Source organism: Megalobrama amblycephala, linkage group LG10, assembly GCF_018812025.1.
Source record: "Megalobrama amblycephala isolate DHTTF-2021 linkage group LG10, ASM1881202v1, whole genome shotgun sequence".
Classification (NCBI taxonomy): Eukaryota; Metazoa; Chordata; class Actinopteri; order Cypriniformes; family Xenocyprididae; genus Megalobrama; species Megalobrama amblycephala.
The window spans coordinates 25,208,878-25,280,966 of record NC_063053.1 but is presented as its reverse complement, the minus strand read 5'-3'; positions in this window follow the sequence as shown (position 1 = coordinate 25,280,966).

Sequence of the window (72,089 nt, the reverse complement as noted above, 5' to 3'; positions counted from 1 at the left end):
GGAAAAACTAACCCCCCCACTTTTGTCAAAAGGTGGCGCTACTGAGCCCCTCCACCACGCCCATTTCTATGGCTTTGTCCATGTCTACTGGTTGACAATATTGATGTGTGTGTCGAGTTTCATGCAATTTGAAGCATGTTAAGAGCCTCAAAACACTCAAGAATATTATTACAGTTTGACCTGTTGCCATGGCAACAATATTTCAAATATCAAAAATCCTGTCATAGGTCTACATCTGCTGTGTATTGACATTACACTGATGAAGTTTGAAGCAAATCAGGTAAAAATAAGAGGGTGATCTCAAAACATTTCAAAAAGTGATACACTTCCTGCTGCCAGTTGGTGGCGCTATAACTTTGACTCACAATAGTCACATCCATGTGATCAGCCTTGTACAACGAAGACTAAGCTGAAGTTTCATCAAAATCAATTAATGTATGCAGGAGTTATAACACTTTGTTTCCCTTTTCTTGCCATAAATTCGTTGCCTCGCCACGGCCAAACCATTTGAGATATCCAAAATCTGTTTGCAATTAAACAACTTCAATGTGTTAGCAACAAGTTAAAAAAAGCTTGGTGTAAATTGGATAAACCCTGTAGGAGTAGTAGTATAAAATTCATAGCCTGTTTTTTCAAAAAATTAACATTCAAACCAAAATAGTTGACTTCCTGTTGGTCGGAGCTAATGAATGTAAATTAGAAAATTGTCCGGCTTGATGAGAACAATATGTGTACCGAGTTTGGTGACTGTAGGAAAAACTAACCCCCCCACTTTTGTCAAAAGGTGGCGCTACTGAGCCCCTCCACCACGCCCATTTCTATGGCTTTGTCCATGTCTACTGGTTGACAATATTGATGTGTGTGTCGAGTTTCATGCAATTTGAAGCATGTTAAGAGCCTCAAAAACACTCAAGAATATTATTACAGTTTGACCTGTTGCCATGGCAACAATATTTCAAATATCAAAAATCCTGTCATAGGTCTACATCTGCTGTGTATTGACATTACACTGATGAAGTTTGAAGCAAATCAGGTAAAAATAAGAGGGTGATCTCAAAACATTTCAAAAAGTGATACACTTCCTGCTGCCAGTTGGTGGCGCTATAACTTTGACTCACAATAGTCACATCCATGTGATCAGACTCCTATAACGCTTAATTCGCTTGGGCCCTAATAATCCTTAGAAGAACAAGAGGGCCCTGCGCGAATTTTCGCTTGGGCCCTAATAATCCTTAGAAGAACAAGAGGGCCCTGCGCGCTAATTCGCTTGGGCCCTAATTACATAACAATCCTTTCCTCCATTGCATAATTCCACCTAGCTGCAATAATACTATCATCTCTCTTTTGTTTCAACATGTTTGAAAGCTGTGTACGAAAGAGCTTCTGTACCCCTATAGACTTTATTCAGAACAGCACCTTGACAGGTATGAAAATGAGGCTGTGAGGGATAGACTTACTGTGTTTTCAATGGCACACGCTGTAAAAAGCTGTATAAAGCTCCTGGATCACTTATAGTTTTCCACAGCTCATGTTGTCTGGAGTTTTTTGTAATGTTTTATCAGCAGAACGATCCAAAAACACATGAAATAACAGTACAACCCACTGAAGAGAGCTTTCATTCCCATTAAAAATCAAAGATGGCATTGCTGTGAATGAGGTCTATTGGTCAACGTCACAGGACAGAAATTGTCATGAAGCATCACAGACACAGACATCCACTATGACACACTATGACATCTCGACGCTCATTGTCGTTTATGAATCACCACGACACCCTACGTCAAACAGATCGTGCCAAAATCGGGCTGATACCGTGTAGTCTGAATCTGCAATAATGTGATGTAACAGATCACTGTAGCAAATTCAAGTTCAAACGAAGCGGCAGCACAGCGCACGTGAACAACACATCTCTTCCACTTTCCACTACTAGTTATAGCACAAATTAAACATGAATGAACATCAGATGGTATGTTGGAAAATACAGTACACAACTTACCAAAATCTGTATCTGTCTCATGTAATCGCTCAATCAATCAGTGTTTCAACTGCGGAAATACGTCAAACAGCTTGTGCCACGTAATGACACAATGTCATTTACCTTAGGAAAGCCATTCAATGACCATAACTTGTCAGTCAGCTAGAAAAATTAACACTAGAGAGTAGCATTTTGCTAAATATATGCACACTATTACATATACTATATTATTACATAACCTGTGATTCAATATGTAATGCATGTTTGAATAAATCTGTCATGAAAACAGTTATATTTAAAAAAGCAACAACAAATTGGAGTGAAAACATCATAATGTCATTAAAAAGTTATTATAATAATTATAAAAACTTAAATTATTATAAAAACTGCCTTTTGTGCAATTTAAATGTTTATATACAAATTGGTTAATTTTAACTGGTAATATTATAGTAGGCCAAATGGGGTCCATGTATAGTTTACATCATTAGTTTAGAGACATTGACGTGTGTGTATGTGTGTGTGTGTGTGTGTGTGTGTGTGTGTGTGTGTGTGCGTGTGCGTGTGTTGTCTGCACATCTATAGATGTCTTTCACCATCACTTAGATCAACATAACACCAGAGAACAACAGTAGAGAAGTGCAATGCCTTTACAGACACAATATGTAAGATTTTTTGGATAAAATATCCAAAAACCACTAGAACAGTGTTTAATATTTTGTTGACTTGTGTACTTACATTATCCCAAAAGTTTCCAAGAATTTTTAAATCCAGAGAAATCAGCACTTTTAACCAGTATAACGGCACGTGTCTTTGCACCATCTGTCAATTACATCATACCCTCCATTTCCAGTTTTATTTATGTAGAAACCATGGAAACACCAAAGACGTTTTAATATATTATGTTTTATTAGACAGGTCAGCAACTGTTTGGATACCTTTATCGGGTTAGCGTTATTGTTTGAATCGCTTGTTTTCTTGATTTACCGCGAGTAACATGTTTGTACCATGCCTCAGAGACAACACTATTTTGTCAAGTGGCTAACATAGCATAATCAGAAAGAGCTTTATTTGTAGTAACAGTAATACAGCAATTTCTCCAACATACAATATATTTTAAAATTAACTGCATGCCATTTAGCAACACAAGTCATCCATCTTTTATTAATACTATATTTTAATATCAATCTAGCTTACTGAAATGCAACAAGTGTCTCATATCAGCCACCGAGCGAAAGCAAAGAGTAACGTTAGAACTTTCAACACACTCAAATGTATTTTTATTATGATTATTTTGACCAAAGCAGAGCTGCATTACCCCACAAATTTGATTTGTCAAATAAAGTGACCTGAATGAGTAGTAATTCAGCACTGGTGGCTATTTCATTAGGATGAAGTAAAATAATGTGAATTTAAGTGATCAAACAACTTAAATTGTAAAATAAACAAACACAACAAAATGAAAGGAGCGACAGTGGCCATCTGCGGCATATAAGCATTATAAAAACAGCGATGTAAAACGTCCCAGGCTTTCGGCCCACCCTGCTTCATACCACAGTAACGTTAATACAACTTTAATACATTAGCTCATCCATGACCATGATTACTGTCCCTTTGGACTGACAATTCCCATGATTCCAAGCTCCTTCAAGCTACGCCTCTGTTACTGTTTTTAATAGCGACCTCTAGTGGCAAAACTTACATAATGTGCCTTTAAACGGATAATATTTACGAGATGAGTGTCATAAACGGCACAATCCATGGCGAAATTACCATTGATAAATTTTCATTTTGAGCGCAAACTTAGCAAATTGGTATTGACCATGATAAAATTTTCTTTGTGAATGCTGACCTTACAGTTACAGTAGTTTGCACACATTTTGTTTACTGTCAGTTTATGAGGCAGCAGGCTATATTCCCCAGCGTACTTTTTACAAAACTACCTTTCCCATCATTCTCTGTGACAGCAGAAGAATAATAAACAGATAAAGCATCGACTTCACACTTCTGAGGAATAATAAATAGATTGTGCTTGTCAGGAAGAGAAAGAGGGAGAAAGAAATATGAAATTGTCCAACATGTCTAATTTATTTGAAATCACACCATATTGCATTGTAATTAGACTTCAGAACTCATACTGTAAGTAGTAGCTTTGTGGCAATGACATGAAGGCAGCATAACATCTCTAGAGACAACCACTGTTCTAAATGTCAGTTTTATCAATCACAAGCTTAAGTAAAGACTGGAAAATGACAGAAAAATGAAAAAAATCAAATTTTGCACAATTCATGTCCCTCCACTGCTTTATGAGCACTAGCGTGACTGAAAGATTACCTAAAGTTAGAGCTGTGACCGTGGCAGTTTTTTACCACTGCGGTGGTACTGGACCAACATTAATATGCCTACATTAAATACATTCTGAAATACATACACACAAGAGGCTTCAACGCTCTTTTCTTAACAAACGTGCATGTTTTTTTAATGCTTCCGTCAGTGAAACAACAAAGCCTGTAAAACAATGAAAAGGAAATTAAATAATAAAGTTAAATATAAAAAAAAATTAAAAAAATGTTGCAGTAACAACTTCAGTCACATGCTGGAAAAACATTGTGTACCAAAGGGCTGTTCACACAGAACACATTTTTCTATTCCACTGCGCTACTTTTCCATGTTTTTTTCTATGGAAACTAGGGGTGTGACGAGACAGGTATCTCACGAGATGAGACGAGACAAGATTTTTACACACTATTTTTAAGAAATACTCAATGGTGAAATACATGACTAGAAAAAATATTCTGCAGGTGTATTTGAAATGTTTTAACTAATCATCTTGTAATGAATGTCATTTCAGTTCTACTTTCTGAGTATGAATTATCATATGCAGTAAAAGACAACAATACTCAAGTACTGTAAAAGGTTTTGCCACAAACTCAACTGACTGACTTCTCTTCTGTATGATTTCAGTCTCTTCAGACATTACTGTACATGATTTATGAGCTTCTACAACTTTAGACCTCCTAACTGAACTCCTTTCCACAAACTGATCATAGAAATAAAGACAGTATAAATAAAAATGTTAACACTTTACAATAAGGTCTCATTTATTAACATTAATGTATTAACCAACATCAACTAACAATGAGCAGTGTATTTGCTACAGTATTTATTCATCTTTGTTTATATTATTTATTAAAAATAGTCATTCATTGTTAGTTCATAGTTCACAGTGCATTAACTAATGTTAACAAATGAAACCTTGTTGTTTGTGCTTAATAAGATTAAGAGAAACTGTTATTCATTTTTATGGTAACACTTTACAATAAGTGCAACCATAATCGCACTCTCTCAATATTCAAAGTGCAAATAAGACCAAATTTTTCTTTGATACAGAGCTAAGAGATGGTTACAACTACACTGCCCAGCCTAAAATAGCTTTCATATTGAGAGATATCTGCATTCATCAGGGAGCCGCTTTCAAAATGCGGGGTATTGAAATCACGTTTGAATGCGTGCTCGCGTTTACTTTCACTTTCAGCGATCGCGCGTAACTCTGTAAATATGGAGCGGCGGTGACCGTTATCCAACTGAATTAAATGTTTTTTATTTAAATACAAAGCAAAACGACAGTGGAGGCGTAATGTAAACGTAGCGGTGGCATATTCTTTCCTAATCATCCTAACACTCTGTCATGGCAACATCACGAGACTACTTTTCGCCTCGACGAGAAATCTCGTCACATTTTAGTCTCGCAAGATCTTGTGACACGAGATCTTGTCACACCCCTAATGGAAACACATGCTAGACGGATGTGTTTGACTGTTGTGCTCGCATCAAGTCTTGCAGCGCATGACATGGATTTCTAAAACACGGTGCTCAAGTTAAAATCAGCTCAATGCATCTTACACACACACACACACACACACACATTGAGTTTTTTCTGGAGTTTTGGTGTTGGAATTTGGTCCCATTCTTGCCTGATACAGGTTTCCAGCTGCTGAAATGTTCGTGGTTGTCTTTGGCGTATTTTTCATTTAACGTTGCTCCAAAAGATTTATATACCTTTCAGCATTCATAGTGCCTTCCAAAACATGCAAGTTGCTGATACCGTATGCACTTATGCACCCCCATACCATCAGAGATGCTGGCTTTTTAACTGAATGCTGATGACATGCTGGAAGGTCTCCCTCCTCTTTAGCCCGAAGGACACAGCGTCCATAATTTCCAACAAGAATGTCAAATTTGGACTCTTCTGACCACAGAACACTTTTCCACTTTAAACAGTCCATTTTAAATGAGGCTTGGCCCACAGGACAGGACGGTGCTTCTGGACCATGTTCACATATGGCTTCCTTTTTGCATGATAGAGCTTTAGTTGGCATCTGCAGATGGCACAGCGGATTGTTTTTACCGACAGTGGTTTCTGGAAGTATTCCTGGGCCCGTTTAGTAATGTCAGTGACACAATCATGTCGGTGAGTGATGCAGTGTCGTCTGAGGGCCCTAAGACCACGGGCATCAAATAAAGGTCTTCGGCCTTGTCCCTTAAGCACAGAGATTTCTCCAGTTTCTCTGAATCTTTTGATGATGTTATACACTGTAGATGATGAGATTTGCAAAACCTTTGTAATTTGACGTTGAGGAACATTGTTTTTAAAGTATTCCACAATCTTTTTGCGCACTCTTTCACAGCTGTGCCCATCTTTACTTTTGAGAGACTCTGCCTCTCTAAGACATCCCTTTTATAGCTAATCATGTTACAGACCTGATATCAGTTAACTTAATTAGTTGCTAGATGTTCTACCAGCTGAGCCTTTTCAAAATTTCTTGCTTTTTAAGCCATTTGTTGCCCCTGTGCCAACTTTATTGAGACCTGTAGCAGGCATCAGATTTGAAATGTGCTCATTTTTTTTTTGCATAAAATTGTAAAATTTCTCAGTTTAAACATTTGTTATGTTATATATGTTCTATTGTGAATAAAATACTGGCTCATGTGATTTGAAAGTCTTTTTAGTTTACATTTTATTTAAATTAAAAAAACTTCAATATATACAGTATATATATATACATATAAACCTTTTTTGTTAGAAAGCAAAGAGGTACAATGGATACATTTTTGCCCATCTCTAACTGGAATTGACAATGGAAACACACTCCCGTAATTCTTTCATCTCACTTTTGGGCGTGAACGTAGTCTGCAGGCACCTGCTCTTCAACTTCCAATCTTTATTTATGAAATGCATGGACAGACTCATAAATGAAGCCATGTTAATGCTGGACCACATATCAGTATTGGCGGAAAAGAAATCACTTTCTTGCAGTTCAGCAATGATGATCTACTTGATTTTCTTGAATAACTGGGGAATGACACTGAAATTTTTTTTGCTTGGCAACTCATATTGTTTATCGAATGACTGGAGTATTTCTCTGAAGGCAGGTTTCTCCACAGTGCGGAGCGGCGCATTCTCGACCACCAAATACTTTGCCAAATTTCTCATTAACATCTTCCATCTATCGCTGTCTCGTTTGTATTTGACCAGTTTTAAGAAGGCCTCTTCGATACCAACCTGACCAGCAGGGCTTTTGCATTCACAGGAACTTGAAGACATCACTTGAACAAACGTGGATGGGTGACAGGACTGGAGATGGCTCTTGAGATTTAAAGTGTTCACCCTCATCTCACTTTCGGGCGTGAACGTAGTCTGCAGGTACCTGCTCTTCAACTTCCATTCTTTATTTATGAAATGCACAGACAGACTGTCAATTACATCATACCCTCAGACAGACAGACATAAATGAAGTCATCCAAATTTATTTGTTCACCTCTCTCGTTTTGGCATGAATCCAAAATGTTCCCAGATCAGCAATGTAGTATTTGGTTTCCCAACAAGGTCCATTGCCGAACACAAAGTGAATCTGCTGAATGCAGAATAATCTGGATTTTGCTGTGCTCAAACCCGCCAATCTAAAGGAAATGCCAAGGTGTCTGAGGTAATGCTTATTAACCTAAAATGTTATAGCCTAAATAAAACAATCTAAAGCTAAATGGTAGTCTAAAAATGTCAATAGCTGCCACAACTGTTACTATTATTACACTCGTATACAAAACTTGTATTTTATACCTGTCATAGTGTGTGACATCAAGTGCACACTACCACCGGTGGCACAAATGATGAGCAGATGATTTTCAGTTGAGTTATGAGGTGGGACGCTGAGCTTCACACAGCATCTGCTACAGCTCTTACACACAGCAGGAGTTTCATCAGTGAAAATGAGGTATCGTGAATCACCCGAATGTACTGTGCCACGTTTGAGCTTTAGGGGCAAAAACTAGACAAACTTTTTCTTTGACACATACACAGACAAGCTCAAAAACGAACGGCAGAAATCTGCTTCCATTTTTACCACAGAGAGATTCAAACTGTAAATATTTCCTTGCCGTGTGTGTGTTGTCTGTACATCTATAGGTGAATGTTTTTCACCATTGTTTTGACCCATAAAAGCAGAGAACAACAGGAGAGGTACAGGAGAGGTGTAGGGCAATAAATGGTAAAACAAAGTTACTTTTTTAAAAATATTAACAGATATTATGTTGTAAATTTAAAAGTAATGTTACTTTACTAGTTACTAGTTTTCTGTTTACGTAACTCACATTACTTGTAATGCATTAAGCCCCAAACTGCACGACATTCACAGCTCAGGAGACCACTCAAAAAAATCACAAGCAAGATGGCAGATTTCAAATTGTGTACTTCCAGGGGTCCTGTGTCAGCCAAGCAACTGCCATTGAGATGTATGGTAAAGCAACAGATTGCTTTCTCCGGGTATTGATCTCTTTAGCATGAGTGTGTGTGGACAACGAAAAGTGCCTCTGAATGCTTCAGTATGTGTGTGTCTGGTTTAATGCATAATTAAGAAGGTCAGGATTAATGAAGCACTGCAAACTAAAGTTCAGGAGATACTTTGGCTCTGTTTACACTGACAGAGACTTCCTCATTCACAATACTTGGAAAGAACGAGCAAGAGAGAGATAGAGAGAGAGCATGAGAAATAGAGGAAATTGATAAATGAAAAGTTTTGTAATAACAAGTTGTCTTCTCGGTCTAATACGGGGTTTGACCCACACACTTTACAAGATGTTCTTTTACAAAGAGCAACCTAATTATCCAAACACAAATGCACAAAGAGAGTGAGAAAGATAAAGTAAAAAGTAGGTATTTTACACCTATTTTAATGTGCTGACTAACATATTAAAGCACATGTAAAGTACAGTACTTGATTATAATTTAACTGTAAAGGGTTATTTAATGTTACATTTAAAGTTGATATATTTTAAATGTAATAAAATGCAACTTCATCATTACAACACAAGTAATTATAAAATTACCAAAATAAACTTAAGTGGGTCAAAAAAAGCTAAAGTTTAGCTAAATGCATTTAATATACTATTATATCTTTTCATTTAATTGCAACTAACGTTCAATAAAGTGTGGGAAAAACATTACATTAATTTCACGCTTAATTCTATTTAGAAAACACATTTTTTCTATAATAAGTACCCTTTTTAAAAGTATAAGCATACTTCTTTTTCACAATGGAAGGGTGGGGGGTTACCTGAAGTGTGGATTCATTGCAGAGCTCGCGTCCAGCAAAGATGACCCGCAGTTGATCAGGCTGTACGCCCTGCAAACGCCCCACCGTCTCCTTCAGCTCAGCTACACTCGCACCCTTTTCCAATTCCACTGGGAACCCATGGCTGGAATTAAACCGCACATACACTAAGAGAACAGGAGACAATGAGAGAAATTTTGTCAAAGACTGTCATGGGGTTTATCCTTTGATAGCCTGTGATATACCACAGAAAAAGGGACATATAAGGATAATAATGGTGTATACTTGGATGGAATGGGTGGAACAAAGAATAGGCTACATAAAGTCAAAAGCAGGTCACTATTAAAGCAGCCTTAATGTCAAATAGATTAATATCTTTCCTTTGATATCAGCTGCCTCGGCTTATGCCACTCTTTTTTGAATGTGGATTAAAATGATGGTGCATACACTCAGATGCAAGGAGTCCTTATCAGTACTCCCACACCAGAGCACAGCTTGACTTCTCAAAATAATACGGCCTATGCACTAGAGCCTTAGAAGAACAAAGCTGTATGAAGCTTGTAAATAAATCAGAAATTAGAAACAAAAAATAAGGATTTTTTTTTTTTTTTTTTGATATTTTCGTGCCATGTACTACTTGGAGACATTCTGTGTACCACTGATAGTACATGTAACGTACCACAGTTTGAGAACCACTGGGGTAAAGAATAGGGTATAGGTTACAGGTTATAGAAAAGTGTAACAGGTATAGGGTATACAAAAGGGTACAGGGTATTTCAATAGGATACAGGGTACAGAAAAGGCAATAGAGTAATAAAAAATTGATAAATGGTACAGAACAGGCAACAAACAATACATAACCAGGACATAGTATGGGTGTAACTATACACATACAGTATATTCATACTGAAAATGAATATTTGACGCATATGTGTACTGAATGATACTACTATGTGCACAGAAACTGTGTCTGGAAACTAACGGGGGACACAGAGTGAGCTGCTGCGGGAAAGGTGCATGATCCAAGTTGTCCTAAAAGTGAGACGTACTTTATATCAAGTGTTTTAAACTAACTCATAAGCATACAGTTTAAAGCGGCTTGTCCTAATGACAGATGTGTATTGTTTAATGTAATTGAGAATTTGAGACCTGCCTTTTACATCTTACAGTTATATCCTTATCTGTAAATGTAAACAAAAAAAAAAAAAATTTAATTTTGCATAAAATCATCCTGACAGCAAGCACGTCTCCGTTATAGTATATATCTGTATAGACTTACCGAATCGTAACTTATATATATTGGGACACACCTCTTAATTCTTGAATTCAGGTGTTTCAATCAGACCCATTGCCACAGGTGTAGAAAATCAAGCATCTAGCCATGCAGCCTACATCTACAAATAGTGAAAAAAAAATGGGTCGTTCTGAAGAGCTCAGTGAATTCAAGAATGGTACTGTGATAGGATGCCACCTTTGCAATAGAGGGTATGCATCGACGTCACTTTCCCGCCTGAACGCGCTCCCTCAGCTGGACTGAGTGGCAAAAGAACCTGCTGCATGATTGGATTTAACAGAGGAAACTGTGAAAATGCGAGTAAAACAAACGAATTACACTAAAGGTTGGACTCGAAAGTGTTTCTTACAACTTGTCAAATAAACCTAATCCATGGATATTGACATGTAGCCGGGAGTCGTGTTTCCTGACATTTTTATGTGCCTGATTTGATGCCGTGGAAATACACAAAGCAAATCTGCCTGTGAATATTTTACATAACTACAATATAGGTAGGTTTAAATCCGGGAAATCACTTATATCAAAGTTATATATATCGTCATATTGTCCAGCCCTAAAACATATAGAGTTTTATAATATAGTTTTTGTCAGTGTTTATTTTAAAACACACAATTATGCAGAATATAAGATGGAAAATATTTAATTGATGAGTTGTCAACACAATATATAACAAAACAATATATACGGTATGATTTTACCTCAAAATCCAACAATTTTACACAAAATGATAACTGCAAATCCATGTTTCTCTGCTGGAGTCCAGTTGTTTCTGTGAATTGCAGTGATCTATTTGCTTCTTTTTTTCTGTAGCTTTCGGCAGTCTGTAAATATATACCTCAGGTTTTGTGTCAAAGCTATTTGTACAGTCAATCACAAAGCTCTTTCCCGTTTTGGATGTGTTTTTTGTGTTTTTCGCGGCATTCACGCTGAAAACAATGATGCCGCTCAGTCTTTTGCCACTTAACGGGCGTGACCGCAGTCCTAACGGTCAACGGGGATGTCACATGCATACCCTCTATAAGTCAATTCATGAAATTTCATCCCTGCTAGATATTCCACAGTCAACTGTAAGTGAAATTATTGGAAAGTGGACCTCTATTTTTGAAAGTAAATTGGTATTAGAGACAAGACAACAACAGAAACATACAGCAGGCAGCATAAAAACAATCCGTGAAAGTACCGGACACACAGAAGAGACTAAAGACAGGAGGGATAATGGTATGTTTTTTCAGATGTTGGGTTTGGCCTCTTACTTCCAGTGAAGGTAAATCTTAATGTTTCAGCATACCAAGACATTTTGGACAATGCTATGTTTCCAACTTTGTGGGAAGAGTCTGGGGAAGGCCCTTTTTCTATTCTACCATGACTGCCCTAGAGAACAAAGCAAAGCCCATGGATGAGTTTGGTGTGGAAGAACTTGACTGGCCCGCACAGAGCCCTGACCTCAACCCCATCCAACACCTTTGGGATGAACTGGAAAGGAGATTGCGAGCCAGGCCTTCAACAGTGCCTGACCTCACAAATGCTCTACTGGATGGGCAATAATTCCCACAGAAACACTTCGAAATGTTGTGGAAAGCCTGCCCAAAGAAGTGGAAGCTGTTATAGCTGCAAAGGGGGACCAACTCCATATTAATGTCTATGTATTTAGAATGTATGTCAATACAGTTCCTCTTGGTGTAATGCAGTGGTTCCTAAACTTTTCAGAGTGGCGTACCCCCTGAGGAATTTAACATCCTTCTGCGTACCCCTTCTCTTCCACTTAGACTGCTGTCTATTATTAATATTTACCCCCTTAAATTGATTTTCAGGTGCATTTTTTACCTTTATAAAGGCAACGTTTTTTTTTTGTTTTTTAAAAATCCATTAATTTAATTATTAATATAATACATAAAGCAATAAATTAAACTAAATAAATAATTTCAATCAAATTAAATTAATATCAACAAAAGCCATTTTTGCACTGCAGTGGTAGAAGCTGCATCTAGATGTATTTACATTTTATTTATGTCATTGTAATTGCATTCAAGCTACCTCTGAGCAGCATATGTTCTTCATGCTAGTAAGTGCTAAACCCCCACTTTTACAAAGGTGCATATTCGAGAACATCAGTAATGTAGTGTGATTTGCTAAGGCAGCATACTCTTCATGCAACCTATCATATGCACGCTGCTTGTGAGGTATTCATGTATTTGACCTTTTACGGCACAACCATTTTCTTGTTATTACACTAGAGGCGGCATTTTTCCTGATAGCAATACATGCGTGGTTTAATGCTATTTTAAAGGTGCTCTAAGTGATCCTGGGTGGAGTAACTTCCTGTTGACGTTCGAAGTGTTGTCAAACAAAACAGAGGCTAGCTAGACCCTCCCTCCTCCTCCTCCTCCCCCTCCCATCCGTGCGTCCTGAAACAGTCATGAACGCGCATTTAAAATCATTCTTGTCGTTATTGGCTGGAGCATGTTTATTATGATTCGTGGTCCAGGCTGCACCAGTTTGTTTTTGTTGCCATTTTTGGAGCTTGTGGCGACTACAGAGACCGCGTTTTTTTACAGTGTGTTCAGGGGACAGGCAGCTAGCGGATAGTGAGGAGATGTTTGCTGTATGTGACAAAACTGCAGACACAGAACAGCTCAAAGGACACAGAAACTCAACCTGCCAAAGTAAAAGTCTGGTTTAACTTGAAGATATTATGAAAGAAATATATTACTATTGCACAGTAGAATGAAATTCTTAAAGTAATAATGATAATTTAAATTTTAATTTGATTACATTTTAAAGGGTAAACTAAATTGTTAGTAATAATTGAAAGTAAACTGATATAAGAGAAAAGACAGTTAAACAACACAAAAACACACACTAGGCAGCATAAAAGCAATCCGTGAAAGTACCGGACACACAAAGGAGACTAAAGACAGGAGTCGAAGATAGCAGCAGTCAGCGACGAGGACAAAACAGGCCTGACAGAGACACAAAAAAACCCATGTTAACATTCAGACTGTGCCGTCCCTCCTCTAAAAAACACAACCCCTTCATTAAGATGACGGCGATTTGGTGCAGAAGGACTTTTTCCTGTTATCATGTGTGCTTATTATTTTAATTGAAATGAGTCAACCTTTTCAAAGCCCCCAGAGGCATAGAGATAAACTTAAAATGGAAAAATGATTGATATTAAAGAAAAAAAAATACACTAAAATTCCACATTACGGAAAAAAAAAAACGAAAGGGTGAGAGGAAGGGAATGAAGGTGTTTGTTCTCCACACTCAATGCAATTAGCTCTGATTAACCATACAGCATCATCACAAAGCTGAAATTAAAAATTAATTATAAAACTGGTTATAGATGGTTACAGGATTCAGTTGTCACTCTAGTTTATAACTGAACTGTGTGTGAACAAAATCATATTTAGCTTTAAAACAGGCTTGACAACCATATTATGCTTCTGTATAAACATAGCCATTTTATCCTTCTTAGTCTTTTCCAGAAACACACAAACATACTCAAAAATGAAAGGGAGTGAGAGAGAGAGAGATTTGGTCATGTAGACTCAATATCACTCAGCCATAACTCTTCCAGGAAATTGCATCGGGTGATATTGTTGACTTAAGCACAGAGGTTGCAACGCTTGCACTGATTGCTACTAAACGACAAAAGCTGAGAGTCTTGCAGCGCTGTTTAAGAGGGGTTTGAGTGATTGCTTGTTGTTAAAGCGTGACATTCTCTAATAAAGGCATTCTGTCAACCATATTTGGAGACAAATGACACTTGAGCCAACAGCAGGCCAAAAATACAACAAATCATATCGGAAAGAGCGGACAAGAACATAGGAATGAACCTGCACTTGGATGGTTTGGAAGAGCAAATACAAGCAAGTTTTGGTATGACTAAAAGGATAGTTCACATAAAGGATTAGTCCACTTTCAAATCAAATTTTCCTGATAATTTACTCACCCCCATGTCATCCAAGATGTTCATGTCTTTCTTTCTTCAGTTGAAAATAAATTAAAGGTGCCCTAGAACTTTTTTTTAAAAGATGTAATATAAGTCTAAGGTGTCCCCTGAATGTGTCTGTGAAGTTTCAGCTCAAAATACCCAATAGATTTTTTTTATTCATTTTTTTAACTGCCTATTTTGGGGCATCATTATAAATGAGCCGATTCAGGGCTACTGGCCCTTTAATTCTCGTGCTCCACGCCCACGGAGCTCGCGCTTGCCTTGAACAGTGCATAAACAAAGTTTACACAACTAATATAACCATCAAATGGATCTTTACAAAGTGTCCGTCATGCATGCGGCATGCATGCGTCGGATTATGTGAGTTTTGTATACTGTTATATTGTTTACATTTGATTCTGAATGAATTTGAGGCTACGCTCCGTGGCTAATGGCTAATGCTACACTGTTGGAGAGATTTATAAAGAAAGAAGTTTATGAATTATACAGACTGCAAGTGTTTAAAAATGAAAATAGCGATGGCTCTTGTCTCTGTGAATACAGTAAGAAACGATGGTAACTTTAACCACATTTAACAGTACATTAGCAACATGCTAACGAAACATTTAGAAAGACAGTTTACAAATATCACAAAAAATATCATGTTATCATGGATCATGTCAGTTATTATCGCTCCATCTGCCATTTTTCGCTATTGTTCTTGCTTGCTTACCTAGTCTGTTGATTCACCTGTGCAGATCCAGACGTTACTGGCTGCCCTTGTCTAATGCCTTTCATAATGTTGGGAACATGGGCTGGCATATGCAAATATTGGGGGCGTACATATTATTGATCACAACTGTTACGTAACAGTCGGTGTTATGTTGAGATTCACCTGTTCTTCAGAGGTCTTTTAAACAAATGAGATTTATATAAGAAGGAGGAAACAATGGAGTTTGAGACTCACTGTATGTCTTTTCCATGTACTGAACTCTTGTTATTTGACTATGCCAAGATAAATTCAATTTTAAGGTTTTTGATGAAAACATTCCAGGATTATTCTCCTTATAGTGGACTTCAATGGCCTCCAGATGGTTGAAGGTCAAAATGACAGTTTCAGTGCAGCTTCAAAGGGTTTTAAATGATACCAGACGAGGAATCAGGGTCTTATCTAGCGAAACAATCGGTCATTTCCGAAAAAATACAACCGTATATGCTTTATAAACACAAATTATCGCCTTGCACCTGCTTCCGGATTCCGTATTCTTCAAAAAGCTTACGCTGTATGTCCTACGCCTTCCCTATTCAACTTACGGAATGAACACGGCACCAGTTTCGTTTTTTTCCGTAAGTAGAATCACAATTATGATGTCAATTACTCACCCTCATGTCATCCCAACTCCCAAACCTGATATGCATTTCCCATACAAAGCTGTAAATCGCTGTTTAACTACTATAGTATGATGCATCATTGAAGAGACTAACTAGCTAGTCTGTTTCCTGAAACCTTAGTAACTTTGTTATACATCTGAGGTTCGAACCACGTTGGTTCAACAATACAGAAACATTATCTGGGTTTCCATCCAAACGTGAAGCGAATCTTCGCAAAAAAAGAAAAAAAAAGGGGGAAAAAATGCCAATTAGGTGTGTTTCAATCAAGTTGTTTGAGCTGATGATGGTGGTATGGTAACCTAGTAACCAACAGTAAATAAAACACCATCAGCGGAAAACATGGGCGTGGCGAGCAGGGCGAGCAAGAGCCGTGAGGGAATGGCGCGAGGCCGGTGGCTAGTTAATGAGCTTCACCTGGGAGGCGCACCGGCCTTGAGTCTCTCATGGAGGAGCTCCGGGAGCATAAAAGGAGGAGCGACGACAGTGAAGGACGAGAGAGGACCAGGCCTGGACTTTATTATATGTTTTATTATGTTTGTGTGGCCAGCAGATGTCCGCGAGGGTCTGCCGGCATTACTTTCATTTTGTATTTGTTTATTTTGTTATTAAAACTTTGTTTGAACGTTCGCCGGTTCCCGCCTCCTTCTTCCCGTATTTACGAACTACGTTACAATGGGTTTAATGTTCGCTACGTCAGAATTTATTCAGCAAATGCATTTCCACCTCCCATTATTCACATTAACTCTTTTTCGCACAAGTCAAAAACCACCTCAAGTGAGCGTAAAAACTTCTTTGCGAATTAAGGGATTTTTTTCCCTGATGTTTCCTGATGCGATATTTCAAAATTTGCACAAAAACAGGGTGATGGAAAAATAGCTAGTGTTAATGATGTCACGAAGGTCATGGAGTAATAACTTCTGCTAATAAATTGATTTGAGATTGACTTAATGTAAGATTATTGTTGAAAAATAATGAACATGGCATCTGAGGACTACTTTTTTGCTATTTTTTGTTCTCCATTATTTTGCTTTATTTACATGTTTAATTCAAATGCACATTCCCTCTTCCGTTATACTCCGTGGTGCTCCTACATTTATGGACGCTTTTCAAAATCGGCACTTTCATTCTCTTGACAAACTAAACATTTAATGAAATTTGTATATTTGGAACGAAAGATTCTATGCTCTAGATTCTACGGACACAAGTCAAATGCTGATCCAACCACACTTTTGCGATGTTGTTTGTGAATGTTTGTTGAAACTATGGTTTCAGGAAATACCGAATTGTGAACTATGACGGAACTTGCTACCAACTGTTTGACTTTCTTCTGTGCAACACAAATAATATTTTGAAAATTGTTTGCGCAATGAAACTCAGTCGAATCCAATGTTATTTGTGAAACCATTATCTTATTATATTTTCTAAAGAAGAAATAAAGTCATACAGGCTTGGAACAACATGAAGGTGAGAAAATTATGACAGAATTTACATTTTTGGGTGAACTATCCTTTTAATATCACAAAGTATTTAATTGCCTTCAAAAAATATACCTCTTCCTTCTTTAATGCACACATCACTGCTATATTTCTTTATGCTGTAACACCGAGCAGGCTTTAATGTCGGGGCAACTGGTCTATTTCCATTCAGACTATTTCTACTGATTACGCTAAGAATAGCAATGACTGCGCTGACAGTTGAGACAAAGATAAGCCCGTACTGAGCGCAGAGCCACAGTCAGGGCAGGTCGGGGGTGACGTGTGCCGTCGTGCTGATTTCCATAATGTCTCTCATTGTTTTGTCTGCCTTCCAGGAGGATAACAAATGAGTAAATTCCCCCTTTGTCATGTTTCATCACAGCAGGAGTCAGTTTTGTGAGCGAATCTCGACGTTTTTCTTCAGTCGGCGAGAGTGACAGAAAGCAATCATCACCGCGCCACTGGGCCCGATTTTAGAGCAATGAGGCCAAACTCTAGAATAGTACAACAATTCAAGCCCTAGTACTTTAAACTCGCAGATCTCCAGATCTCACTACTCTGTGACATTTTTTTAAGAACTACAGATTAATCTTTGTTACAGTGGTATGAACCAGGAGTATTTCATAATGCTATCTGATTGTCAGACTTTTTAAGCTGCTGATGGCCAGATAGTGATTTATTCTTTATGAATAATTAAAATAATGTTGTCCAGCACACTGTAAGTGTGGAGACTGTAATGTACAGCATGAGATTTTTAAAGCTTAGCTTAAATGTGTGCTACAACACGTGTGTGCTGCTGGGATAGTATTCTCACTTTAAACAGAGTGGAAACAGTATTCAAACAGTTAAGATTACAGTAAGATGTTCTATGCAAAATATGCATATACAGCAAGTCTGAGACCATCAGTGAAAATGCTTCTGCATTCTGCATTTTTCAAAATGAATGCTTCTGTTCCCGATATAAATTAGCATCATAACAATTAGAAAGATAAGTTGATGTATATCTGAGTGTAACAAATTATCAAAAAAAGAAAAAAGGCATGGCAAGGGCTTGGTTCTTTCCATCGCTTGTTGATTGGATATTGAGATGTTGGTGTTGCACTCCAAAATGAATGTAAGCTTACTGTCAATTGTGGAATGATAGGTTTTAAGTGGATGGAGATTTAAGTGTTTTGGAGAAATCTGGTATACGTCATCAGAGACAAGTCTGACATTTTCCCCAGAAGATCGAGTTATGACACTCTGATTAAACATTAGGGGCACTATCATACAGCCAGCGCAATGCAAGGTCAAAACATGGTCAAAACAAAGGTCAAAAACAAATTGATCTAACATGTTTTTACAAAACAGACGAGGTGAATTTCCCTTTCATGCTTTAAAGGGGACCTATTATGCCCCTTTTACAAGATGCTATATAAGTCTCAGGTGTCTCCAGAATGTGTCTGTGAAGTTTCAGCTCAAAATACCCCAAAGATCATTTATTATACCATGCTGTAAATGCCCCTTTTTGGGTGGAAGCAAAAACATACTGTTTTAGTGTGTGTACCTTTAAATGCAAATGAGCTGCTGCTCCCCCACCCTCCTTTCCAGAAGAGGGCGAAGCTTTTACAGCTTGTGGTTATGCTCATGTGACATTGCAGTTCTTTATCATCATGAAAGTTTATTATTTGCATGCGAAAGCCATATCGGTTTAAACGTCTGATAAGCGGTTTTCTAAGCACACACACACCCGAAGAGCACACACAGAAAGCTGGCTGTCACATGCTGTGTGTCACGTGAGCACTAAACTTAATTCTCTTTCTCGTCTTATTACGCTTAAACTGTCAAATACGCACAAAGTTCACATAAACACAGTCAGTTATGTCTGTGAACATATATAGCTGGGAAATAATGTGTATAATGTATATGAAACACTAAATATGTGTATTAAAATGCCAGCAGCCTAATTTTCAAAAAAATGCTTTTCTTACTTAGAGTTTTTTCATTTCCAGTCCAAATATCTAAAAATTCTTAAATCAAGAAGCATTATCTAGACAAATAAAAATTATTGTCTTGTTTTCAGAAACAAATAAGTCAAAATCAAGTGAGTTTTTCCTTAAAACAAGCAAAATAATCTGTCAATGGGGTAAGCAAAATAATCTTATTTCAAACCGAAAACAAGATTATTTTGCTTACCCCAATGGCAGATTATTTTGCTTGTTTTAAGGAAAATTTGATACAAAACAAAAAAATTGAAGCAGTGTTTTGAAATCGGCCATCACTAGATACTGTTGAAAAGTCGTTATTTTGTTTTATTGGCACACAAAAACTATTCTCGTTGCTTTATAATATTAATGTAGAACCACTGTACTCACATGAACTGATTTAAATGTTTTGAGTACCTTTCTGGATCTTGAGAAGTCTGGTGACATTGCTATCTATGCAGGCCTCACCGAGCCATCGGATTTGATCAAAAATATCTTAATTTGTGTTCCGAAGATGAACAAAGGTATTACGGTGTAGAACGACATGAGGGTGAGTAATAAATAACATAATTTTCATTTTTGGGTGAACTAACCCTTTAATTACAATTTTGGAATCCCAGATTTTCTCATTTCTTTATTCAAATAACATCATGCAAGCACTCTTCAATCAAAGAAGCAACGAAATTCAGATGACTTGCACTCAACTGAATCAGCCAGGCCAATGTAATCATAGCTGCTGAGGCAAGTTTTAAACAGGCATCCAGGTGATCATCAGTTCAGGTTGAGCGGTATTTGGATTCGGTTATCTTCATGTGGGAAAATGCTGTCTCACACAAGTATGTTAAGCCAAACAAGGCTGTCATGGTTCAGTGCACATCTTCTGATGTTGGGATATTTTCTCTCATCGAAGTTCCAAAAATGTCCAGCAGAAGCTCTGCCTTCATCTGAATGTCAGACTGCAGCAATAAATTTTCATCCTCCAGGGCAGATGCGTTTATTTGGAAAGCTGACGCAATGTTTGACGTTTGTGTACAGTTGCTGGAAAATGTGGAGTTCTGGTCATAAAACTGAATCTGATCTGAACTAAGTCGCAAAAATAGACAAATGAGGTCTGCTAAAACAAATAACTTCAGATTATATGTTTGCATGAGTATTGTGACAAATCTGGTTAAATAACTCCTAGAGATTCACATCTACTCAACACAGGCTGCAAATATTCTCACTGCAAAGTGGGAAAAACTGGATAACTGGGTGGAAATCAAAACCATACCATGACCTTGGTGTTCTTGGTCCCAACAAGCTAAATGCAACCAACAAGAACATTAACCCCCAGTTTTGAAGCTCCCATTACATCTGCTATCTGAGACCTCGTGTCTTGGTTTCACTGGACCATGACAGTGGAAATTGCTTGAACCATCTAAAATAAATTTGTGTTAAGAGTAAACCGAGCACAGGGTGAAGTGAAAAGAAAAAGAAAAAAAAGTGGAGAGATTGAGAGAGATGCATACAAAATGTGTCTACCTGAACACTCTAATGTGCAGGTAAGGGAGAGTCTTATTGAATCTTACAGAAACTGTTCCTGCGATTTTAAAAGGATCTCTCTGAAAATTGAATCTTTAAAATGTTTGGCTTCAGCTCTGTGAGTGCACTTATTTACAGAACATGATAAACCCTCAATTCATTCTGGTTTGCTGCAAAATGTCATCCTTACATATGAAAGAAAAAGGCCAATGTGCTCAAACAAGACCCGAAAATGCCAAAGCAGAAGATTGTAATTTTCATTTGATTTACAAAAATTGTAGGCTTTCTGCCTGTGCTCTTCAAAAACTGCCAGAATTCAGCATGAAGTGAAAACTACCACAGTAGTTACATCATGACCTTGAAAGTCCCAACTTTAAGGCCAGTTCACATCAAGAGCGATAACTATAACAATAACTATAAACTTTTAATAATCATTCTAATTGTAAGAGAATAGAGAAGGACACACCACAACTATAAAGATAACGACACAGAGGAACAATATCGTTGGAATCACTTTCAGAACTGATGAACGCTATACTCATTGACAGCCAATTAGAATCCGCCCGACTTTAAAGAGCTAGAAGATTTAAGGCAGCAGACAACATAACTGCAGCACGTGTCTATAATAAACAGAACTTTATCGTCCATTGGTGTGGATGCTAGTTATCATTCTTGGTGTGAACTGGTCTTTAGAGCGGTGGTTCTCAACCTTTTTGACGGCAAAGCCCTTCTTTGTCTTGAGACAATAATCAAAGGCCCTCCAATATAAGCTGATATTTACCTCTGGTGCATGTGTTGTAATAAACAGGGATGGATTAATGCATGGGCTTAACGGGCACGTGTCCAGTAAACTAGACCAGAGGGGGGACCCAGACAAGCTGTGGGGGGCACCGCACCGCTAAAACCATAAGCAACGAGAAATCGGAGAGCCACACTACTTCTCCACCTATCCCCCACAACAAATTGCCACGCTGAAGGGCCTTTAGATGGATTACGACCGTGTCATAATCCATCCCTGGTAATAAAACAAATAAACTCAAAAGTATGATGTCAGTTTAATGTTGTACATCTTTATTTTTTTAACGATTTTAATTAAGATGATGTTAATATAACTAAGTTTAAATAATTTTAAGACTTAATAGGGTTGTGCACATACACCGAACACATCCATTAGAGCCCATTGTCAATGAAGCCTACTTTGAATGGCTTTTGCACTAGACGGAGCAGAATGTGGAAAATGAACTATGCTCGAGCCTTAAAGGGATAGTTCACCCAAAAATTTAAAATTATTCCATGATTTACTCACCCTCAAGCCTCTTCTTTTAGATGAACACAATCAGAGTTATACTACAAAATATCCTGTGCTCATTCAAGCTTTATAATGGTAGGTGCTCCTGATTTTCAAGTCCAAAAAAGTGCATCTATCCATCATAAAAGATGCAGACGGCCGGAAGTTAGTTAAATGAAGGAGACCTCCGGATTTAAATGAATCGCATGTTATCTTTTACATCATATTTTGTGGTTCCCCTGGGGTATTAAAGCACATTTATACCAACAAGAACCTATGCTTCTAACCACAGGTCGAGAGCTAAAGGTCCAACCACGTAATTTTGCAATGATGTTTGCGAATGTTTGTTGGAACTATGCTTTCAGGAAACACTGAATCATTGAATTATGTTAATAACAACAGAACTTTGCTCAAACTCTGTTTGACTTTCTACTATATTTCTCTATTATTTATTTTTTTTTTTTGTCTTTACATTGAAAGTCAGTGAAATCCAATGTTGTTTTGAACCCATTATCATGTTTACATCAAGTCATACAGGCTTGGAAAGAAATAAAGGTGACACAGGGCTCAACCTGGACTTGGATTTGAATGAGCTGGTCTCTACTACAGCACTGGATATGGGCTTCTTATGTGGTTAGGTTAGGGATGGAGTTTGGCCTATAATTGTTTTCATGGAATGTTGTTCCAGGACCAACAAAGGTTACTGAACCAGGAACAGGCACTCAGGACTATATCACTTCAGTAGCCCCTCACTGGAGAACACATGAGATCCAGGGGGTGGAGACGGGTAGGTTAAGGGATATGTAAAGTGGGAAGAGTTGGATGCAGATCCAGGGGGTGGGGATGGTTGGGTTTAGATCCAGAGGGTGGAGACAGGTAGGTTTATGGCTATGTAAAGTGGGAGGAGTTGGATCTAGATCTAGACCCCGCCCCCTGCTGTTCTGCAGTACAGACCATCTCAATCACTTGGCCAAATAATGCTTTATGCTAGCATGGCATGTCCATCTGCTCACATTATCATGAAAACAAGAAAGACCACCCCATTTGATAGTGGAGTAACATGAATTTAAATGAAACTGTCTTTTCCTCAAAGCATGTCTGATTATCTGTGTATAAACCCGATTCCAAAAAAGTTGGGACACTGTACAAATTGTGAATAAAAAAGGAATGCAATAATTTACAAATCTCATAAACTTATATTTTATTCACAATAGAATATAGATAACATATCAAATATTGAAAGTGAGACATTTTGAAATGTCATGCCAAATATTGGCTGATTATGGATTTCAGGAGAGCTACATATTCCAAAAAAGTTGGGACAGGTAGCAATAAGAGGCCGGAAAAGTTAAATGTACATATAAGGAACAGCTGGAGGACCAATTTGCAACTTATTAGTCAATTGGCAACATGATTGCGTATAAAAAGAGCCTCTCAGAGTGGCAGTGTCTCTCAGAAGCCAAGATGGGCAGAGGATCACCAATTCCCCCAATGCTGCAGCGAAAAATAGTGGAGCAATATCAGAAAGGAGTTTCTCAGAGAAAAATTGCAAAGAGTTTGAAGTTATCATCATCTACAGTGCATAATATCATCCAAAGATTCAGAGAATCTGGAACAATCTCTGTGCGTAAGGGTCAAGGCCGGAAAACCATACTGGATGCCCGTGATCTTCGGGCTCTTAGACGGCACTGCATCACATACAGGAATGCTACTGTAATGGAAATCACAACATGGGCTCAGGAATACTTCCAGAAAACATTGTCAGTGAACACAATCCACCGTGCCATTCGCTGTTGCCAGCTAATACTCTATAGGTCAAAAAAGAAGCCATATCTACACATGATCCAGAAGCGCAGGCGTTTTCTCTGGGCCAAGGCTCATTTAAAATGGACTGTGGCAAAGTGGAAAACTGTTCTGTGGTCAGACGAATCAAAATTTGAAGTTCTTTTTGGAAAACTGGGACGCCATGTCATCCGGATTAAAGAGGACAAGGACAACCCAAGTTGTTATCAGCGCTCAGTTCAGAAGCCTGCATCTCTGATGGTATGGGGTTGCATGAGTGCGTGTGGCATGGGTAGCTTACACATCTGGAAAGGCACCATCAATGCTGAAAGGTATATCCAAGTTCTAGAACAACATATGCTCCCATCCAGACGTCGTCTCTTTCAGGAAAGACCTTGCATTTTCCAACATGACAATGCCAGACCACATACTGCATCAATTACAACATCATGGCTGCGTAGAAGAAGGATCCGGGTACTGAAATGGCCAGCCTGCAGTCCAGATCTTTCACCCATAGAAAACATTTGGCGCATCGTAATGAGGAAGATGCGACAAAGAAGACCTAAGACAGTTGAGCAACTAGAAGCCTGTATTGGGACAACATTCCTATTCCTAAACTTGAGCAACTTGTCTCCTCAGTCCCCAGACGTTTACAGACTGTTATAAAAAGAAGAGGGAATGCCACACAGTGGTAAACATGGCCTTGTCCCAACTTTTTTGAGATGTGTTGATGCCATGAAATTTAAAATCAACTTATTTTTCCCTTAAAATGATACATTTTCTCAGTTTAAACATTTAATATGTCATCTATGTTGTATTCTGAATAAAATATTGATATTTGAAACTTCCACATCATTGCATTCTGTTTTAATTCACAATTTGTACAGTGTCCCAACTATTTTGGAATCGGGTTTGTATGTGGTCACAACATATATAAGCAAATCTACAAGCAACCTCTGGTAGGGAGCGCATTCCCTGAATGACTAAAGAAAATGACTTTACTTAGCAGCTCAGGAAGAAGAAAATCTACCTGCCAGCCATCTTATAATGAAATGTGTTATTTACAGATAACATGCCGAGACTGTAATTCTGAGAAAGCAGAGAGAATAAAAGAGTGCAAGATAGACGAGGCAGAGCACTGTCAATCAAAAGAGAGGCGACCGGGGTTTCATGACCAGCCAATGATTTGTGTCCGCCTGGAGTGGCAGACGGCCAGATCAATCTAGGCCGCACACAGGCAGTAATATGAAGACAGATTGGCTTAATTCTGTACTGCAGCTTCTGAGAGAAATAGAGTCTGGGGACTCTTTAGTGCTGGAGCCAGACAGAGCGAAGGAGGAGAAGGAAGGAGACAGAAAGGAGGCAGGGTCAGAAGAATGTTTTACAAAGAGAAAGATGTAAATGTGAAACCCAAGAGGATGGGGAAGACGTGGAAGTTTGGACAGAGATGGCTCCTTATGTTCTAGGGATAAGTCAGCAGGGTCAGCTAGTCGATAAGTCATCCAACACCTGACTAGTTCATCTCAAGGATGTCTATAATACATTAAAGGAATAGTTCACCCAAAAATGAAAATTCGGTCATTTACTCACTCTCATGTAATTCCAAACCCCAATAACTTTTGTTCGTCTTCAAAACACAAATGAAGACATTTTTAAAGAAATCTGCCCAAGCAATCAAAACTCAAAACTGCCTCAAAACTTTGACATCGTAAAAGCACATTAACTATGGTAAATAAATGCATTCCTGTTATACACAAGAGCAAAGCTCTTAAAAGAACTTTGAGTACTTTTTGAGCAATGTTTTTGAGCAATGTTGCCGAGTGATGTTGCTTGGGCACTTTCCCATCGAGAATGGGCAACAAATTTCTATCTGGATACTTTAGATTGAAATTTGTTGCAAATTCTCAATGGGAAAGTTCCCAAGCAACATTGCCCGGCAACATTGCTCAAAATGTTACCCTGTGTATCATCATCTGTTTTTTGCAGAAGCACAAACGTGTGTGAAATGAAAGAACAAACCTCCTTGGTTCTCGCACGTTTGGTTGAGCAATGCTTTTATATGAATAAATGGCTAAATTAAATAATATAAACAATAGTGATGCTTCAAAACACTGCTCGATTCATATGAATTACTTTTATGATGTCTTTCTGAACTTTTTGATGCGTCAAAGTTAGAATGGAATGGACTTTCAGTAAAGGTACAGAAATCTCTTATCTTAATTTTGCGTTTCAAAGATGAACATGAGTCTTATCGTCAAAGAGGAAAATAACTTTTATTTTGGGTGAACTAACTCTTTAAGGTGATCATACACGGGGCAACTTTTTGAGCCATGTTGCCAAGCGATGTTGCTCGGGCACTTTCCTATTGAGAATGGAAAACAAATTTTGATCTAAAGTATCCAGATAGAAATTTGTTGCCCATTCTCAATAGGAAAGTGCCCAAGCAACATTGTTCGGTGACATTGCACGACAACATTTCTCAAAATGTCCCATGTATCATCACCTTAAGACAGCTATCCTCAACTGCAGACACTCGGCTGGTGCAGAAACCCCAACATTCAGTTCTAGACACTGTTTGTTAGCCAATCAGAAAATCATGACAAAATTGTGTCATGGCAAAGCTACTTGGCTGAAGGCCATTTTAACTTTTAATATTCTTTTAGTAGTGGTGTATTAAAAAGAGGATAAATTAAAAAGCACAACGTCTTGAACATGGTTTTAGCGTGCTGACAGAAAGATGAACGGTTCAGTTTGTAAAAGTACCAAACATAAATGGGACATGTAGACCCACATGACTGTGTGTCAAGGTAAATAAGTCTCTTTATAACTTGACAAAGTTAGCTCAGGTTGTAAAATGTCATGTAGTTTGACTTCCCAAAACCTTAAAGGATTAGTTCACTTTCAAATTAAAATTCCCTGATAATTTACTCACCCCCATGTAATCGAAGATGTTCATGTCTTTCTTTCTTCAGTCGAAAAGAAATTATGGTTTTTGATGAAAACATTCCAGGATTTTTCTCCATATAGTGGACTTCAATGGACTCCAAACGGTTGAAGGTCAAAATTACAGTTTACAGTGATCCCAGACGAGAAATAAGGGTTTTATCTAGAGAAACCATCGCTCATTTTCTAAAAAAAAAAAATAAATTTTATACGTTTTTATAAATTGTATATATTTTTAACCATAAATGCTCATCTTGAACTAGCTCTCTTCTTCTTCTTCTCTATTTGAATTCCAACAGTGTAGACGCTGCTAAGTGTATTACTGCCCTCCACAGGTCAAAGTTTGAACTAAATTGTCATATACAATATTCTAGTGCAAGTATATAACAATTAGTTCAAACTTTAACCTGTGGAGGGCAGTAATACACTTAGCAGTGTCTACACTACTGGAATTCAAATAGAGAAGAAGAAGAAGAGAGCTAGTTCAAGATGAGCATTTATTGTTAAAACATTTTTTTTATACGTTTTATTTTTTTAGAAAATGAGTGATGGTTTCTCTAGATAAGACCCTTTTTCCTCGTCTGGGATCGCGTAGAACGCTTTGAAGCTGCACTGAAACTAATTTTGACCTTCAACTGTTTGGTGCCCATTGAAGTCCACTATATGGAGAAAAATCCTGGAATGTTTTCATCAAAAACCTTAATTTCTTTTCGACTAAAGAAAGACAGACATGAACATCTTGGATGACATGGGGGTGAGTAAATTATCAGGAAATTTTAATTTGAAAGTGAACTAATCCTTTAATATATATGCTCCATCCAGGTTTTATTTTTTTATACATACAAGAATGTGTGCTGTGTGTACACTGCACCCTCTAAGAAACACAATTGATTGGGGTCTGATGGACCCTAATTAACGAGGCTTCCTTAAAACGGACTAATTGACTCCTTGATTGACTAACCCACTGCCAAGTCGATTTTGAAAAAATGACGTTTTGCACATCCCTATATATGTTCATGGAAAAAGAATGTGATTACTGAAAAAACACCTTTGGAACATCGGCTGACATTGCAGGCCACTTTCCCTGGGCTCGGGTCGGTCTACTTGCCATTGATTAGCAATAAAGTACCGCTACAGCGCTGACAAAAGCACCATAAAATACTGCCAACTCCATTGCCTTTAATTTCCCCTTCCATAACAATAAAGAAGATTGATTCTTCCATTCCAGAACTCCGTTTGAGCAATTAAGAGAACAAATACTACTGTAAGGCTTTTTCATTCCCCGCCTCTTGACTTTTAGCGATATGACTGGAAGGACAAAAATAGACAGCATTGTTTGGGCCACAACTCAGTGGTCGTGATACAGAACTACCTATAGTGCTATCTATCCATCCAAATGAAAGGCAAGGGGTGGGGGGGGTGGAGGACAAATAGGGAAAGTGAGAGAGTACAGGAGCAAAAGACGAGAGGCCCGCGGTACTGTCTAGAGGAGTTATCCGCAGACCAATGGCCAAATTGATTCCGTCGAGCACTGTTCATCAGGCGCACAGTAGCACTAGGAAATATTCCCTCCTCCATCCGTCCTCTCCTATTAGCACGGTGGACGAGTAATTTTTCTCTGGAAATAGCTAATGAAAACATGCAGTAAATCACTAGTTAAAGGTGCATAAAAATGTACAGCTTAAAATCAGCTATAATAAAATGAAATAAATATATTTAGGGAAAGTGTTTGGGAAACAATTGATCATTTAATTGCAAAATACAATTAGTTAATTATAATTATAGTTGTTGTTAAAGTTATCTGTGTATCTGTGTGTCACACCAATACAATTAATATGTAGTTCAGTCATGAAACTCTAGAGGGCACAGGCTGTATCAGCCTGCTACAGGGCAACTGTATCAGTCAGTAACGCATTACAAAAGTAATTATATTACAGTAATCTATTACTTTTTATTGTAACGCAGTAATATAACGCATTATTAATAAAATTTGGGTAATATTAGACTCATTACGATATCAGTAACACATGTTACAACAACGCATTTTAACCCGAAATTAAAGAGATAGTTCACCCAAAAATGAAAATTTGATGTTTATCTGCTTACCCCCAGGGCATCCAAGATGTAGGTGACTTTGTTTCTTCAGTAGAACACAAATGATGATTTTTAACATCGATCAGTTTGTGCGAGAAACCGAACAGTATTTATATCATTTTTTACCTCTAAAACACCACTATGTCCAACTGCTCTCCGCATCCGGTTAGTGAGGTCTGATCGCGCTCTGACAACGGAAGTGATGTCGCGCACTCATTGAAGCAAAGCGTGAAAGATCACTTCCGGCATCAGAACGCGTTTTTTGACCTCACCAACCGGATGCTGAACGCAGTTGGACATAGTGGTGTATTAGAGGTAAAAAATTATTTAAAGCGATCGTTTCGTGTCTTAGGACATCAATGTGTCGTCACGAGCTGCAGGGTTTAATATGGATTTGTCTGTGCATGTTTTTTTGACTCTTATAGACGGTGTTATCGTTTCAATGCATTATTTGACTGACAGACGGCAACGGTTGGAGTTACAAATCATCATTTGTGTTCTACTGACGAAACAAAGTCAACTACATCTTGGATGCCCTGGGGGTAAGCAGATAAACATCAAATTTTCATTTTTGGGTGAACTATCCCTTTAAGTGGTGTTAGTTTTATTTTTTACCAACGTCGCAAGACATTCCAGCACCAGAGAAAAAATCCGCTGGTAAAATAGTATGTCTATTTCCTGCTGCTGGAATTCGATGGTTGAGATGACTGCAGAGACGGATTCTACAGTATATTTGTGAGATGGACCTATAGCTACTCCATTATTTTCAGAGAAAAGGACGATAATGTAATAGTCAAGTGCAATATTGCCATCTGTGTGCGGCACTGAGGGAACTTTCAGCACTTGTAAAAACATGCTAACACTAAGATAACCGAGAGAGCTTTAGGGTCGGAGAAGAGAAAGAATGCGCTGGACAAGAGCGCGGACAAGACATACAACAGATGAAGAAATACAGTGAGCCGTGAGTTTGTTTGCGCATCAATAATAACGGATGCCTAATGTATGACTCCTGTATGTCACTGTAATAACTTCTTTAACTTCATTACAATCATCATCAATTAAAAAGTTATTAGCAACACTGGTTTTCTTTATCCAACTGAGAGTATGTTTACACGACGTTTGAAATGAGATGTTTTTCCTTGGAGATTTCCGCGTACAGACAACACCAATGTCAAAACAATCCCCATTCATAAGAATCCGTGAAAATGACTAATAACACTGTATTCTGCTGGCAGGCCATTTGATGGCAATGAAACGCTATAGACTGAACATGTAATGCGCATGTGCATGACGCCATCGTTTTCACAGATTCACGTTTTTGTTGTTTACACTGAAACCGTTTTCAAAAACGTGTACTTTGAAACCCTTTTTTAAAAGTTTTCATTTTCAGACCACCAAAACACCGTTGTTGTGTAAATAAATGGCCAAATGCATTAAAAAATTTATTTGAAAATGTTGTCATGTAAACAGCCCCTGAGAGATGTAGTTTGCGTATACCACGTTACTGATGCGGTTGGGTGTTTTGAGCCGCCGTCTGTATTTCACACAGAGCGATGAGAAACGGCATGGACTGTTCTGAAACAATTGTTTCAGAAATTTTAAGTTATCTCCAAGCCCTACACAGTCATTATGCTATACCACATCACCTTAACTGGATTAATAATGAGCAGTAATAAACTATATTTTATTTTTTTATGCCGTCATGCTTCTGTGGTTATTTTGGTAAGAGTAACTCAAAAGTAACGCAAAAGTAGTGTAACACTTCACAATTCAGAGACAGTAATATTATAACATAACTAATTACTTTCAAATGAAAGTAACAAGTAATGCATAACGTATTACATTTTGGAAGTAACTTGCCCAACTCTGGTTACCACATGGCACAAGCTGATTGGCCTCTGCTGATCCTCCAGCCAATGAGATTGCTTGCTCAACATTTAAATAGCCTGGTTCGGTGTTTGCTGTAGGCTAGTCCTTCAGCACGCTATCAGAGTTCCTCTGAACCCCTCCACCTCCCCAGCTCCACCTGCCTATCTGCTATGGGATTTAGGTATGTGTATTTATGCAGCAGCAGCAGCAGCAGCATGTTGGGGAAAGTTCCTTTTAAAATTAATGGGTTAGACTATTGGGTAACACTTTATTTTAGGGTCTTTTAACTAGTTGCTCATTAGCATGCATATTAATAGAATATTGGCTATTTAATAGTACTTATTAAGCACATATTAATGCCTTATTCTGCAAGACCTTATTCTACATTCTTACTCCTACCCAATACCTAAATTTAACAACTACCTTACTATTAATAAGCAGTAAATTAGGAGTTTATTGAGGGAAAAGTCATAGTTAATAGTTTATATGTGTTCCCTATTATAAAGTGTTACCGGATATTGCATTAGTCCCTAAAAAAGTAACTAACTGAGTTAGTTTTTATGGAAAGTAATGTATTGTGTTACTTTTTCTCACACGGGTTGGGCTTGCTTGTTTGTTTTTTAATAACAACAAAAAAATAAGTTCTATTTTTGGCAAATGTAAAGGCCCTTTCACACCAAAAGTGAAATGAATAAGGCTCAGGCTGAAAGAAATGCAAATTCAGGCCTGTACAGTAGAGGGCGCAACTCAAACCTTTCAGCTGTGCTCCCATTCTGGATCGCAGAATGGGAACTGGTTAATAAAGTGAGATTATTTGTGTTATTTAACATTATTGCAGGTTTGCATAATATTCCGAATATGCATATCGCTCAACATATGGAGAGGTGAGCTGTCAGTCTATAAATGTAGAAAAAAAGTAACTTATTTACTTATTTACTTAGTTACTTATTTGAAAAAGTAACTCAGAAATGTTATTGTAAATGTAAAAGTAATGTGTTACTTTACTAGTTACTTAAAAAAGTAATCTGATTACATAACTTGGGTTACTTGTAATGAGTTACCCCCAACATTGAGAAGCAGCGTGTCCGTGTATCTAGCAGTAGCAAGTCCATACTTGCTCTGCAGAAGCAGCAGTAATAATCAACAGCAGCAGCAGCAGATCTCCACCAAGATTAAACACATTAACTCTGCACATATTCTATAACATGCTAAAACTATACAGAGTTATTATGACTGAACTATAACTATAATGTTTTAATAACACACCACAGCTATAATGATAACGACACATTGGAATGATATAGTTGACTTTAAAGAGCTTGAGCATTTATTGTGGCAGGCTTATAATATAACAGAGCATTACTGGATGTTGGTGTGGATGTTTGAACCTGCACTAGCGATTCACACATGAATCCCCTTGAAAAAGTTATTTGGAGAAGAGGTTTTTAAACTGGAGTTCACAGAACCCCAGGGAGCTGTAAGGTGCTGCTATATTTCAGAAATAAAGAAATAAAAAACAAAATAAAAGTTTTAAAAGAAAACATTTACCAAGTTACTATTTCATTCTGCTTTCTAAAGACTGGTTGGAAACCATGAAATATACTGTGAAATTTTATTCTATTGACAGCCATAGATTTTAATAGTAAAAATAAAAGTGCATATACTGTAATTTTATTGAATTGAATATATTTTTCTGAAAATATTTTTCCACAGAGCCCCCAGCATCCCCCGGGGGTTCACAGGCCCCAGTTTTAAAATGGTTCAGACTTAGAAGTACCATGTGAGAGACCTGCGTGGTGAAACGTGGGAGAAATGGAACTTGGATTCATACCAACCCATTGAAGCAAGTGTGAAAAAAGCCTCAAAGTCTAAAATGATGTCACAGGCCATTCGGCTGAGATCTGTGTCCCTGGCTGGTCCCTCAAATCAGATTATGAACATCCCTGATTCGCCTTGACATCTACTGACATCATCTCTGTGAGGATAAATTCATATACTGCTGTTGGAGGCAATAAACTGACAGGCGGACCAAATGGTGTTGATGATTTTGGACACAAGAGCGTGACTGTCTGTCTGTCATGGCCCATCACTGAGGCACAGGTTGAGCAGAAAGGCACATCATTAACAATGGTAATTAGGTAGTGAGACTCGACCTGTGCCTGTGGCACCGGGGCCAGCACACCTGAGGGCCACAGACAGACGCTGACTTCAGCCCACCAGCCACTTATAAACCAGCTGATAAATGCAAAACGATAAAGCACTTAAAACAGAAAGAATGAGACAACGTAAAAAAGGAAAAGCTAGGATGAAATTGAAAAATGCTAGATCAAGAGCTCAACATGAAAAATGTATTGTTTGTTTAGCATTAAGCTGCAGTCTCTTTAAAGTAAGTGTTCTGTTTGCCTGAATCCAAGCGGTCCAAGAGGTAAAAGCACTGCACAAGTGCTCTTATAAACAACCAGCCTCATAAAATAAAAACCCAATAAAAACATCAACAAAGTCTACTAAAATTTGAGTCAGGTTCTTCAGCAACCATCCATCCATCCTTCAAAGGTTTGGAGTCGGTAAGATTTTTTATGATGTTATTTCTTATGTTGCTGCATTTGATTAAAATATAGTACAGCAATACTATTGTAAAATATTTTACAATATAAATGACTGTTATATTTCCATACATTTATTTATATTATTAAAAAATGTAATTTATTCCTGTGATGCAAAGCTGAATTTTCAGCATCATTACTCCAGTCTTCAGTGTCACATGATCCCAAGGCATTATATTCTGATTCTTATTATTATTAATTTTAAAAACAGTTATGCTACTAAACATTTTTGATGAACAGAAAGTTCAAAAGAACAGAATGTATTTGCAATAGAAATCTTTTGTAACATTATAAATGTGTTTACTGTCACTTTTGATCCACTTAAAGGGGTGGTTGATTATGATTTCACTTTTTTAACTTTAGTTAGTGTGTAATGTTGCTGTTTGAGCATAAACAATATCTGCAAAGTTATGACGCTCAAAGTTCAATGCAAAGGGAGAAGACTACAACGAGCTTCTTCCCGGGTTGATGACATCACTAACCCCAACATTTACATAAACCCCGCCCCTGAGAACACACAACAAAGGGGGTGAGGCCATGTTGGGCTGCTTTAGAGAAGAGGAAGAGTTGTTGTAGTAGAGTGTTGTTGTCATGCCGTCATTTTACGCCAGACTGCTTCACAAACGAGGATCAATTCAACACTGGATTTGCACAAAAGATTAACATGACGGCACATGCTAGTGGATGAGCTGAATCAACTCCACAGCAACTACATAAATTTATCCACCAACCATTCAGAAACGTCCAGTTTCATTCTAAAAGTTGTAACTTCTTCCTGAGTCTCTCCATCAGTGTCGACTTCAGTTTGAACAATGTAAGGCTGAACACCGTTACTGACAATCCTCATTTTGGCTGCGTGAGATTCTCCAGCTTTGTTGTTGTTGAGCTGTTAAAGCTCCGCCCTCTTCTCGAAAGGGGGCCGTGAGCAGCAGCTCATTTGCATTTAAAGGGACACACACAAAAACAGTGTTTTTGCTCATACCCAAATAGGGTAAAATTTGATAAGCTATAATAAATTATCTGTGGGGTATTTTGAGCTGAAACTTCAGACACATTCTGGAGACACCAGAGACTTATATTACATATTGTAAAAGGGGCATTATAGGTACCTAGAAAATCTTACTGACTCCAAACAAATGTTGTGATGTTATTTCTATCAAGAGGTGCATACATTTTTGGTCAAGATGTTGTTTTGACAATGCAAGAGTCGATCACTCTGTAAAGTCTCCTCCAGAACATCCCAAAGACTTTCAATAAATTTAAGGTCTGGACTCAGAAGTGTCAATTCATTTGTGAAAATGATTTTTCATGCTCCCTCCCAACAATTCACAATTTGAACCTGATGAATATTGGCTTTGTCATCCTGGAATATGGTCATGATGTGTCTTCCCACATGGTTAAGAAATGAAAAGCTACACACTCCATCAATTAGGGTTAAAAGAACTGTTCCCAAACATATACAGTAATATGCTAGAAACATAATAATCACAGCAATAATAATCCAGTCATAGACTCTTAAGTATTTGCCTATTTAAATCCAAGCAGCAACGTTTTTCTTTTTTTTTTTTTTTTGTCTGGGCAGTTTGTGATACTGTTTTTGTTACGATTTTGGCCTATGACTAACATACATATATGTACTGCTCTTCTAATCTTTTCTGTAGTTTTTCCCATTTTGTGATTTTTCCAGTGAGAAATTTTTCACCTGCGTCCTTCACATGAGGCCTGGGGCTGCTGCCGCCGCCATCTCGCATTTGCATGAGTCTGTGTAACCAATTCCAATTTCAGGCAGAATTTGTTTTCCAGACCCCATCCTCAAGTTTTAATTATAAAGTGAGGCGTTCAGAGAAGGAGCCCAGCGTGTTTCAGGTGGCTATTCACACACCGGCACAACTGAACCATGAAATTATTCGTGGGTCTAATCATTGACTAAACAATAAAACATTAATTCAGGGAAAATGGATCAAAGTGAGGTGTTCAAGAATGGGATTGGGGTCCTAAGAGCAAGAAAGGGAAAGGAAAACGCATTAGTATCTAGACCTGCAAGACTATATACACACATTTTAGGTATTTTAGAGACTATATTTTAGAAAATTAAGACAGCATACTTTGCTATGTCAATTACTCAAAACAAGCATTTCACAGTGGAATATGTGATTAAAAATGCATATTTTTTGTCACATAAATGTTTAGAGAGATAGTTCCCAGAAGATTCTGTCATCATTTAATCACCCTAATGTCATTCCAAACCTGCATGACTTCTGCAGAACATAAAGAATAGGAATTAGGAATGTACCGAAATGAAAATTCTGGTCCGAAACTTTGTTGGTGAAATATAAACATTTAAAAGACAATAATCTACGGAAGAGGATTAGGGCCAAGCAATAATAAAAAAATAAAACCATCTCGAGATTAAAGTTGTTAAATTTCGAGAAAAAAGTCGAGATAAAATGTTGAGAATAAAGTCATTAAATTACGAGAAAAAAGTCGTTAAATTACGAGAACAAATTAGTTAAATTATGAGAAAAATGTTGTTAAATTTTGAGAAAAAAGTCGAGATAAAATGTTGAGAATAAGTCATTAAATTACGAGAAAAATGTTGTTAAATTTTGAGAAAAAAGTCGAGATAAAATGTTGAGAAAAATGTCGTTAAATTTCTAGAAAAAAGTCGATAAAATGTTGAGAATAAAGTCATTAAATTATGAGAAAAAAGTCGTTAAATTACGAGAATAAATTCATTAAATTATGAATTTGTTCTCATAATTTAACGACTTTTTTCTCATAATTTAATGACTTTATTCTCAACATTTTATCTCGACTTTTTTCTCGAAATTTAATGATTTTTTTCTCATAATTTAACGAATTTGTTCTCGTAATTTAACGACTTTTTTCTCATAATTTAATGAGTTTATTCTCAACATTTTATCTCGACTTTTTTCTTGAAATTTAACGAGTTTTTTCTCATAATTTAACGAGTAAAGACTCGTAACTCCAAAACTATACCAAGGAGAGTCAAAAGGAAAGTTTGAAAGGAAACTTTTAAATTTTTTTAATTAAAAAAAATAAATAAATTTGGACATTCTCATGCTGAGAAACTGCTGATAAAGAAAAAATTAAAGTTTGCTCAAGGGAAATTTTACATATATTTCATATTTGATGCAATAACTAAATAAGGTAGGACAATTATTTTTTTGGTGATGTTCCTCTATATGTGCGCTGTATTTGGATAAAATTTTATGGTGATCACATAAAGAAATCATAAGTTACAGCATTTGAAACCAAGGAAGCCTTTTTGTTTAGCCATTGGTGCCCCCTGATGGGCATTTTTAAACGTGGAGTAACTCGTGATCGACGCATGGGATTATGATGATCTTGAACTCATTTCACTCGGGAGCATCTACTGTAAGTAATGATGTAACATCGTTTCTCCAATCTATTTATGTTTCTTGAAGTTATAAGCTAAAATGCCATGTGATAGCTAAATTTTAGTTTTAGTTAGCACCTGTGGGGTTTTATGTGTCGTAATTTAATGACTAATTTTAGTGATACGTCATTTTGCCATTGTTCGTGAGAATCTGCTGTAAATAATGATGTCCAATTTTCCACAATCGGAGCATGTTTCATGAAGTTATGAGCCAAAATGTGACATAAATGCTGCATCGGTTTATTATTTACATATGGGCTTACATCCTGGGCTTAAGGGGTTAACAAACGTTGTGTTAACGTGCTGTCTGTTTTGGTCACTGATTTTGGCCCTCTGTGGCGAGCAGGGCGGGCGAGAGCCGTGAGGGAAAGGCACGAGGCCGGTGACGTGAGAGTTAACGAGCTCCACCTGTGAGGCGCATCGGTCTTGAGTCTCTCATGGAGGAGCTCCAGGAGCATAAAAGGAGGAGCGACAACAGTGAAGGACAAGAGAGGACCAGGCCTGGACTTTATTTTATGTTTTATTATGTTTGTGTGTCCGGCAGACGTCCGCGAGGGTCTGCCGGCATTACTTTCATTTTGTATTTGTTTATTTTGAATTAAAGTTTTGTTGAACGTTCGCCGGTTCCCGCCTCCTTCCCATACTTACGAACAGTGTTACACCCTCCAAAACCATTTCAGTAGCCGAAATTTCAGGGCATCCCTAACAGAACTTTTAAAGAATATCCTGGTCACTCTTTTCCATGCAATTACAATATATATTATATATTGTGGCAAGCAGGACGAGGCTGAGAGCCGTGAGAACGGGGCGAGGCCGGTGGCATGACTGATGATGGCCTCGGGTTTCTCACGGAGGAGCTCCAGGAGCTAAAAGGAGTAGAGACGACAGTGAAGCACAAGAGAGGACTAGGCCTGGACTATTTTACATTATGATTAGTCTATGTTTTGGATGCTCGAGGAAGTGGGTTGGAGTGGGCTGCCGGGGGGACGGACGAACTCGCTGCAGGCCGCCTGGGTTGTGGAGGGGCGGCTGCCGTCCGTGAGGGAGCGAAGGAGTCGCCTCCTTTTACCATTGGCCGGAGCCTACTGTCGTCCGCCATGATGGGGAGGAGGAGGGAACCGGGGACTCCTGCCGGCTGCCAAACCTGGGGGAGCCGTCGGGGTCCACCAGTCGGTGGAGGAGTGTCGAGCCGTCCACCGAGGGCTATCCAGCGCCGCTGCCAGGCGTCGCGGACAGGTTCACCCAGCTGGTGGAGGACCGGATGGCAGTGCATTAGTGGGAACCGAACCAAGATTTTTTTTCTTTTCCTCTCTACACTCTTTATCGATCCTCATTCTTCCATCTCCTTTGTCTCGCCTCGTCTGTCCTTACCCCCAGGTCCTACGACCGCTGTGACTGGCCACTGTCCTTACTAAAGCGCAGTCTCGGGAGTACCCCCCGGCCTGCAAGGGGCAATTGGGGTATGTGGTGAGCAGGACGAGGTCTCGATTTTCTCATTGAGAAGCTTGGGGAGCATAAAAGGAGGAGCGATGACAGTGAAGGACAAGAGATGACCAGGCCTCGAATATTTTATGATATGTTTTGTTTATGCGTGTGTGGAAGTCTTCCGGTTCCCGACATTGAACAACGACCTGTGTTACATATATCATGAAAATTCAATTCAGAGACATACAATGGATCAATACACCTCTTTTATAATAAACATGGTTTTAATTTCTGAATTATAATTCATTCTGATATTTTTTGGGAGCCAAAAAGGTCAGGGTGATATCGTCCTGATTTTATAATGAAGAAAAAAAAAAAAGCCTCCTCAAAAGAATGAAATTCTCTCTTATAAAGAAATCTTCACAGTTCATTAATTTCTGAAAAACTTTGTCTCCCCAGTCAAAGTGGAAAACAATACGCACTGTATTTTGTTCACGCATAAGAGTTTAAGCTGTAACCCGAGTCCTTTTTGCTGTTATTTACCGCAGACGTTCAGTCACGACGCACGTATTCCATTATCTGAAAACCGCTGCAATGAATGACAGCATTCGGGACATAAACGACCTTGTAGACCCTTAAAAGTGGCCTAATGATAGACTTTAAGCTCAAGCGACAAACATTTCTCTGCAAATCCACTGACCCTGTACTAGTATTGATTGACAGCAGTGCAGTCATTATCCTGTTCAATTTCACCAATAGCTCTGGAATGTGCAGGGGTAATTAGATAGCAGCACTTCCACTCTGCTGTTGTGGTATCTACCCCTTTACTCACTTTCTCCAACCTATGCTATTTATTGCCACTCTTTGCTTTCAGCGTCTCCATCCATTTCTCTGATTCTCATGACAGCTTGCTTGGAGATATGAAAACCTGTGATTGACACACCAATTTCCTTTCTGCCAGCACACGCCAAAGCTACGATTTCTCAAAGTCTCTTCTTTTTCTGAGCCTCGGGTGGAACCAATAAGCGGAAATATGACTGAAAAGACATATCAGGCTTCAGATAAAGAGCTAAAAGAGCTACCGAATGTTAATATGTGATTAAAATACGCTATTTGAATTCCCTCTTGGCAGCCTGAAAAGCAGTAAATAGTCTGGCCTTAAATCTCAAATTTGTTCTCTTTAAAGGTCACCGGGTTATAAAAAGCTCTGAAATGTTGAAAGATGTAAATGGAAAATTAGTCATTTCCATGTTCGGTGGGAAATGAACCGACTTTCTACGAAAGGAATATTAAGAGTTCTGCTCCAGAGAGAAATGGCTTGCATTGAAAATGAAGATTGTCTATCACCCTTGGATTTTAACCTTTAACCCAAAACCTCACATGATAATAACACTCTCTCCCGATGCACATACCATCAGTCCTAAACAGCATGAGATTAGAATTAGTGTGTCCATGATATCAATGGCTTTTCAAAGAAAGGACGCATGCTTGCTAATCGCTGCTAAGACTGCCAACAGTCCCTTATGCAACGAAGGAGTTTTTTTTTGTGATGGTTTTCAGCTGCTGACAAATGTACAAACTTCAAAGTTGAGTAAAAATTAACTTTATGGTAATGAATTTAGGTAGATGCTTGCTTTTAAAGGGCACCTATTATGCCCCTTTTCACAAGATGTAACACAAGTCTCTGGTGTCTCCAGAATGTGTCTGTGAAGTTTCAGCTCAAAATACCCCACAGATCATTTATTATAGCTTGGCAAATTTGCTCCTATTTGGGTGTGAGCAAAATTTAAATGCAAATGAACTGCTGCTCCCTGCCCCAAAAGGGTGGAGCTTTAACAGCTCGTGCTTTGGTTGCTCAACAACAACAAAGCTGGAGAATCTCACGCAGCCAAAATGAGGATTGTCAGTAACGTGTTCAGCCTTACATTGGCTAACGTTTATGATTGCTATCAAATGCTGAGAATGGTCTAATATTTTTTCCAAAATATCGCTCGGACAGAAACGCTCCTTTTTTAGCAATCGAGCTTGCCAGGGTCAACTTGCAGGCTATCCAAGCCAACACGACTCTAAATAGTGTTCAGTGCTTGTCTGTGCAGCCATTGACAGAACAGTTAGCATGCTTTGCTCAAACTTTTGCCATGGCATTAGAAGTGGTACACTGTTTTCACTTGCGAAAACAAAATGACGGCACCATGGGTGGAAAACGTGCAGATTAAGGGGCGGTAAAATTATAATAAGATCTTCCTTCCTACAGTGGGGATTGAAAGTTTGGGAACCCCTTTCAGAATCTGAGAAAATGTGAAAATTTTTAACAAAACAAGAGAGAATGCATGTTATTTTTTGTTTAGTACTGCCCTGAGTAAGATATTTTACATAAAAGATGTTTACATATAGTCCACAAGACAAAAAAATAGCTGAATTTATTAAAACAACCCCGTTCAAAAGTTTGGGAACCCTTGGATCTTAATACTGTGTGTGGTTACCTGATGATCCACGACTGTTTTTATGTTTTGTGATGGTTGTTCATGAGTCTCTTGTTTGTCCTGAGCAGTTAAACTGAGCTCTGTTCTTCAGAAAAATCCTCCAGGTCCTGCAAATTCTTCAGTTTTCCAGCATCTTTTGCATATTTGAACCCTTTCCAGCAGTGACTGTATGATTTTGAGATCTTTTCACACTGAGGACAATTGAGGGACTCAAACACAACTATTAAAAAAGGTTCAAACATTCACTGATGCTCCAGAAGGAAACACGATGCATTAAGAGTCGGGGGGTGAAAACTTTTTGAATTTGAAGATCAAGGTAAATTGTACTTAATTTTTCTTCTGGGAAACATGCAAGTATCTTCTGTTGCTTCCGATGGGCAGTACTAAATGAAAAAAATATATATTTCAACAAAATAAGAAAAATGTGGACATCTTCATCCTGTTCAAAAGTTTTCACCCCCCAGATCTTATTGCATCGTATTTCCTTCTGGAGCATCAGTGAACGTTTGAACCTTTTTTAATGGTTGTGTTTGAGTCCCTCAATTGTCCTCAGTGTGAAAAGATGAATCTCAAAATTATACAGTAACTGCAAGAAAGGGTTCAAATATGCAGAAGATGCTGGAAAACTGAAGAATTTGCAGGACCTGGAGGATTTTTCTGAAGAACAGAGCTCAGTTTAACTGCTCAGGACAAACAAGAGACTCATGAACAACCATCACAAAACATAAAAACAGTCGTGGATCATCAGGTAACCACACACAGTATTAAGATCCAAGGGTTCCCAAACTTTTGAACGGGGTTGTTTTAATAAATTCAGCTATTTTTTTGTCTTGTGGACTATATGTAAACATCTTTTATGTAAAATATCTTACTCAGGACAGTACTAAACAAAAAATAGCATGCATTTTGTATGATCTCTCTTGTTTTGTTAAAAAAAAAAATGCACATTTTCACAGATTCTGAAAGGTGTTCCCAAACTTTCAGTCCCCACTGTATGTCACAAGGGGAGCGAAATCTGATCGGCTCGTTTTTTCACATGCTTGCAGAGAAAGGCTTGCCAAAACAAAGTTACTGGGTTGTCCTTTTTTTTCATTTTCTGGGTTGGTAGATACACCGGGGACACGATTATAGCACTTAAACACGGAAAAAATCAGATTTTCATGATATGTCCCCTTTAAATGCAAATTGAAACAAAATGAGACTAGGGGCTCTGAGGCATAGATATGCTTAGATTGTGCATTAGAAACTGTTGCTAATTAACGCAATGATCATTTTGTGTAAAATCCAGCCATATACCTCAAGGCTAATTAAAGCAGTGGGACAAGTGATCATAAACGCAACAGGATGAATCTGTGCAAACCAAAAATGTTCAAAATACATTATAGAGCAGTGAAAACACCTGCACATCTGACACCTGGTTAACACTTATAAATAACACCATAATAACCTCAGATAACCGCCTCAAAATAAAAACTCCCAAATGCAGCTAACCTTATAGGCAAACGATGCTTCAGACTGCTATTTTCGTTGATTTCCATACAAATACATTGAGAATACATTCACAAAGGACACGTTCTTGCATTATGTGTTTGTTTTTTCAGTTGTGCCATTTATGACATGGAAAATGAAATTGTCCAGCAAGTCCATTTTATTCCGTCTAAATCGTTCAAGTGTTCAATCATGTTGTAATTATGATTTCTGAACTTGCAAGTATAACTTCTTATTAATTTTACTTGGGTCATCATGCAGATGTTGCCCGTAAACCTTATGAAAGAGTCCAGTCAAGTAACATCATTAAAAATTCATGAGCCACAATTTCACCAACTGATTAGCGCAAAATGTCTACCTGTCAGCCAATGAGTTACTTAATGTCAAGTAATGTCATTAATATTCATGAGCAAAGCAGACACCTTAGGACATCTTCAATAAAAAAAATTTTAGATAGTTTATGTGCACCTCATATAACATTATTATGAAGTTTGATTAAAGTATTTTCATATATTGAATGTTCATGAATGTCAATTTTCATACTAAGGAGAATTATATGCTTCAATGCACTTTATAATAACTTTCATTTGTCATTAACAATATATTTGATCAGTTAAAGCTGCACATATTTGACTTAAAAAAGGTTTATCAGCAGAAATGTATTTATGTACTTTGTCAATATTATTTTTACACAGTCACAGTTAATGCCTGCTTGCACATACACTACTGTGCAAAAGTTTGGGGTCGGTAAGATTTTTAAAAATGTTTTTTAAAGAAGCACATTGTGCTCGCCAAGGCTACATTTATTTGATCAAAAATACAGTAAAAGCATAAATACTATAAATAAAATGTATTCTTGTGATCAAAGCTGAATTTTCAGCATCATTACTCCAGTCAATCCTTCAGAAATCATTCTAATATGCTGATTTGCTGCTCAAGAAACATTTATGATTATTATCAATTTTGAAAACAGTTGCGCTGCTTCATATTTTTGTGGAAACCGTGATACATATTTCAGGAATATTTGATGAATAGAAAGATCAAAATAACTTTTGTAACATTATAAATGTCTTTAATCTCAATTTTGATTAATTTAATGCATCCTTGCTGAATAAAAGTATTCATTTCTTTAACAACTTAAGTTGTGCCCCTAAATTTTTAACTCTGCCTCATGAACATAAATGTTACTGTATTAGAGCCCTATATTTGTTTCTTCACATAACAATGTCACTCATAAATTGCTCCTTATTTGCAAATTGTACATTGATATTCTGATATTTAAACAGACTAGCATTGTATATGCAGTAAATGTATTACCACTACAATACAGGCACATTTTCTTCCTACTTATTCCAACATATACTGTCAACTCACCAGTGAAGTAGAAAGTTTGCATAATATAAAAGCATGCAAATAGAGTCCACTGCTGTTCTGTGGCCCTCACTTCCTAAAATAGCATTCCTAATATAAGCCTACTTCAACATTTCAAATTCAAATTCAGTTATGAGCACCAGCCTCAACAGACTTGCACAAAGTCTCTGAGTGTAATGCGATGTATATGACTTTACACCTGCAACATTCATCCATCCATGTGTTCTGCATTCAGGATCCTTTAAAATCACTTTTCATCTTTCATACACACTGTGGGTCTGAGTGCTGACAGTGAGAAAAAATGCTGCATCAAAGAAACTTTCTGCTTTGGACATGGAGAAAAAGAGGTAAGATGAATGTGGATACATATTAAAGCAAATTATTCTTTGCCCACAGTCAGTCTGGAGGCAGGAAAGACACTTAACTGCAAAAATCAATAGCAATTTATTCTCTCCTTGGACTCCAAACACAGCGAGTAAATAATCCTGTCCCTTTGCACTGCCGTCCCAAGAGAGGACCAACACGGCGCGCTCTCGCTCTCACCCTCTCTCTCTTTTACTCTATTCTCTCTCCCTTGACACTAAATTTCTCTTTCTCTGTCTGACTGAGTTTATAAGCAGACCTTCCTGACCCCCTGATCACTTCCACTTTGGGCAGATATCCAATGTCAATCCGTCTCTATCCGTCTCCACCAGAGGACAGCACAGGAAAAACATTAGCACTGAACCCAATGTACAAACCCCTTGTTATGGATTCCAACCACATCTGATGGACCACCCTGATACGACCTATTTTTCTGTTCAGGGTCTATAGTGGGGTTGATTTTCCCCTGATAAAATCCGCTTTGAAGATGGCACTACAAACCTCAAATGGCTTTTACGCCAAATTTGCTATGAGAAGTGCACACAATATTATCCCATCTTAAAAATGCAGCAAGCAATATTTTTTGGAATATTGCACATTACGTGTCCCTACTACCTGACAGATATCACTGAAATAGGTGTCCTGAGATGTCTGTCTCCATAACAGCAAAGAAAAGTCGGGAGCAGCACAAATCTTTTTGGCAAATCAGAAACATTTTTTAAAATGCTCTGTACTCTACCTTTAAAAAAAAAAAAAAAAAAAAAAAAAAGCTCTTTCTGAAAGCAGAAAAAGAACGACTGAAGAAAGCAAAATAACTACAAGGAGCTTGAAGAAGACATATGGATCATTTTTAAACATGAAAACTTCAGAAATATCTTTTTTTAGTGTATTAGTCATCTGTCTTTTGATCAAATTAAAGGTGCTAAAGTGGATGTTTTGTTTTATACATTTTTGCAATATTACTTGAAACTGTCTTTACTAACTGATAAAAGACTATTTATTAGGTGCACTGAAAGGAATAATATTAATATACATCATCTGTGCACGAGGTAGGGCCTTAAAAACATCAGCCAATCGTTTACGCGATCATCACGTAAACGATTGGCCCTCTGGCTTGTCAATCACTGCCATGATGGTCCTTGTGAGAGACGTGCACGGATTGGCCCTCTGGCTTGTCAATCACTGCCGTGACGTTCCTTGTGAGAGACGAGCGCGGCTGCGCGCTCCAGTAACTTTCCACACTCCACAGGCGCTACATGCAATGTTTTTGTCAGGAGACAGGAGTAACAACTGCAGATTATGAGTTACCTGTGGTGAGTCCGACATAATGAATCCACTAACACGACACAGCGAATGCCGGTGGTAAACACTCGTGTTCCAATACTCGTGCGCGAGTTTTGTGAGGCGTTCCTTTGAAATGAGCTGTGAAGGAGGGGGGCTGTTCTTACGCATGCGCTCATTTCAAAAACTCAGTAACAGTCTTTGGATTCTCAGTCGACGAAAAAATCCTCTCTATCACCTTTAAGCCCCAAATCCCATCACAATTTTCAAAACACTAAAAGCCATAAAAAGTAATAGTCATATCAATACACAAACATTTTCAGTTCAACGGTGTTCAGATCATCTTTTCTCATGACAAAATCAATGTAATGGCAATATCTCCATCTGCTGAATGTAAGCTTTTCCAAATTCCAAGCTTGCCTGCTGCACTGGTGACTTCATGTGCCTGTGCAAGTTGTGAAAATTATGAAAATAAATCTAGGAATTATTGGATTGTTGGACTTCAAATCAGTTTGAGGCATCAAAAGTAACAAACTTAAAGTAATAAGGTAATAAACTTAAAGTAATAAAGTAATAAACTGTTTTATGGATGGTAAATGTAATATTAGGCAGCGGCTGTTTGCACTGTGAAAATAGGGACAGATTCTACACCATGTAAAAGTATCAGTTCTTTGCAATAAAAGTAAATAGAAATTAACCCTAGCCAATAAACACTTAACATTATTAAACACTCGTTCGCAGTTTATTTCCACTTTTAGAACATTATTTTCATTTTTATTTAAAATAAATGCGACCTCGGCAAAAGGCGGTTTCGAAGGCGGATTAAAAGCCAGGTCTGTGAGCCTTACTCACTACAAGTTACTGCAAAAAGTAATATTATTACTGAGCTAGTAACTAGTTACTACCTGACACTGGTGTCCACCAAAGCGTTTTTTCTTCTGAAAACGCTTTGCTGCGGGTGTTTAAGAGCACTTCTTCAGCAGTGCAGCATTTTTTCAGTTGAGATTCTATAGGCCACGTTCACACAGCAGCAGAATACATTGACAGTCCTGCATTTGAGTCCTTAATGCCGTTACTTTCACACACAGTACGGTTATTTACGGGAGTGACAACCGCATTCTATAACCGAACTCGGAGCCGTAAGTAAATGTGGTTGTCAATCAATCCCAAATATTGACAGTGTGAATGAATCCTATTTGTGCTATGATATGGAATATCTGTGGAACTGTTACTAGAATCTGATTTCTCAAATAGTTTGTTTCTGAATATAAATCAAATATATACTTATTCTTGTTTCTGAATATAATAGGAAATATATATATGTCGACACAATGTATTGTACTTGTTCTGGCAATAGTTTTGCTTCTTGTTGTTGTTTTTATGGACACATTACACAGATTGTGATGATGCATTTTAACAGTCATCAGCATCAAAAATTCATCAAAAGTTTTTTATATTTTCTTTCTTTTTTTTTTTAATTATACATTTATACAGTAACACTATACTTTGTAGTATATTAACTTTGCATCAAATTACAAAAAACTAGTTAAAGGTGCCCTGTATTCAAAATTTGAATTTACCTCGGCATAGTTGAATAACAAGAGTTCAGTACATGAAAAAGACATACATTGAGTTTCAAACTCCATTGCTTTCTCTTTCTTATGTAAATCTCATTTGTTTAAAAGACTTCCGGAAAACACGCGGATCTCAACATAACACCGACTGTTACGTAACAGTCGGGGTGTACGCCCCAATATTTGCATATGCCAGCCCATGTTCCCAACATTATGAAAGGCATTAAACAAGGGCAGCCAGTAACGTCTGGATCTGCACAGGTGAATCAACAGACTAGGTAAGCAAGAACAACAGCGAAAATGGCAGATAGAGCAATAATAACTGACATGATCCATGATATCATGATATTTTTAGTGATATTTGTAAATTGTCTTTCTAAATGTTTCGTTAGCATGTTGCTAATGTACTGTTAAATGAGGTTAAAGTTACCATCGTTTCTTACTGAATTCACGGAGACAAGAGCTGTCGCTATTTTCATTTTTAAACACTTGCAGTCTGTATAATGCATAAACACAACTTCATTCTTTATAAATCTCTCCAACAGTGTAGCATTAGCCATTAGCCACGGAGCACAGCCTCAAACTCATAGAGAATCAAATATAAACATCAAAATAAATACTTCACTCAAATAATTCGAAGCAGGCATACAGCATGCATGACAAACATCTTGTAAAGATCCATTTGAGGGTTATATTAGCTGTGTGAACTTTGTAAATGTGCTGTAATAGACCAATTTGGTGTTTGCAAACAGCGATGACGTTTTTTATGGGCGGAGCCTACCTGGTTGCAGAAAATGACAGTTGAGCAGCAGTAGTCTATGGAAGTCACGAAATAAAAGAATAAAAAAAAGTTAATTTCGAGTTTATATCTCACAATTCTGACTTTTATTTCTCGCAAACCTGAGTTTATATCTCACATTTCTTACAAAGAAAAACAGAATTGTGAGATATACTCGTTATCCTGTAACTCGTTATACTCTTTTTCTGAATTGCAATTTATCCCGCAATTCTGACTTTTTTCCCCTCAAAATTGTGAAATAAACTCACAATTGCGAGTTATAATGGCCGAACTGGGAGTCATAAACATGCAAATGCAAGACAAAAAGTCAGAATTGTGAAATAAAAATTTTATAGACTATGTTTAAAAGTTATCTATGTAAAATGTTATAGGTTTAAATATTATTTCATGCTGTAACTGCTATGTATGTATGTCCTCTGAACTGCATATGTGAATATTGTAATAATATGTAGACTTACTGTTTACACCAAATTCCTGCTTTAATAGTAGACTAATCCTTGCAGGTGTCTCCATTTAGCTTCAAAGGACGTTTTCAACGATGGTTTTCTTTAAAAATGAAGACTATATTTTTTTGCATTCCAATTCCAACATCCAGAGGCACAACAAAACGTTTTTCTCTTATTCTGTGGATTTTGCACATTTTCCTCCAACTGCTACCGCTATTTTTCTGCAACCACTATGCGCGCGCAGCTGCAAGTGACGAAATTGTGATGTCTGCTCCAAAGAGGTCTATATAATCGAGAGCTCGTGTGGCAGGGAGCACGCGAATTAAAGGGGCGGCGCGCTGAAAATATCAGTGCATAGTTAATGATGCCCCAAAATAGGCAGTTAAAAAAATTAATTTAAAAAAATCTATGGGGTATTTTGAGCTGAAACTTCACAGACACATTCAGGGGACACCTTAGACTTATATTACATCTTGTGAAAAAGCATTCTTGGGCACCTTTAATGCTGCTATGAGGGTGTTTCTAATACAGCGGCTGATGGTAAAATTGACATTATAAAACGGTAAGTGCCAGTCCTTGATTCTGATTGGTCAATAGCTTTGTTTTATTCACGATGATGTCCGCTGCTATATTGCAGTGGTAAAGCCTGGGCCCACCCACTTAGAAATGTGGCCCACCCAATCAGAAGTTGGTAATTTTCCAAACACATGTAGGCTATAAAATAATTTTATAAACAACAACAACAACAAGAAGAATAGGAATAAACATCTTATCACACTTAACTTTAAAGTTTGTTAAAAGAATGAATAAATGCAAGCTTCATACTTTCCCTCTCCCTATAGACGCATATCATACGCTTGTCAAAATAAAAAGGTGAATATGATTCGCCAGTTTTTGTAAGTCCCACCTACAATGTTATGTTTATCACGTAATAAGGACGTAGTAGTACAATTTGCGCATTTGTAGATTTGAATTTGAAAATGGCGAAGCAAATACCAATCAGTAGCCTAAATTGGATATTTCAAGTGTACTACTTGAAGAAACCAAGACTACCAATGAATCTGGGCCATCCACAAATGAAGTCAGACCACCTGTGGCTGAATCTGAATCTCGTGCTAATCAGCTTGGCATGTCGCCAATAATTAAAGAGGGGGCATCTGATAATGAACCAACAGAGACAACATCAAACGTCTCTGGAACCCCACCACAGGACCTGTCTGACCTGGACGAGCCCCCATGTAACACAAATTGCAACGATTTCCATTTACTGTAATATCAGAACAGCCGCTATGTTCTTCTAATCGATGGTATGAGAGATTCAGCTGGTTGGAATACAGTATATCAAGTGATGTGGTTTTCTGTAAGCCCTGCAGGCACTTTCCTGAGCAAAGTAAAGCAAAATTTAAGGAGGATGGATTTAAAGATTGGAAACATCTGAGCCAAGCCTGTTTAAAGCATCAGGATAGCAAAGGACAACTGCATTCACAAGCTAAACTGGCCGCTTACAGACAAAGTCAACAGCCCGATGGCAAAGGTACAGTCAGTGCTCGATCAGCTAAATAGAGACAAAGTAATCACATCTTTTGTGGAAAGAAATCGGGATCATATTAAAGCTGTGCTTGACATTGTACTTTTTGGTGCCAAGCAAGATATTCAGTTGCGTAATCACAGAAAAACTGAGGAAGCATTAAAAGGAAAATTTTGGGAAATTGTTCCGTTTGCTTTCAAACTATGATGAGGAAATTCAAAAGCGCCTCGACCAGCTGCCTAAAAATGCGACAATGATGAGCTCAGATACTCAAAATGATTTACTTGAATTTGCCGCTTCCTTGCTGCTGCTCAAGATAAGAACAGAGTTGCATGCGACATTATGGCAGATGAATGTAAAGATCTCTCGAAAAAAAGAGATTGTTGCAGTTTGCATTCTATAATTGTATGGAGGACTTGTGAAAGAAAGGGCCATTGGTTTTTTGTATACATGTGACATGACGGCTGATGCGATTTCAGAGAAAATACTTGAAGTGTTAGTGCCACTTAACCTGGACCCTGAGTTATGCGTGGGATTTTGTTTTGACGGCGCCTCTGTGATGTCAGGTGCAAAAGGCGGAGTACAGCTCATCCTTAAACGTACTTTTCCTCTTGGTTTTTACATACATTGTTGTTCACATCGCCTCAATCCTGTTCTAAGCAGTGTTGCAAAAGCATCTAGACACATGAATACGTTCTTTGAAACACCGAATCCTATTCATGGCTTGAAGCAGCCATCATGCATGTTTTATGGACATTCAAAAGGAGTTGAATCCAGAGCTTGGAGTTAGAACAGTCTGTGGACACTAGATGGGGCTCTATGTTGGGTTCAGTCACCAAGATCTTGACACTACTCGATGCGATCCTAAAAACATTTGCTGAGATTTCTGAAACTAGCAGGGGCCTAACTAAACTAGAAGCGACTCTCTTTTGCAACACATGCAAACAAAGAAGTTCTTGTTTCTTCTAGTAACATTTTGAGATGAGCGATTTTGCAACAAAAGCACTACAGTCACCAGTTGTATCGGTCATAGACTGCATTCATTTAATTGAGGGACTGAAATCAAATTTAAAAGTGTTCAGGGACAACACAAAGTTTAACAAAGTGCTGAAGTTAACACAAGTTCTGATGGAAAAACATGACATACACAAATGGGACATCACTGCCTCATGAGAAAGGAAACTTCCTGCTAAATTGTGTGCCTCCGTAGTCACAAGCTCTCTTGGGAAACGTGGCAACATTAAAAGTGATGAAAATCTGAGGCATCTGTGGAATGAGGTGTTGGATCGACAAATCATGGAGCTGAACAGCCGTTTCCGAGACGACACCAATGGCTTCGTGCATGCTGCTGTTAGCCGTTTACCTGGTTCAAACACTTTTGGAGACGTAGACTCGCCAACAGTTGCCAGTAAACATTATAGCGTAGACATTGGTGGTCCTGGCCTTACAGTGTTCATGCAGCGAGTGAAACGGAAAGCAGATGCTGGACAGGGCTTCACATCACTCATGGAAGTGTTGGATAACAGTCCTGAGAATATTTTACCAAATGTTAACAAAATGAAACGAGCACTGATTACTCTGCAGTATTGAAAGACTGTTCTCCACAACAAACTGCATAAAAACATTTCTACGGTCATCAACGTTTACTGCAGGGCTGCACAATTTATCGCGATTAAACTTCACGCGATTTGGCAAAGGCTGCGATTTTTTTAAGGCAGTAACACACCAAGCCAACACCAACAAATTCGTGGCGACGAAAGCAGACTGCGGGGTTGGCTCACGTCGGCAGCGTCTGGGTCCAAAGTTGGCCTGACACACCAAACCGACGCTCGACGTCCGTCGGCCCAGTAGCATGTCCGTTCTGCGCCTGCGTAAGAAGAAATGCCTTTCTGTACCAGCAGGTGGCAGTAGCTGAACAGCCAATCAGATTTTGATCAGATGACGAGCTCCGACGCCGATTCAACATGTCGAATTGGCCGAAAAAAAGTCAACGAGGACCAGCCGATGGTGCGGAACACATTTTTCTCCATATAGTGGACTTCACTGGTCTCCAAACAGTTGAAGGTCAAAATTACAGTTTCAGTGCAGCTTCAAAGCGTTCTACACGATCCCAGATGAGGAATAAGGGTCTTATCTAGGCTGCTTCCGAAAACTGGAAAATGCTGCCTTCTGAGGACACATTTCAAGGTAGTAAGGCATCAAGGCATGTCAGAATCCAATGTTAGCTTCACTTCCTGTCTCGTGAGATACCTTGCTCAGATTGATTTTTGAAGGAAGCATATAGATGTATCCTTAGCTGCCTTTGATATCCCACAATCCTGTGCTTTCCATTCTGTGACAGTTGAGCTAGAAAAATAAAGATGGCGTCTGAAAGTTGCGTTTGCTGCTCAGTTTGTGTATAAATGTACAATTTTGACCAATATATTTCAATTTTGATATCATTTCTATCGAGAAATTACTACTGTAATAATTAAATATTTGTTTGGTTCTCACCAAAGCTCGCGCTATATTGCTGTAGATCATTAAACTGTTATGCTGCCTCAGAAGTCTGTCCGAAATCAGTTTCGTGAGGTGCCTTCATGCACAAACGCTGCCGTACAAGTCATTCTCTTATAAGACAGCGAGGCAGTAAGACAGCTACCTAGGTTTTCGGACGCAGCCCTAGAGAAACCATCAGTCAACCATAAGCTCTCTTCTTCTTCTCTATTATAATTCCGGCAGTGTAGACGCTGCTAAGTGTATTACTGCCCTCCTCAGGTCAAAGTTTGAACTTAATTCTCATATACAATATGCTAGTGCAAGTATATAACAATTAGTTCAAACTTTGACGTGTGAAGGGCAGTAATATACTTAGCAGCATCTACACTGCTGGAATTGTAATAGAGAAGAAGAAGAAGAAGAAGAAGAGAGCTAGTTCAAGATGAGCATTTATGGTTAAAATGTATATAATTTTAATTTTTTTTTTAGAAAATGAGTGATGGTTTCTCTAGATAAGACCCTTTTTCCTCGTCTGGGATCATGTAGAACGCTTTGAAGCTGCACTGAAACTGTAATTTTGACCTTCAACTGTTTGGAGGCCACTGAAGTCCACTATATAGAGAAAAATCCTGGAATGTTTTCATCAAAAACCTTAATTTCTTTTCAGCTGAAGAAAGAAAGACATGAACATCTTGGATGACATAGGGGTGAGTAAATTATCAGAAAATTTTAATTTGAAAGTGAACTAATCCTTTAATGGGTTTCCCTGTGCCCTGACACTGACAGCACTAGTCATAGCATTTGTTTTGTTGTTTACAAGTTTCAGTCCTTTCAATATAAAAGTCTTCACTACTGACTGACTCACTCATAAAGACTATTTTTATCTATAATAATGTAACTTCTTTTGCTGTGCAAAAGGGGTGTAAAAGAGGTGTAACGGTTCTCGGTAAAAAATCTAACCATACCGTTCTTTGTTTAATGCGAGTGCCGTATGCTTGAATATGACCAGTCATTTACGCCGTAATCACCCGGGTGTTGATAGCGTGTGAGTGCAAATGAGACATGAATAACGCATGTTGCTATCTGCTAACTCATTTAAGCCTTGCTAATTTAAACATTCAAGAGCAAGGCGCGAAAGAAAACCGTGAGAAGATTTAGACAGCACGCAAATACTGAGTTCTTGCACTTAATTTGAACGAACAAATTCACACAAAAATTATGCGAACATGCCTATCTTGGTGAGTATCCTAAAAAACATAGTCGGTTATGTCTGAAGTGAACGTATAAAAGTTTAAAAAGACAACGCATGTGTAACAGTATAATATTGCGCCCCTAGTGCATGGTCAGGGACAAGTTTTTCCAGCGGAAGGAAGGCTTTTAGTGATTTTACTTCATGAAAGTTGCATTGATACATATTCTTTTGGCTTTAATATTTGTATTGTGTGGTAAACATTTTATAAAAGCAATATTTTTTGAGCAAATGGGACCACAAAACATATATATATATTTAATGTAGTTTCTCATTCACCGTTATAGAAGTTTCCCCAACTATGACTACTTCTGCTTCTGAGAAACCTGGAGATATGAAAAGGGTCAGCTGTCGTACAGTACAAGCAGAATGTGATGGTTGGTCGGTGTGGTATTTGTTCCACCCCTCCTCCACTGTGATTGGATAGCTGGGTAAAAAGTGACAGTGATGAGCACTGCGTTTTACCCAAAGTCGAACATTCTTCAACTCTCATTACAATAGGAATCCAGCGATAGAGAGTTTCGCATGATGGTGAAAGATTTCCCCACACAGATTTTGCAGCGGGTTCAAATTGATCTTGCGGATTTGCCACGTTGACCAACAGAAAGCTACTTGGTTTGAACGTGAATTCTACGTGAGCTGTGCTTCATGCATCGCTATGCTATTGCTTTTTTGCCCACAAAATTTTACAGAAATTTCATTTCATGTGAGTTTTTTATATACACAATCTTCCGAGCATCAGACAATGGAATGCGTTTATGCTTGCAAGTTGGAGATATCATGTAGGAACATTCCACATCTGACTTTTGAACAAGGTTTGAACAGTAACTCATCCTACACCATCTGCGCTAAAGGCATGAATGATACCTAAACTCTGCTATCTAGAAAACTGAATAGAATTTTATCTTGAACCAGCAACAACCCAAAACAACCAAACAATGGCCAAGTAACCGCCTTTAGTCCAACACCTTAGCAAGTTCACAACAACAGCATGGCAACAACTCAGGTCGAGCATATTGTAGCAGTGAGTTCTGAATGGTCAAGCACCACTCACATTTCTTCAGAAAATGTTGAAACTTAGTTTTTCATTTTTTTATTTTCTTTTTTGTCAGAGTGACAAAAAACATGAAAGATTTCAAACATGAAAGCTTTTCTTTTATCTATGTGCAGACTAAAAGCAATACAGCAACATGCTATGACAAATCAGACCAGATAGTGTCTCTCAGCTTTCAACAGTGATGTCATGCAGACAGCAGAAAGACAGGACAAAATGACTATATATACATCTGTAGAATAAAGTGTTGTACTCAGAAACTAGAGTATGCTTTAAAAAAAAGTATACCTACAGTGGGGAAATGTCTCAAATATAGATGCTTTTTGAGTAAGACCACAGAAAATGTGGCTTCTTCAACTTGTTGTAACTCTGTTCTCAGAGACAGCAGAAAAGGACCTGACAGAAGACACTCTGACACAAGTCACTGCTTCACTTCAGCGACTCCATTTCTGAATCCTGAGCAATCACATACACAATGTCCTCTTACACAAAGTTGTCTGACAGCTCAGGAATAAAACAGACACTTTATTTTCACATAAGGGTGGTTGACATTTAAAAAGAATTTTGTATGGGGGGAAAAAAGGTCATGAAATTTAGATAGTATATAATCAACTGAATTATGATTTTTCATTCATTATGATTTTATATCTCTTTTTGACTGTAGAAAACATATTTTGAATAATAAATATTAGGCCTATATCAAATCATCATTCTGTTTCAGAAAATCTATGCATTTATCTAAAAATTCCAACAATTCTTCCCCATCAGAGACTTCATATGACCTTTCTCCACACATCATTTACTTTCTTCTGTGAAGCACAAAATAAAATGTGGTGATTTATACTGCCAAGCACTAAAAACATCACATAAACACATTTATGCTGCCAAAGCACCACAAAAGTCATTGACCATTTCTCAGCATGCATTCTTTAGCGATCTTGTTGCACCCTTGTGTTCTCGCACTACGTCATCATCATCAACCATCAAAGTCCGCTTCCAATACTTAAGAACGCACATACAGAGAATGCATGAAAGTACCTGGATGCATTCTTGATATCAAGGATGCATCGAGTGCAGACTTGAGAGAGTCGAACTGTTAAAGGGGTCATGAATTGAGAAATCAAATTTTCCTTGAGCTTTTGATATATAAGAGGTCATCATACTATAAGAATATCCTGTAAGTTTCGGAACTGAAAACTTCCTTGTTAGTCCAATAAAAGCTTTTATTGACACCAGGCCCAGCAAACGACTGATCCTGGAATGTGCCCATCTATGTCATAGATAGGTGAAATCAACGCCTACTTCATCATTGCAATGTTAGCCCCGCCCACTGGCGTGTTAGTGAGATGAGGAGGAGAGGAGAGCGGTACAGGACTAAAAATATCATTACCTTTCAGAGGATCCTAATGCTAGGAATATGGTTATTTATTTTCAACAATGTGAATGTCTCAGTTGAGCTTTATTTATTAGTATTTGGTACATTTCACTGTGGATTCTTTGGTAAATCAATCACATTTTGGTGCAGGCTTTGCAAACAGACTTGTACTTGACAGTAATGCAACACCATGTAAGTAACTGTGTTAATTCTAACGCCTGATCTGATATGTAATGATTCATGTACAGTCAGATGTTCTTTGTCTATGTCAGTAAATCAAACCAGTGACTAAACGGTCAGATTCACATTTTTTCTCTTAGTAGGATGAAAATAATCTGTTATTTAAACGGTGATTAAATTATATATACAGGGTTCCCGCAGGGTCTTAAAAAAATCTTAAAAAGTCTAAAATTCTGAACTTTAAATTTAAGGCCTTAAAATGTCTTAAAAATGGCCAGATTTTCATCCAGTCTTAAATTTCATTTAGTCAGGTATAACAATTTTTTTTTACCCATTTCCAGAAACGCTATCTGCTGAAAGTTATTACAAAGTAGCAAAAAAGTAGCGAGTCGTAGTTCTTTCTGGGGTATATTGGTGTTGGTATACGTGGTGATAAAACTACAAATCCCATGATAAATGCAACACCTGCCCGCAAAATACGTCTGCATCTCCTCAGAGTTTGTTAAAGTTCGGCTACATGTGGAAAATGGGAAAGTGTATTTTCAACGAGACATGGCTAGATCACAGCGATTTCTGCTGTTGGTTGCAAGTGGTACCCAGCTCCAGGTACGAGGCTCACTGCAAACTCTGCAAAAAAAAAAAAAAAAATTCAATTAGGGACTCTTAGTGTGAAGGCGCTGGAGTCACACGCCAGAGCGGACAACCTTCGGGGTACTTTTGGATCGGCTGACACATCGAAAGCCGAGGTGCTTTGGATACTACACACTGACTAAACACCACTCATTTAATAGCAACAGTGAGATTAGCGATCTCTTCCAAGTGATGTTCCATTTAGTAATCGTGAAGACGTTCTCCTGCGGGCCCAACAAGATCGCTTATGAGGCGAGATTTGGATTGGGGGAGCTTATAAAGGGGGAATTGATACGTACTCTTATGGGGCCGTATGTCGTAATGTTCAATGAAAGCCAAAAACAGACCACCAGGACCAAGTAGCTTGAGGTCCACGTTCAGAATCAGAATCAGAATCATGTCCACGTTCGTTTCTGGAACAATGGAATTGTTAAGTCGAGGTACCTGGGCTCACAGTTCATGGGACAGTGTGGGACACACACACCAGATAATCCATGTTAGATAGATAGATACTCTAATTATCCCGAGGTAAGTATCTATCTATCTAACATGGATTATCTGGTGTGTGCGTGTGTGCGCTACATTGGTTGTTACATGGGTTGGAGTAGCCTGTTTGATCTCTATTAGGCTATTAATATGCTGTTTTGTAATGTAAATAAATATGAGATGAAATCTATTCTATTTGAGGGCAAGTTTGTTTTAGCCTATTTTCATTTTGGGCCTAAGGTTTTGGGCATTTGGCACGTTGTTGGGTGTGGAAGGTTACCAATGTGATTGCTTTATCTGTAAATTAAATTAATGCTTTTTCAATGACTGAATTCATTGAAATAAAATGATTTTTTTCAGAATTTCTTTGATTTGAATATTTTTTGGTAATGCGTCGTGTAGGTCTTAAATTTCAATCTTCATGGTCTTAAAATGTCTTAAAAATGTCTTAAATTTGACTTACTGAAACCTGCATGAACCCTGTATATAGAAAGTGAGTGTTTACACTCTCACAGCAGACACGCCCCTTAAAACAGAGCATTCAAATCAGAAGGCTAAAATCAGGGTAGGAAAAATGGCTTTTATTTCTAAATTATGATTTAGAATTTTTTTTTTTATGTAAAAAAATGTTGATGTACAAAGCATACTAACATTATAAGTGCACCCCAGGAAACATTATGAAACAATAAAACAACATAGTTCATAACCCCTCTGAAAATCCCAAAAGTTATCAGACTTCGAATTTTAGAATTGAGAAACACCCACAAAATGCCATCAGTTCTCACAACAAGTTACATGACCTATCGTGACACAACACTACAGTTTTACTAAAACTATAACTAAAACTATTAAGGGCTGTTTTCATTAATTGAAATAAAGCTGAAACAAAATATAAATGGCAAACGAAAATTAGAAATGGTGCCTTGGCAACTGACTGAAATAAAGTAAGCTGAAGTTGAAGTACTAAAATAACTAAGACTAAAACTGAAATAAAAAATAAATTAAAGCTAAATAAAATATATATAAAAAACTAATCAAAATTACAAAAAAACAAAAAATTTATAAAACAAAAACTAAAATGAAAATAATTATTAAAAAATAAAATAATAAAAAATAATAATAAATATAAAAATAACACTAAATTAACAACTTCAATTAGGTCTGTTTCCAACACAAATCTATTGTATTTCTTCAGAATATTTATAGAATGTAATGTAAAAGTTGGATAATTTTTATGATACTTTTATAGTGATTTTTGTCATTTTTGACTGTATAAACCACCATCGACTTTCCTTGTATGGACAAAAACAGCTCAGACGTTAAAACGTTTCATTTTGCATTTCACAGATAGAGTAAATTATTATTATTATTTTTTTAACTTTATGATCATGACAGGAACTATAACCTCTTGGGAGACACATAACCCTCAAAGAATTGCTTGAGTAAAAGCTAAAATGTCAAATATCTTAAAAGTAATTAATTATGTTGCAGACAGTCGTAAGACCATATCAGATGTTCAGATCAGTATTCTGAACAGAAGCATGGGTATGGAGTGCAGCATTTGAACATTAAAAAGATGCAAGATATTTTATGCTCACTATAAGCTTGTTGCATCTGATTAAAACCATTTTAAATCTTTTCTAAATAAAAAAAATAAACACATCCAGATTCATTCATGCAAAACAGACATATTTTGGTGCTGCCGAACATGCTCTAGCCTGGCGGGACAAGAGTCGGTTCTCCTCACAGCTCAGTCAATATAAAAACAAGCTTACGTGACATGACTATTGGCACAGATATTGTTCCAATAGCAGGAGATGCTGTGCCTGAGGGTGGAGGCGTGCTGCTTGATTCATGCTCATTCTGCCAGACAAGCGCCAGTCAGTTCACTCAAACCAAATCCCTGTCTCGCAGGGATCAGCGAGCCCCGTACCGAGACACTCGAAAAGACACAATCAATACGTCTTCTTCAGAGCCCAGCAGTCCAAAGGCAGACTCAGGCTGAGAAGCTCTAACGATTTATTTCAGATTCAACATTGATATCATTTTTCACAGATAATCTAGGCAGGCACAGGGAAGTGGAACAAGATGAGTCAGAAAATTATGCGAGACACCTAAAAAGGAAAAAAGAACCTTGCTTTGTGGAAACATGCTGAAAGATGCATGGGAGAAAGTTTTACTAGAAACTATAGTACAAACCAACTCTATATACGGCCGGTTTCACAGACAAGGCTTAGATTAAGCCAGGATTAGGTTTTAGTTTAATTAAGACATTTAAGTAGCTTTTATTAACCTCAGAAAAACACATCACTGGTGTGCATCTTGAGTCAAAACAATGACACTGACATATTTTAAGATATTCCCAGTGCATGTTATTTTCAGTTCAAACAGCTCAAATATGCATTTTAGTCTGAGACTAACTTAAGCCTTGTCTGTGAAACCAGGGGATAATTATATGTAATTATATATGGCTGTTCACAAAATTGCTTTGATATAAAGAAATTGAAATTGCTTAAATGTTGCATTAAACTAGCTGATAAAAGATGATGCTAAGCAAGCATGCCATAATAAACATTGACATAATAGAATAATAAACTATATAGATGAAAAAGAGACATGAATCTCAGATAAGCAAATAATGATCTTCTATCTGAGAAGACTCTGCAAATATAATAGTATTATATGTATGCATATGATATGAGCAATTTCATGTCTTCATGTCACACAGTGAAAGTTTTCTTGAAAGCCATACTGTAACTCGGTGGTTTGACACAAATTCTTGTTTTCTCTTTAAAGGATTAGTTCACTTCAGAATTAAAATCTCCTGATAATTTACTCACCCCCATGTCATCCAAGATGTTTGTCTTTCTTTCTTCAGTTGAAAAGAAATTAAGGTTTTTGAGGAAAACATTCCAGGATTTTGTCCATATAGTGGACTTCAGCGGTCCAAGGGTCTTATCTAGAGAAACGATCGGTCATTTTCGGCCATATATATATATATATATATATATATATATATATATATGTGTACGTCACACGTGACCTTTCCAACATGATTACGTAATATATGGCGCATCGCAGAGCAGTGCAAGACGAGCATTTGAGGTAAAAAAAGGTATATACATTTTTAGATTTTTTTCAGAAAATGGCCAATGGTTTCTCTAGAGAAGACTCTTATTCCTCATCTGGGATCATTTAGAGCTCTTTGAAGCTGCACTGAAACTGACATTTGGACCTTCAACCCATTGGTAACCGTTGAAGTCCACTATATGGACAAAATCCTGGAATGTTTTCCTCAAAAACTTTAATTTCTTTTCAACTGAAGAAAGAAAGAAATGAACATCTTGGATGACATGGGGGTGAGTAAATTATCAGGAATTTTTAATTCTGGACTGAACTGTCCTCTAAATCCAAATTTTAATATCATAATTTTTAACAATTTTGGGGTAAACAAGTGCACACAATAAAATCACACCAACATAAACTCAGTCAACTACACAAGGTGGATTTTTAACTGAAAGTCTGAACTGTGTTCTTTGTAGAAATATCAGGTAAGCTGTCACATTTTTATCGGGGCAATTGTTATGTATTTAAATGCTATGCATGTATATAGTGTTTTAATTACATAATTGATTAAAAAAAATAGGATATTTCTGTATGTTACCTTACCCTAGTAGTAGCAGTTAGCCTGGGTGCCAGCCCGAACCCCGCCCACAACATTTTTTGGACGGGAAGTTCGGTCTGGACTCGATCCATTGTGGAGTAAAGCTGCGTTCACGTCACCTCGTATTTACTGGTATCTTGAAATGACAACACGTGACGTTATATTCGGAGCTGTTCACGTCCTTTGACTGGGAATTAAGCGTTTCCATGGCACCACTATCAACGCCTAAATGAATCTACAGCGGTCAGGTGGTACAGCGGCCACGTGGTACATGTGGGAGCTTTCAGAAAACTCCCAGCTTACAAGCTGTAATTACGATCTCTACGAGGACGTGAACGCTTTTTACAAGTTAGAATCTCGTAACTACAGGAATTACGAGGCCGCGTGAACGCACCTTAATTATGCTCGGCTCCCAGAAGGCCGAGCCAATCAAATTGCCAGGGCGGGCTTTAATCGATGATGGACAGGCTATCTGCAGTTACGTAACCACCCGCGTCATCAAAGAGCGCTTGGGGAGTTTGATTGACAAGCGATCTAACCAATCAGAACGCCGCATCCGCCTTGTTGTCCGACAAAGCAGTCAGGAGTTAGAAGATTAACATCGGTGGAGTTAAACTTGGAAAAATTGTGCATATTGACGTCTTTCCGCGTTTGAAACAACATTCATTCTCATGATCATTCATGTTTATTTGATGCTATAAATGGACTAGTAGGAAGAGATGATCGGTTCACGAGCCTCTTGAGCTGAGGCGCTACAGCAATCTGTCACGATCATGGTCACAACACATTAAAGAGCCACAAAACGGTTTTTATTGTTTGATTTTTTTTTAATAACTACACAGTTTGAAAGCTGGGACTTTGTTTAATATCATAAGTAACCTGCTCTGTCTCGTCTGTCGATGTGTTGTTAGTTTCCTCTTTGCTCCGCGATGTATTTTCCACTCTGTATGGCATGACAGTGCCACGGCTTGTCGGACAAAGCAACAGTAACTAAGGGGGGCGAGTCTTTGCGAAAGGTCAATTAGTTTACAACAATGATGGCTGTTGAAGAACTGAGATGTGTAGATTCCGCCATCGCGTCCGTTATAGAAGATATCGACAGCGCATTAATTTTAAAAGAGGAACAAAGGACCGCGATCAAGGCATTTGTCGATGGGAAAGATGTCTTTGCCGTCCTTCCTACGGGATTCGGCAAAAGTTTGATTTATCAGCTGGCCCCGATGGTCGCTAAGAAGAGTTCTGTTGACAACTATGCGTCGCTCAACATACGTCACTTACTCTGTAGCTCTGATTGGTTGTAGGTCTATCCAATTGAGGTCTTTCCTGGATCGGTTGAAATACGCCCCCATAATCAAAGCCCAATGGAGCAGTATCAGACTCATATTCTGACTAGAATTGAGTATGACCACGTCAGGCTAAGTAGTAGTGGTATTTAACCTAAAATCTTGATGGTGAAAAAGTTCAAATGTTCATGTTGCTTAAGCATTCCCCTTTACATTTCTTTGAATGAGCGTAATTTGACTTAACTTTAGCTTTACACTGAGATGCATTTTACGCCTCACAATTCTTTATTATACAGTTAACGTTATGCTGAGTTAGAATAAATATAGCGCTCATTTTAAGAGCGGCTGCAGTGAGCTGTCATGTGAAGGTAGCCTACAATGTCAAGTGACGCTACATCACCGGCATGAAATCAGTTTCACATGGAAATAAAGGCATATTATAGCCTACGGACAGCCATAGGCAGCTTTTAATAAATAGCGGCTTACCGATCATGCTGTGATATCTGTTACAGCCCAGATTCACTCCAGCGTGTGACTTTGGTGTTTGTTGACATGTTGCGTGCGCGAACAGAGCCAAAACAGCACGGGATCATGGGAAATGGAGTCCATGAGCGCCTGTTCTGCAGCCGTAGGAAAATAATTAGCGTAGGAGATGACGAATGACACGTTCTCTAATTTTTTATGAATTAAAATTAAGCTACAACATGAATAGTTCAAATTCAAGAGGGTCTGATAAGTAACAGTGCTAAAGACGTGAGCGGTGAAAAACTACACTTCCTGGTTCGATGAACGTCAGAGGAAGTTATTGGACCAGCGTGTTCTTTGCACGTGGGTTATTGCAGGTTATTCCTAAGCCTACAGTTTTATCAGGTGCATTATATAAAGTCAGGTAAAAATGTGGAACGATGTGTTCTGTTCATAAAATTGTCAGTTATTGGGCAGATTAGCTTTTGTCACTAAAAAGCTGCAAAACTTTCATAAAATGTTGTTTATCCACCTCAGACTAAACAATATGAGCTTTATTTTATTAGTAAGGTTCCCAATTTTTGCCATAATGTGTGTCTAAATAGAGTTTAAAAACCATGATTTGTATGTTTTTGTTATTTTCTAGCAGCTAACATAAAGTTAAATACAATTTACAAAAGTAAATACATTTTAAATACAGTGTTGTAGATTTAGGATACACTATATCATAAATATATATAATAAATTAAATATTATATATTTTTTTTATATTTATTATATACCATAAATTAAAGCAAAAAGAAATTTGACAATATTGTGTTTAAAAAAATAAGAAAATGGATACTTATCTTCCTGCCAAGATGAAGACAGGGTCCAAATTCTTGATTTTATTATTGAATGTTTAGTTAATAGTGGAAACTGTGAAATAACAGGAAGAATGTGAGACAGAGATAAATATTAGAATTTGGTTTTTTATTATTGTTTTATTTATTATTTACCCATTATTTATTTATTGAATTCTAACAAAATAACTATTTTGCAGGTATAGCATATGCTGCAGGTATATTATTATATTAGATGTTATACCAGTGCCGGATTCTTATTTGGAGGGCTTATAAAAGTGTAAAATGGACTTCTGTTTTTTTCTTTCATCTGTTTTGCCAGGCAATACTGTCCTGGGAATAACCTTGTTTCTTCACATTTTGACTTTTTGTACCTGAGTTTCAAAATAAATTTACTATTAAAAGTCAATAAAAATGAATGAGTGGTTGAAAGAAATTTACCTCTACTAGATTTATATTATTTTATGGCCTTACTTTTGAGATTTTTACAATTTACATAATATTATAAATCCAGTAAAAGTTGAATTGGGTGCAAAATCCCTCCCAAATTGTTGCCAATATTTTATTGCTGCAAACCACATGATAGCGTCTTCAACTGAACCAATATTGTTTTGCAGTCATCCATATCAAAATCACAGCTCCTATTTGGATCAACATCCAAGGAAATCTGAACAGTTTAGTGGTTACCTAAATCTGCATGCCCAAATTAGACTGTTTCATAGAAATTGTAAAGTTCTTTATTGACCTTTTGAGGTTCTCACATTGTAGTGTATTTGTTGAACTTGTATGAGTGGCTTTTGGTTTTCTTGGTCTTTCACTCTGAAATTCAGAACGTATTTTGATTTGCACTGTCAATGCATTATTAATTTCAAAGACAGAGCCATTTAACTCTTCCAAATAGGATTTGGTCTGTCCCAGAATTGCTTGCCCTGTTTGAAGATCTATCTTACGGAGATGTTTGTTGTGTACACTTTAATAAATGCAAGAACCTGTTAAATCTGGAAGAGCAGCAAATGATTTAAACCTCATTAATATTCAAATTGAAAAGGCATCAATGTTATGTTTTCTACATCTCTACAAATATGATGTGGCATATAACAACCTTACTCGCATGATAAAATGACTGACTAAACAGGATTCAATTTGCATATTAATGAGCTAGATGACAGATTATAATATTTTGCCTTTTCCCTCAAGGGACAGACTCCTTTTTAGATGTTTCTTTTTCCAGGAATAGCTGATTACTTTAAAGAAAAAAAAAAAAAATAGATAACTTAAAGAACAATAGAAGTTAATTTGATCTTGTGTTCAGCAGGTAAACATTTTAGTCCGTGTGAGATAGCTAACAGTTGCACTTCGGAAATAATCATGCATCTTTTCCGCTTGTAGCCTATCGTATGTGAATTATTATTGCTGCCTTACAGTCATGTTGGATTAATTGTATTTATAATTGAGACTGTACAATTTGTACAACTGATTTCTGAATTACACACCTAAAGGACACCATTTTTTGCGCTAGTGCTAAAATAACCCTTTCTTTGTCAGTAAGTAAAAAAGAGAAAAACTTTTTTTTTTTTTTTTTTTTTTTGCAAAAAATTACTTGCACAGAAGGATGCAATTGCGTTTTCAGAAGCTGCAAAAAACTTCCAAAAAGAACATGAAGGCAGTATTTTTCAGGTTCCTGTGTTAACTACATAGCAGTCCTTTAAATATGAAGTCTTTGTTCAGAACAATCGCCCTTCTCAGAACTGTTATTTTCTAAGCCTGTCAACTGAAAAGGTGACATAAATTTGCACAATGAGGACTGTTGGCCAGGAAGCAGTTAATGTCAAATCATATTTAAATTACAGAGTTTGGGAAAGTAAAAAATTAGACATAAAAATGCAAAATGCTGGAAACATTTAACTGTGTATTTTAAAACTGAGAGGATTTTTAGAGCAATTTTTTTTTGTGATTTTATTGCTCTCTTTTGTACCTCCTTTAGTCATGGTTTCTCCGAACAGGCAGCAGCTTGTTTAGCTCCAGTTCTCATAGTGACGCTACTATATAAAACAGATTAGAATCTTTTATTTATTGCCTCACGGCCAGAGCCCGCAGAATTTGTTTCCGTCACTTTCACGCAATGTCACCATAGAACAGCACATGAACTTATTACAGGGACAATTCCCCTGGAGCAACCTGGGGTTAAGTGCCTTTCTCAAGGGCACAAAAGTGATGGCTCATGGCTCACTCGTTGCAGGGATTGAAGCGGCCTTAACCACTACTACACACCACATACACACTTACATGTGCTGAAAGACCTTAATCAAGATTCACTTACAATGTAATGGCACTTTCACACTAGAACCACCTTTTCCATGAGACCACATGACCACATGATCTAGATGATCTTCCTCTCTCACCTACCTTGAGGAACACCTATGCCTGACCAGAGAGTTGACTCGCTATCTCAGTTCATCAGAGCTCATGATGGGAAGCAGCCAAGCATCCATGGTGGGAGTTGTAGGTTTTTAAGGATTCTGCCAAATGTTGCACCTGACCTTAAATCCAGAATCCTCATTTAATAGCACTACCAGCTTCAGTTCCTGTGGTTTCAGCTTCAGGTACTGGCAAGAGAAAAGGATGCAGAAAAGCAATGGCTCAAAGTAATTTTAGTAATGAGTATGGAATTATAATTTGAGTTAGTGTCTTCAAATAAGACGTAAACAGGAATCTGCTGAGAAGTTTGTTTTTAATGCTTTCTGTCATTGACTTCTATAACCTAGAGAAAATACCCAGGAATTGTTCCAGTTCATCTCATACCCATTTTACACCAAGCCAGTTTGAGTGCTGGTTCAGAGCCAGAGCCTTGTTTCAAATCATTTATCATTTACTTGTTTTTAAATCATTTATATTATTCTTTCATCTTTCGACACCCAAAGCACCAGTTCTGAACCAGGAAAAGTGGTTCGTAAGAAGCACCAAAACATTGCTGGTCTAAAAGAACCACTTGCTTCAGGGGCTGGGGGCAGGGTTACTGTGACCAAAAAGATGAACAGAAATTGGTGACCACCATTTTTGAAAAAGCAGCTCGATTGTAATCTCCGTTTATACAAGTTATGATGAGCTGCATGAACGTGTTGGATTCGCTCTGTTTGGATGCCGATGTAGGTTCGCTAATCTATGAGCATCAATAGTAACGCAACATCCTCCATTGTTGATGGAATGCTTGTTTGAGATGCATCAGAGCTGCACGGACTGATCGGCGTGTGACATCGGAGTGCTGCAGGAGTGTTTAGAGAGCATACAACTCCTTTTTTGGATCACTCTCGCGGTGCTTTGATGTCATGTGCCGATCTGTCTGCAAAAAGCCGATGCATCTCGACCAAGCTTGGTGTGTTTCAATGCTGTGAAAGATGAGATGTATATAGTGATATAAGACCTGGCTCTGTGCTGGCTCTCTAGCCCGTGGAAAGGCAAACCGGTTCTTAGAAGGCTCATCAGTCGAACTCAACTAGCACTATCAGTTATTCCCTATCAGTTATTTCCCATTGTTGACAAACCTAAAAACACTACACTTCTTCTCAGCCTTGTGACATAATTTGGCAGCAGGGTAACAGTGCTCTTCAGTCATTTTCTGTAATGGTAAACAACAAGATCTGCCCTCTTTTCCAGCTGGAGCTGGTGCTCAGCCAGGCCGGATTTGCTCAGAACAGGCCATTTCCACTGACTTTGGAGATATGGAAGTTCTGCCCATTGACGTCACAGGTTCCCTTGTTCAAGACCAGCAAGGTTTGGGGGCTGGTTCAGAACCAGGATTTGGAGCTTGTCCAGTGTTGTTTTGTGTGGAAAAATGCAGCTCTGTTCCAAATTGGGCACTGACTCTGGCACCAGCCCCAGTGGAAAAGTGGTATTACCAGGCCAATAGAGAAAGAGATAAAGTTGTGCTTGAATCGGATAAAGTGTTGATCTGTGATTGTGCTCCAAACAGAATGAATAGAAGTTCTTCAGACTCTTTGGACAATGGTGGAAACTAAATTGTGCACGCGTAAAGGGCCTTTCACATGACTTGTGTCAACGACAACTAATGCATTGAACTTTAAATTTACCTCAGACACCATGTTGCATGCAGATCAAGCATTTATAATGCAGCACACAAAGTCACAACAAAGCTCTCTGTGATTTTAGTCGTTTTACATTGATATCCTGGGTCCAGTTCAGAGATCTTTATCTCTGATCCTGGAGATCCATTGTCCTGCAGAGTTTAGCTCCAAGCCTCATTGAACACACCTGAAACAGCTAATCTCTAGAGCTGCACCTGAAAGCTGAAAAATGCTGCCTTGCACACATCTGAATCCAATGTTAGCTTCACTTCTTGTCTCCTGAGATACCTTCATCTGATGGATTTTTGAAGGCAGCATAGATGTATCCTTTGCTGCCTATGATATCCCACAATCCTGTGCTTTCCTTTCCACAACAGTTGAACTAAAAAATAAAGATAGCTGGTTGCTGTTGGTGGTCAGTTTTTGTCTAAATGTAAGTTTTTGACCAACATTTTCCACTTTTGATGTCATTTCTAGCAAGAAATTACTATTGTAGTAATTAACTATTTGTTTAGTTATCACCAAAGCTTGCTTTACTTAGTCGTAGATCACTAAACCGTTATGCTGCCTCAGAAGTCTATCCTAAATCAGTTCCATGAGGTACGTTCGTACACAAACACTGCCTGTGAAGTCATTGCCTGATAAGGCATTGAGGCAACATTTCGAACGCAGTCTAGGTCTTCAGGGTCACATGTATATCACAGGCAGGTGTGTTGAAGCCTGTGTGGGTCTTTGCCTGACAGTGGGTCTCCAGGAGCAGGGTTGAAGAACTCTGGTCCAGTTGCCAACCACTGTTACAGATTTGCTAACAGCTTGTGCCAACGCAAACCCTCTTTTTTATGGTAGGGAGAGTTTTTAAATTAACCATGCAAGGTGATTTACTAAGGTTTGCGCTAGTCAATTTCCTTGTATTCGTGCCATTATTTACTGCACAAAAAAAGCACGTCTTAACCCAGACGCTAATTTGCGCTGCTCTTGGTATTGCATTGGTCATTATGGAAATGATCCGACTGCATCTGTTCTTTAATTTGCACATCATCAGTAGATCATGTGCAGAACTTTTCACTCCCATCGGCGCTTTTTCGGAATTGCGCTCCCACGTTAATTTGCCCTGTTTAGTAAATCTAAAGTAATGTAAAAGTTTAGTAAATATACTGGGGCAGGTGTGGCCTAATGGTTAGAGAGTCGGACTTGTAATCCGAAAGATCTCTGGTTCAAGTCTCAGTAAATATAGGTGGGGGTGAATGAACAGTTACCCACAACTGAGGTGCCCCAATCACTCCCTGGGCGCCACAGCAAACAGTGTGTGTGTTCAATACTCACAGCTGTGTGTGTGCACTTGGATGGGTGAAATGCAGAGCACAAATTATGAGTATGGGACACCATACTTGGCCTCATGTCACTTTCACTTTCAAATCTGGCCCTTAGAGTAATGTCTCAGTTCTCAGTGAAATTCACCAAGAGCATCCAGAGACAGTAACGTTTCATGAGCTCACATTCAGTGAGTCCTGATTTTCACTTTGCAGTGTATTAAAGCTTCTTCCAGCTCAAACATGGTGCATTTTTACAGTGTATATTCCCTGCTTCCTTGCTACCTACTAGTAAACTTGTAAAATTGTCCATCCGTGATGCTGTCTGCAATGATTTTCATGTGGAGGTCAACAGCCCTGATGCGATTCATGTAAAAGAGCCTTTAGAATACCATCTCTATTTTTCTTCATCTAGTCAAAACCTGCACAAGAATCTTGCATAATTCTACTTAAATTCTAGGCACAAAAGTCACATTTGTTCACCTACCTATCTGAAAATGACAAAGGAATATATCTTTTGCAGCAGGTGTCATCTCTATGTATAGTCAAAGACTAAATGTCAAGAGCATCGGTGGTGTTCTCCTGTGATAGGTGATGAATAACTGGAGACCTGTTCTTCCTGCCGTACACTCTTTGTCCTCTCGCTGGTCACTCTTCCTCTGGGAGCCTCGCTGAGCTGTAGTAAGATAAAGGCAGGTGTGAGGGGATCCGGTCAATACGTGGATCGATGTCTCCACAGGCGAAGCTGCTCTCGCTCACAGTTGGGGCTGCCACACCATGACTGCTTATGTGTTTCTAACATCTGTCTCACATTCAGTCTTTCTGTATCTGGTATCTTTTACTGCACTTATCTGATCCTGACCTTTTCCAAATGTTTTGTTTTCTCAACGTGTTTCTTTCTCTTTTTTTCCTTTATTGGTTTCCTTTTCCGTAGGTACTTTTCCCATGCTTTGTCACTCAACAGTCCTGTTTTGTAGCTGTGTATTATTTATTAAATTCATCAAGTGGAGGTACATCTGGGCTCAGGTGTTTACTGTGCAGAGCACTCTTGGCTGGAGGCCAATACATCAAAGCAGAGACATATAAGAGACAGGCCACGAGTTGAAAAATGAATGGGAATACACGATATGCACAGAACGTTCTTGCAAACTTCCGCAATAATATGAGCCAACTGGAAAAAAACTTCCGTAGAAAAGTCACTAGGTGGTGTGACGGCTTTGACAAGCATCAATAGTGTAATACGTTGTTTATAATCAGAATAGAGCCAGTTAAATAGTCAGGCCTAGCATTAATTTAGTTGTTCAAACTTAAAACGAGATGAAAAAGACGTTTAAATTTCAGTGTCGTGAGAACAAGAGCTGAGTGTCCCCCAGTGTTCATCCGCAGCAAAATGTAATTTAACCAACAGTTTTAACACTTTGTAACAAATCTTAACTAGTTAGGGATTTATATGTGTACAACTATATAGCTACTTAAATGGTTTGAGGAAACCGATGGTTTAATGATGCCTTAAATGGTTTAAGTTCATCAAACTCAAAGTAATAAAGTTCCATAAGAATAAGCAAAAACTAACATTGGTACAAAGCAATGATGACAGAACAGGAGTGTAAAACTCAATAAGTTCAGAATACTTTCTACTCTTCACCACAATGGTGACCCTACAAAGCTAACATAACACAACATTAACATCATTAACAACATTAGTTATCACTTGTAGTACACTATGGGTTTAAATGTACTCTAAGTATTATCTAAATACATAATATACAGAGATAGTATATTAAAAGCACATTTTAGTTCATATTTCATGGTGTCTCAAAATAGCACAGTTGAGTACACTTAGATGTTCTTAAGATTATCTTAAGAAGTACTAAAGAAGAATTTTGTATTTTTTGTATATTTTGTATATTAAGTACAATATTAGTGCATGAAAATAGAGCACTTTAAGTACATTATAGAAATGTACTTTTTTCACCTGGGTGAGCTGGCTTATCGAATACCAGGAAGTGGCTGTTCTTGGCATTTTTGTGAAACCCTGTGTGTGAAAAGTATCTATCATATACCTGGAACAATGGGACATCAGGCATGACACAAGTGTTATCATTTTCATATCCAGAGCCACGTTGTTTAAATAGCAAATGCACTCCTGCCCATCTGTTCGCCCATGGGCGTGCTGGTCTGAAAACGAAATGTGTTCAGGCGCATTGTTGGCGTGTTGCTATTTTGAGGCAACTGAAAATGACTGCACCATTGACCAACAAAAACCTGGTCTAAAGTCAATGGTGCAGTATTTTTATTTATTTATTTATTTTTTTGTTATTTAAAGGGAGCGTTAGTAATATGCGTCTATAGGCGGGAAAACATGCATACATTTGTTACACACACACAGTAGCACACAAACATTTGTAAATATTGAAAATAAAAGGATTCCTCTCTGGAGAAGCATTCAGTCTTTCTGCTTACAAATTCCACCATGGTGCAAGCGCAACTGGCTTTTAAAGGGTATGAGAGATTAGACTCTGATCGGTTTATTGCACGTTACACCCAAAACACACCCATGACTCATTAAGAGACTAGGTAAAACCCTTTTGTGCCAACCATTTTTTCTGTTGTTAAACTAGCAAAAGAGGATTCGGACATGCCTTAAGTGCACCTGCGCGTCAGACCATGTGCTTAAATTGTTAAAATAGGGCCCTGAATCTTCGAAAGGACCATTTTCAGACTCTGAGAAATGAGGTGATGTGCAATGTATATTATGAGAAAATCAAAGTGTTTTTTTTTTTACCTTGGATGCGTGAAAATCTATTGTAAAAGACCTCCAAAACAAAACTGGGAACCTTTAAAATAGGGGCACTTTAAGTATCCCCTTAAAGCAGAGGTGATGTGTTACAGAGTGTGATGGATAAAATCTCTGCAATGTATGCTTGTTTTCATTCCGTTAGCTTAACAAAAGGCAGACTATTAAGACTATTAAAATCATTGCAAGTCGAGTCTACCTTGTGGAGTTTCTGCCTGTGTAAAGCACTTCAAATCAATCGCTTATGAGGTTTCATTACAGTTAGGATGCTACTTTT